Here is a 60,948-nt window from a genome sequence, read left to right on the forward strand (position 1 = left end):
TTCATAATACATATAGGCCCTATATACCTTCATCGTCATCACACCGGATTCCCCGTGAAGCCCTGTAAAAATTAACAAAGGACAGACCATTACGCATGTTTTTAGACATATTATTGCTGCAGATGTGAAAACATGTTGATGCCTATCGAGAAACCAGCAATTCAAATTTACTTCAGACATGGCTTAAAACAGCTAATGTAACAAAAACATATCATAGAACTATTAACGGCTGTCAAAAGCGTGTGCTTGCTCCAAGGAAGACAACCGTATAGAGTCTGAACTCAGTGAGAAGTCCATGTACTTCAAAAAATAATTTTATAAACTCTGAGAGTTGAGATTAAATCAGTACCCAATCCTAATTCCATTTCGTCGTCTTCGAGCTGAAACATGGGTCCAGATCCGGGCACACTTCCGGGTATCAGACAGAGGCCGATGGTTCCTACAGCAGGCAGAACATGCGCAGAACATCAGCATCGAAATCACAATGTCGTAAAAGCCTTATTTATTTATTTATTTATTTATTTATTTATTTATTGTTGTGTTTTACGCTGTACTCAAGAATATTTCACTTATACGACACAGGCCAGCATTATGGTGGGAGGAAACCGAGTAAAGCCCGCGGAAAACCCACGACCATCCGCAGGTAGCTGGAAGGCCTGAAGCCTTATTTAGAATCAATGTTTTGAAGTTATTGTTGTGACAGCATGGACATGAAACGATGCTTATACCCGGTCGAGTTATTGAGAATGGGGAATCTTATAGGCCGCCAAAAATGGTTTCGCTAAAAATACACAAAACAGTCTTCTTACAACTGCAGTTACGCAGTATTGTATATAAATTATACCCAGTCCCAAGCATAACTACAAGAAAGTACGAAGCATTACACAAAAGAAACAAAAATTTGTTAAAGCCTGTTAAAGCCGGTTTATTACAAACTCACCCATGTTTTTGAAGACGAAATTTAGCACTTCCTTTATTTCCGGTAGTGACTTTCCCTCTTCCGCCATTGCTCCAGCGATCTGACAAGGCGATGAAACGCACACTATTGTAAGGTTATAACCAAAATCAGTAAAGTTCCACCATTCATGTGATTGCCATCTCACCCAAAATGAGAAACTGATAGCCAGTCAGATGAGTGCTCATTTCTTTAGCCAAGGAAAACTCAAACACGTGCAACCGTCTGTGGAAAGATTTTTGAAAACTACGTCCAGAACTACGGTTTCTATGTTTTGATTGAATAATAATGTTTGAATTTTATTTCGGGATTTTAAGACGCTGCGATTTTCATACCGAAGACACTGGGCATGACACCATTATGACCCAGTGACGTCATGTTTATAATGAAGACACCAGACACGACACTCATTAGACCCAATGTGGTCAAGTTCATACTGAGGATACCGGTGAGTTCCAGCGTGAACTTGATCACAACAAAGACACCAAGCATGGCATGCCCTCAATCCCAATGCCGACACGTCAGCACGGTAAACATCAAACATGAGATTCCCCTGAATCCCAGTGACATGTTATTCATGACATTGAGACGTTTGACATGACACTTCACCCCAAAGTGGGGTGAAGATCAAAAACGTCTTTTGATACCAAATCTTCCACTCCTTCTGTTTTTCTTCAAAGAAGAGAGTATCCAAAGCGAAGTACATTTACGAATAAGTACATCGTTTTAAAGAATGTTTAAGCATGAGAAGCCTGGTTATGGTACCTTTAGGGCTAAAATTCCACCGACCAAACCTCGCCTTCCTGCTGTTTTATCCGAGGTCTGAACAGCGCAGTCATCCGAGTTAATGTAGACGTCTAGCTTGATCCCTTCTTTCTGGGCTCTCTCCATGGCCTGCCCAAACGTAAGTCTGTCACCTGTGTAGTTGTTGAACGTCACTAATACACCAGCTACAAATAAAGGAAAATGATTTTTTGTAGATCACGGACAACGAAAGTACCAAAACATCAAAATAAACTTATTCCTTTAAAAATTGATAAAATACACAAACACAATGCATACCCTTGTTGCCTCTACCTATGGCGCGGAGAGCGGCCAGGATATCACCGGGTGGTGGAGAGGTGAAGATCGCCCCGCTGACCGCGGCACTGGCCATCCCAGGGCCTACATAACCTAAGAAACAAGGGAGATACTGAAGAATGTACCGGTATCCTATGAAAAGTGCCATGTTTTTCAAAGTGCATCGGATTTACATACAAGTACCGGTGAATGAGTCACAGTTAGTCATGTAATACAAAAAGACTACAATGTATACAGCCAGTAACACCAGAGTAGCGACGACAGTATAATAGTTAATTTGCAACCTCCGACCATATATGCTAGGCACGGTTGTAGAAGTGAAATAGTCTAGAGTATGGCGTAGAACATCAATGAAATAAACAGTTTGCAATTGTTCATAAGTAACCGGTAAAATCCAGCCTATACCGCGTTTCTATATTATACGAACAACCATAATGCTGACTAAGCTGTGGAAAACCTACACGCGCAATATGAACACGGATATGACATAACACGTATGTGTTTTATACTAGTAAATGAATTGGAATTGCTGATATATCAGATTAGCATTAGATGCGTGGAAAGTATCTGTATTTCTTCCTTTCTTTTTTTTAAAATAAACGTTGTTTTCAAGAATATTTTATGTCGTTTCAAGTTGCAATCTTTTTAGTATACTGCATGGCTGGTCCCCATATACGGACACGTTTGCTGTTCTGCCTCATTAGAAAATCATGCGAAAGGCGATAATCGTAACGCTCCACCTGGTGGCCAGTCTTTCACTTACCCATAATGCTTTAGTGTGAAAAGAAAGTACCACGATCGCCAGTTTCAGTCCTATGCACGACTCGACCAAGATGATATTTGTAAAGATTGCCTGTTCATGGACTTCAGCATAATATGTCATACAGAATTTTAACTAATATTTCAAGTGAAATACGAATAGCTGAAAGGGTGCCATGTTATATATGCACTGACTTTCTGGTGATTGAATCATTGTAGGGCTTTGGTCACTGCATGACAATCCTGAAACTCACCACAATAAGATTTGATTCTTCTATGAATTAACCTACTATGAAATCAATGTTTGTCGGCGTTTCTTTTCAACAATTTTATTTTTGAACTCAAGATAACAGGAACTATACACACAAGTTCGATAGATTGGCACATGCCTTTATGGGATAAAAATGTCTGAAGTAACATTTTTCCATATACTTAACATATATAATAATGGAGTTTGGAGTTCGTACTCTTTTATTGACAAAGGTAAAAAAAGTCCTACTGTATCATGTGACCTGTCAAAAATGTTAGGCAACTATTTTTGATTGCACTTACTTTAACATGAGCGTCTGAACACAGTTTCACAAAGGGTGACTGAGGCCTGTGATCGGTAAATTAATGTCAGGAAAAATTGTCTAACATAGTCATATGATACACTAGCTATTCACACACCAGATCTGCTTGGTTCATGGCCAGATCCTCCACCTGTCAGGATGGTGACCTTGCCTGCCCGGATGACTTCTAGGATGTCCGATCTCACAATCACGCGACTGTGGCCCCGAAGGAGCCGGAGACCCGGATTGACGGAGACAAGACCGGACAGACTGTCGTCTACACAGCTCTCTACCGTGTTCAGCAAACGTTTCCTCATATCCGACATTCTGCACGTGACAAAAATGACATGATTACCGATGAAGGTGATAATCTTTTAGAAAAACATGAGGATGACGATGACTGGAAGGTGTATAATGCTGGTCAAGTTATACCACAAGTCAGACCGAGTCTCTAACATCAGACCGTATGCTGAGTTAAACGCCTGGTGAATTAATATAGAACATATAACAAGGACATCAGAGGACTCCCAATGCTGTTCACTGCATACACAGTTTCATTAATGAACGTATAGTACGTAGGCGTTATACATGTACTACACTTACCAGATTACAATTAATCTGGTAAGTTGAACGGAAAGTCTATTTTCTGAGTGATGCTAGAAAGCATTCTCTTATTATAGCACAATATTCTGTCATATTAAACTTAATATCCTGCTATTGCAATAGAATATTTATGTTGACTTAATAGAACATGTGTGTTTAACAGAATAATCTGCTGAAATAGCAGAATGCATTAAGCATTGGTAGTGGTCGACGTGATAGTTTTGTAGACGATATAATGATCGTGATAGTTGAAGCTGATAGGGGCAATGGTGGTGATGGACGTGATGGATATGTAGACGATAAAATGATGGTGATGACTGAAGGTGATAGGGGCAATGGTGGTGATGGACGTCATGGTTATGTAGACGATATAGTGATGGTGATGACTGGAGGTGATAGAAGCAATGGTGGTGATGGACGTCATGGTTATGTAGACGATATAATGATGGTGATGACTGGAGGTGATAGGGGCAATGGTGGTGATGGACGTCATGGTTATGTAGACGATATAATGATGGTGATGACTGAAGGTGATAGGGGCAATGGTGGTGATGGACGTCATGGTTATGTAGACGATATAAAGCAGAAGATGGATGCAGTTCGATGGCGACAATGGTAGTGATGAATGTGATGGTTATGTAGACGATATAGTGATGGTGATGACTGGAGGTGATAGGGGCAATGGTGGTGATGGACGTCATGGTTATGTAGACAATACAATGATGGTGATGACTGAAGGTGATAGGGGCAATGGTGGTGATGGACGTCATGGTTATGTAGACGATATAATGATGATGATGACTGAACGTGATGGGAGCAATGGTGGTGATGGACATCATGGTTATGTAGACGATATAATGATGGTGATGACTGGAGGTGATGGATGTGATAATGGTGTAGACGATATAATGATACTGATGGTTGAAGGTGATAGGGGCAATGGTGGTGATGGATGTGATGCAGAAGATGGATGCAGTTGATAGTGACAATGGTAGTGATGAATGTGATTGTTTTGTAGACAATATAATGGTGTGATGATGTGTGATATAACAGGTTATGATTGAATGTGAGGCGGGCAATGGTGATGATGGATGTGATGGTTATGTAGACGATATACTGATGGTGATGGTAGAATGCGATACTGCCAGTGGTGGTGCTGAATTAATGGGATAATTATGTAGACGACATAATCATGAGGAAGTTTGTAAGTGACAACATCAAATAAATAAATGAAATAAATATTGTGGCAGGGCGCGTCGATGCCGCCAAAGTGCTACCGCCACTAGAGTATGATGTCGAAGACACCAGACATGATACGCCCGGGCCAACCAGCTCTGTTTCCGGACGGTCCACACAAATATAACACTGCTTCATCCAATCGCTAATGTATCATTACCCTAACCTATCAGCCCTATCCTATGCGCAAGCCCTATCCCATGCGCAAGGCCTATGCATACATCACGTGATCTGTTACAACACTATTCAGTAGGTATAACGGGATACTGTACCTGGCAATGCTCTGCAATGACACAAGCCCTGTAGCGTTCTGTGCTCGTATATGGTGTTCACAAACGTATTTCTGCAAGCCAATTCTTTCAAAGCTTTTGCTGAACACATTCGTAACGCATATAGCGACCTCCTTGCAGTTGGCTATATCGCCTCAAGCAGAGCACTGGCTCTCGACTTGACTGTAACCTACATATACGATGACCTGTTGATAGCGTACAGTGTGCGGAATATAGCATGAAGATGTACGTGATTACCGTACAGTACCCTAATATTGGCTGACTATATATTATGACTAGTACTTTAATAATTTTTGGCAATATATTTATTTATTTATTTGATTGGTGTTTTACGCCGTACTCAAGAATATTTCACTTATACGACGGCGGCCAGCATTATGGTGGGAGGAAACCGGGTACAGCCCGGGGGAAACCCACGACCACCGCAGGTTGCTGCCAGACGTTCCCACTTACGACCGGAGAGGAACCCAGCATGAGATGGACTTGAACTCAGAGCGACCGCATTGGTGAGAGGCTCCTGGGTCATTACGCTGCGCTAGCGAGTTAACCGACTGAACTACGGAGGCCCCTGGTAATATATAAATGTGCGCAATAGAATGTTGTTCTGAGTATATATGTATATGCCTGGACCGGAGTTTTTCAGTGATAGGAAGATGACAAACAAGGAGTAGAATCAACATATATATGTATGGGATACAATGCGTTACATATAAATAATATAGGGGATATGGGAATATAGTAGCAACATATAGTGGTGTGGGTCTGTCAGCAACCTGCAGATGGTCGTGGGTTTCACCCGGGTTGTACCCGGTTTCCACCCACCATAATGCTGGCCGCCGTCGTATAAGTGAAATATTCTTGAGTACTGCGTAAAACACCAATCAAATAAATAAATAAATATAGTGGTGTGCGTGGTATAATACTGTTTGAGGTACAGTCTGTCAGAAATGTCATATTTTTCATATGGATAGGGATAGGGATAGGGATAGGGAGTAATTGCATTACTTCCATACAGCTGTACGGTATACGCGATGCAATGACGTTGTAAGTAAATAGGGAATACTATAGCAAGATATAATACGTGGCCGAGGGGGTTAGCACGCCAGCACGGCGCAATGACCCAGGAGCCTCCCACCAATGCGGTCGCTGTGAGTTCAAGTCTAACTCATGCTGGCTTCCTCTCCGACCATGGGAGGGAAGGTATACCAGCAACCTGCGGATGGTCGTGAGTCGTGTGTGACATAAATATCCTTAAGCTGTATAAGCTGCCATAATAGATATGGAGTGGTGGCAACACATACAAATAGGCAATGCAAGAACACAAATAGCACACTTTTCAAGGTACTGAGTGGCATGCAACATGCACATGTAATATGCTATACATTGCATGTAGATACATGAAGCAGTGTTTTATTTGTGTGGTCCATCTGGAAACAGGATTGGTTACCGGGCCCCCTCGTCCCCTCATCACGCGGTGCGAATGGTACCGCCCTCGTGCCGCGGATCGAGAGGCGAGGGATCGAGGGCTGTACGGTTCTCGTTCCGAGGCCCGCGATCACCTGATGTAGGCCTATGAGCTAGATCAGTAGTAGTAATCTTGAGCGTAACCCGCTGAAAGAAATTCTTATGTGCTTTTATGGCTCATTCTTAAGCCTTGAACTTGACTCGTGAAATGGACAAACTTGTAGAGGATGCCAAAAACAATTATACATCTGCAGAGTTCTAAAATATCGTCTGAGTAGAAAATGCTTAAAAACTATGTAAAAATGTTTTAAAACATCATTGATGTAACATGCAGATATAGCTTTGGACAACATCACTGAAAGCCAGACAAATACCATAGAGAATGTCCAAAAGGACACTCTGTGTCTTATCAGTTGTTTAGCTAAGAGCGTTGAGCCAGCGAGCAGCCAGCTCGCTTTTCTTTTCCACAAACTGTGCGGGAAAAGAACACCTTACCATATTCAACTAAAGCGATCAAGAATTTAAAATAACTCTAAAAAAATGTTTTATCCGCCAGTGCCACCAGTATGGCACAATGTTGGTAACCGATGTTCAAACATAATCTTCTGAAGACCAATAAAATTGATGTAGCTTGCTTATTTGTTATGCTTATATTAGTTATGCCAAAGACTCTTGATGACGTCCCTCTTTTCGATGGGACAGGCCGAGTGGTAAACGTGCCAGCGCGGCACAATGGCTCAGGCGTCTGTCACCCGTGCGATTGCTGTGAGTTCAATTCCAGCTTAGGTTGGCTTCCTCTCCCCAGAGCTTGCGGATGGTCGTGGGTTTTCCCTGGGCTCTGTCCTCGTCCCCTTTTCCCTTCCCGCGGATCGCGGCCCGCGGCATGAGGATGGTACCATTCCCGCGCGACGTGTGATAGCTGGTGAATGATCACACGTGACCTGTGAAACACGGCCTCTTTCAATTCACCTCAGTTACGGGTTTTTTCTAACTGTTCATGTGAATGCATAAACAGGAGCAAATTACACGTCCCCTATAGCACCAGGGCTCAAGCAGAACTAAGTTTAAATAAATGCAGTGATATGAAGTGCAATTTATTAGACGTCACTATAGTCTAGAATTACTCCAGAATAAGAGTTAGAATAAACCTCTAACAAGGCAAACTGACAAGAGACCGAATTTAACTATAGTTACGTGTGACCATTTGCCAGCTATCGCATTGACTTCGCTTCTCTGGTTTCACTTTCCACGCCGTAGTCTTTTATATTTAGTATAAGTATTAGTTTAGTGTTTTTTTTTTTTGACCGTGTGATAAACAGCGGGAAAATACTTAGTAAATACATCAGATACTTAATTTCATTTTGATTGTACTCCGGTTTTGATACTTTAATATTCTCTGAATATGCATTGACGTGGTGTTGCTAAACATAAACTAAAACAGGTTGATGGGACATCGAGATATTGGAAGCAAAAATCAGTCCGGTTATCACGGAAACATATTTCCTCGGGCAAGCTTAAATGTAAATCTATATTTAAATCATTTGTTCGAGCAGCGGGTGTTTCGGATCACTATCACGATATAAACGCATACTTTATATAAAACATTTGATAGAATACTATTCAAATAGATAGAACTCACACGTGCACATGGTTTAGGGATGAGTGGCTATATATTAACTCTTCCATGTCGCTATGAATATCTACGAGAATCCAGTCATATACTTATGAACCAAGTCATTTTGAAGTTTGTTATAGTATATATGTATTTATTTATTTGATTGGTGTTTTACGCTGTACTTAAGAATATTTCTCTTATACGACGGCCACCAGAATTGTGTTTGGAAGTAACCAGGCAGAGCCCATTTGAAACCCACGACCATCCACAAGTTGCTGCACACCTTTCAATGTACGGGCGTAGAGGAAGCCAACAAGAGTTGGATTTGAACTAACAGCGATCCCAATGGTGAGAGGTTCCTGGGTCATTGCGCCGCATATTACAGTAAAAGATTTTCGTTTGTAAATGCATGGATGTATTACATGGCGATAGGACACTTATGCTCCTATAGTATGTAGTAGCGATCATATAGCGTCGTATAATATTAGTTTTCTGTGAGCCTCAGACGTGTCATAGATTGGTATCCAGTGAATACGTATTAATTTGACCAACTGCTTCATGAGTGAGTGAGTGAGTGCTTGGGGTTTAACGTTGAACTTAACAATTTTTCAGTCATATGACGACGAAGAAATCCTATGCAATGTGCCTCCTTGTTGCAGGTCGGATTTCCACCACTCTTTTATCTAGTGCTGCTTCACTGAGACGCCTTACCGAAGACAAGTAAGTCGCCATTCAGAGTCATTACACTGTTACGGATCAACCAGTCGTTGCACTATCCCCTTCACGCTGAACGCCAAGCGAGGAAGTAGATATATACATATTTATACATACGCTAAAACAGCTTAATTTGCGTATGTATTGACGTTTACAGATTTCGCCTTACCCGTTCATTCATGACTAAGCCAAGCATCCTGTATCTGATGATAGACAGGCGTGGGTCAGATTTAATTGGTCGCTTTCCTGCCTGAGGGGGCGTTATCGATGTGACGCGCAAGGTCGATTGTTTACTTACTGTGAAGACCATCCCCATAAAGTCTGCGTTAAAAACGAAAATAGAGAGTACAGAAGCCTGCGCTGTGCGTGAGGAAATAATGACAGACTATAGCTAACGGTAACTGACGTCTAACTGAACAGAAATGGGAGACAAACTTGATAAGACCTTGGACAATGGGAAGGAGAAAGGCGGGTTGGTAAGTACATAGTTTTACGATATATACATATACATCATATATAAAAGTTAGTCTCTTGGAGGTGTACGTCCATTTCTTGAATGGAGTGTATAATCACATATTTCACGTTTGAGCTTGTGATGTCTGGCCTCTCTTCATTTTTAAGAATGGGCGTTAAACAAGGATCAAACATAACAAATGAAAAATCTGTCTGACACTGTTAGGAAAAGGCACAAAAGTTCAGTTTATGTGAAGTACACTCAACACATAGATAATATGCATATGTGTACTACGTGTATCACCCCCATCAGCAGAGAATAAGCTTGATATACATGTACATGTATGCTGAAATTAAACGTGTAACCTTCCTGGAGTTTCGAGTTGGAAATCTTTTGTCGTCAGAGGTAAAAACAGTCCTATTCTGCCATGTGACTAGTGAAATCTGTGTTGAAATTCACTTACTGTTCGCCAATCACACCTATTTCCAGACGCACAAATGACACCTCTTTCCTTTGGAAACTTCTCAAGATCACAAACGTTCAGCTTCTCAATTTTCTCTATCATTAATCGTCTCTAAATTATTTTATGACACTTTTTTCAGACGCCCGTGTTATAGTGAAGGTGATCGAGAATAGTTGCCTGACATTTTTGACAGGTCACATCATACAGATGATTTTTTTCTACCTTCAAGGATAAAAGAGTTCGTACTCGAAACTCCCCTATTAGTGTGTCTTGCGGCCGTTTGCTCAGTCTAACGTTCGTGGAGGGCCATTTGTCTTCCACCGATGTGATGTGCATATCTGACGCCATCCACATTCTGGTTTCCTCTGTCTATATTTAGAATTAACCACCACCGTATAAGCTTAATGAAACATTTTTTGAGTAGGCCCCATGGCGATAAACAACAGTGAAATAAATCATCGCAGTGACTTTGTATTGTATGTGGAAGATCTTGTCATGCCCTAGTATATATCAATATATATATATAGGCCCTATATATAGACCCATGTACTCTTACCTTCAATGTACATCGCCATGCGTCTGGGTTTTGTCGTAATTAACTTGTAAACAGTTAATGGTATGGACATGATCGACCCTTCGACTGTGTATAGAAAATGGGTTTTCCAAGAAATACTGATGAACAGATATTTATAGAAATAGGCCAGTCTCTGTGGGAACCTGTGCAAGCTACGGCATCTCGCTCGCGGCAAGTGACTGTTACGGCGTCAGACTCAAAGCCAAAATAGTCTTGCATGATGCGACAAGCACCAGCTTCATGTGTAGCCTATACAGCGAATCAAACAACAATTACATTAAACATACGTAACAAAATATATCTTACCTCAGCATCTCTCTTTCAATTAAGTTCATCTGTTTTTTTTTTGTTTTTTTTTTTTTGTAGGTCGTGCGGAAATGCCTGAAGAGTATGAAGAAGAGTTTCGTGTCGACTTTCGTCCACAAATCTCCCGATCGGATCGTTGTGTTAGGGAATTGCCCAGCAGTGATACGCCTGCCAGCCAACTGACGCAAACGCCGTACGGAGATAAGATGGGGATGTAATACTGTAACAACAGTGGTATATACGGTTTCCACAGTTCGCAGGGGCTGTATACATGTCCCGGATATATTGCAGGTCTATACAGGATAGCAGAGAACATACAAACTTTGGGACATCGATGAAGACGACTGTATGATAACATATGCAGTATTTTTGTTTTAGTCCAACAGTCAAATGCAATATGTGTGTATATATGTGCAGCTTTGAGAGTTTGGCGATGTTAAAAGATTTCAGTATTGGAGATAATACTTACATCTATTTTTTATACCAACAGACAGGTACTATATGCATTTAGGAAAATTGACAGTCTGGTTGCAGCTGTCATTGTTCGATATATAGGTAAACATGATTTCACCGTGAACACGGATGCAAGTTTGTTGTTCCCATATAACAGGTATCAATGTGATCCTTGTTTATGGGCGTGAGGATATGGGTGCGTACGTAATTATAGGAGAAACCGTCCAGTTTGTCGGATCTAAGAGAAAAAAATATAGACTAAGTGATATATATAGGACGTATGACCTATATACTTATATACATCTATGTAATCTGATGGTTGGTGAGAAACGCCGTTCTCAGTTGATGATAACGACATAGAATCAAGAATTAATGACAAAGTAGCAGACCGTGGATTGCACAACTAAAACTCAAGTCCTGAATTTATATATGAAAGCAACCGGAGTTAAAACCAAAAACAACTGAAGTTTGTTAAAATTCAGACTTGTAAAGAGCGGTTTATTCCGTAAGTCATGCGGTAAATTGAATGGAACTTGTATAACACGAAAACGTGCTCTAAGGCATTGGTGGCATTATGCTGGCATAAGAAGATAGTTAACACACATACATGTATGTGTTATAATGTATTATTCATAGCCGTCCATGTACAGATTAATCCTTGACTTACTGTACATCTATTTAGCAATTCTATTTCGGAGACCTATGTTCATGAATTTTATCTGTTTATCCATTAATATACTCTGATGAAATGTATAGTGATAAAATTTGGGACTCGGAGTAGTTTCAGTAAGAACCTATATATATTTTCCGTGTCTGCGCATGCACTCAGTGAACTCGGGAGACCCGGGATCAAACTCGGATTGGGTCATACTAAAGACTTTAAAAATGGTACTTGTTGCGGCCTTGCTTGGGGCTCATCACTTAGAGGTTAGAGCAAGGAAACAAGACTGGTTGGCCCGGTGACAGTATAATGTGACTGGTTGGGGTGTCATGTCTGGTGTCTTTGACATGATTCTTCATTGGCGACAGCACTTGACTCGCATGGACTTGCCTTGCCAAAAGGAGATACAGCATATGTATACACACACACACCCATTGACTCCTTGTCTTCATATGACTGAAAATTGTTAAGTACCACGTTAAACCCCAAGCATTAATTAATTCATGCGTATACTCAATCGGTTTTAGCCAGTATCACGTGACGGCGATAGCCAATCGTGGGACAGCAATGTTATACTTTTGACCCCCCCAAAATAAATTAGACACACAAATGCACACACATTTATCGATGTATGCCCTATATACGTTAATGTATGCGTGAAAAGTATCTGTTCCTGCTCAGTATATATATATATGACAAGAGGGCCAAAATATACGTGTACATGTACATCTTTATATATGAGTGTGAGGACGTTTCATTAAAAACGAACGTGTTCTTTCACTTTTGCCTGTGTGCCAATGTTAATTTATGAACATGAAAATCGGTATCCCCATGTACAATAGGCATACATACATATATAATGGCATATCGTCCTTTGAAAACGGCTGAGAACTGTGGCATACGAAACCGTTCCTTAATGGAGGCAGCATGCATGTGATTAAATACAAACGGTTATATGATATGGTGAGACAATAAAGATTTAATTACTAGTATTTCACAAGGACGAGAATATTAGTTTAAATTAACTACAGTATTATTACGAGAATAAAAGATTCATTCGATGGTATTGTGTATTTATCGTGGCGATTTTACGAGAACAATATATTTAACTTGCTACTTTCAGAATATCGTTAATATGTGGAATATATATAAAAAAAATAACAACGTGTCATTTGAAAACTGTACATGTTATTTTTATGCTATATTTTACTTATTTATGGCGAAAATTCACGCAGTACCCATATATGATCCGTTAAGTTATATATTCCATGTATGTTGTGATCGTAATCAGTATTTTTCATATATAACATTTGTTACATTCCTATAATTGTCTGTGGTACCGGTGCATGTACACAGATGGGTTGTAAAGCTGTCGAGTATGAAAACCAATTGTACCCATCATGCAACGCTCTCTGTTGTACATCATTATGTTGCGACGAGATAATTTGTTTGAGAATAATGTTCAATGAATGAGTTATACTATATTTTACAGGGAAACACTGCTTGCTATCTAAGCACAGATATATATGTTCCCAATATTTTGTGACTTTCATGCATATTTATGATCGATGACCTAATAAATTATTTCTCAGTGTTATCCTTTGTCATTTGGTTATTTCGTTTGCCTCGTGTATGCTGAAAAAAGGATGTTGTAAAAAGGTTGCAAAGCTGTAAAAGGTAGCTACATGCATACGTTGTAGTAGAAGAATGACAAACGCTAGAACTGCAAGTTCATTCTATAGCAATGAACATATCCGCTATATACATGTAATTCGCCATAGTTTCAGTAGATCATTCCCTATTCTTCATATAACGAATTTTGTGAACATTTCTTGCCAACCTACAATTCTCGCATCCAAAATTGACTTTAGTCCGTATCACGTAACAACACAAGCTCTACACATGAATATGTTTGAAGTTCATATTCCTGCTGGGAAAAGGAAGTTAGAAAACTTTTTTCTAATTCAAAATCTTAAAGTCCATAAGCTCAGTTTCGACGGCAAGAACCAATTGCCTAGGGTGACGTCATAATTATTCAAAAAAGTGGCATGCTGGGTATTGAGCGTGTTTTGAAGGAGGGTGGCACCAGCCACCTACACTGCTGTCAACTTTAGTGAGATCGATATTAGGCAATTACAGCGATGTAGTTATTCGCACAGACAGTAGTGTAGGCTGTGTTATTGCATGGAGTTTGTTCTAACCGCTTGTTGGTACAGCCATTGCGGAACAAATTACTCTTCATGCCCATTGTCCACTTTGTTTTTGAATAATCATGACGTCACTCGAGGTAATGAGTTCTTGGCCTCGAAACTAAGCTTATGGAGTTTAACATTATGAATTAGAAAAATATTCTAACTGCGATTTCTTTGTAATAACATGGACGCCCAACGCATAGCTTATTGTGTAGAGAGTTTGGCTTGTTACGTGACACTGACTTAAGGCAATTTTGGTAGCGAGCATGACCGATTTTATAGACAGCTGAATGCAGGCGAATCTTTAACAGAAACAGACTATAGCTGACAGATTCACAATTCAGGTCAACAGCTAGCTACCTGGAAAGATAAGTCAAGTATTAAATTCCCAAATACATCAAATTTCATTATTACGTGAGCATCAAAATCACATTAAAAATTAATAACTTGAGAGAAATTTACTTACCCCCCTGTGTATTTATTTCATTGACATACTAATATGTTACCTAAATCACAGCACTGTAGGGGGGCCTCCCTGGCTCAGTTGGTTAGCGCGCTAGCGCAGCGTAATGACCCAGGAGCCTCTCACCAATGCGGTCGCTGTGAGTTCAAGTCCAGCTCATGCTGGCTTTCTCTCCGGCCGTAAGTGGGAAGGTCTGGCAGCAACCTGCGGATGGTTGTGGGTTTCCCCCGGGCTGTGCCCGGTTTCCACCCACCATAATGCTGGCCGCCGTCGTATAAGTGAAATATTCTTGAGTACGGCGTAAAACACCAATCAAAAAAAAAAAAAAAATCACAGCACTGTAGGATTGTTAACGAAAACAATTTTAGAACAGCTATTAATTCTATAGGAATAGGTTTGTTTATATAGAAACATGCAAATACAATTCAGTGTATACTTCGACAATTTTGATGAGACAAGTTTACAACTATGCTATTTACTGTTTGCATGACGTCAACTTTCACTTTCAAATTACACATGCAGCACAGGTCCTATCCCTGAGGCCTGACCCCTGAGGCCTGACCCCGGGGTCATGAAGCGATCTTCGACCTAAGTCAACATTTTAAATCACTTTAAAATTGTTATTTCCTACGTAACAATGTCAAAATATTGATTAACAACGTAAATCCGGGGTAAGGTAGAGTAAAACAATGTCCAGCTAAAGTAACGTAAATGAACATACTAAGTTTAATAACTGAAATTTTGATTTAAGTCTTAGATGGCTTCTTGATCCCAGGTTCTGGTTCCTTTATTGTTTTCATCTGCTTATTTATTAAATGTAATGACAAGACAGCAGTTAGATTAATTCTAAACCAGAGGCGTTTAATAAATTGCCATTAACATCAATACATTATATAGTTTAAATAGAATGCTGCTTATGCTGTTCCTCTCTTACAAGCAAAATTGCTGAGGGAGCTATTTAGCTTTACTTCTGCACAAAATTCATGATGGTTTGCCTTTTCCCGGGCGTATGCAGTTGTTGTTGAGAGGTATATATATATATATAGGTGATTTGTTGTATAGGTTTTGTCTTTTTGTATAATCGATATCTGCCTTAAATGGAAATATTTCATTTCAGGTAGGTTTACAAATGCAACATCTGCCTTGAATGACACATTTCTCATTTCAGGTTGACCTTAATTGCATGTGTAAGCATGCCCTAAATAAATGGTAACATTGTTCATTTAAGGTTATTACAAAGGCGTTTCTTAGCAACAATGGGCACATATATAGCCCACAATGAATGCTTCACATCATAACTCTGAGTTATATACGCACGAATACTACACTATGCAAGACAGTGATATTAAAATATTCGTTTAAAGAAGATCTTGCATACAGGTATAAAAGAGTAGTGAACAGATTTGGATTGAAACTATTAATCCGTCGATAATTTACTTATTTATGTTTACCGTTAACCACATACAAGTACAAGTAAGAGAAACTTCCGCTCATTCTGGACATTACATGGGACCATCTCTTACACCAAGCTTTACACCACTGCAGCACACCGTGCTGGCCTATGGTAGGCGAATAGCAATGGAGCGTTTGATTTAGTGAACTATTACCTGTCATATGCCATGTGAGTGAAATGCCCTTGTCAAATTTTAACTATGCGAAGAAAGTAAGCATGTCATACTCTAAACAAATTCATCTGTTAGTTTTAACAGAAAGTCTGTTTTCTGAGCGATACCAGAAGGTATTCAGTTATAACATAATACTATGTTATATTCATCATAACAACCTGTTAGTTTAATCGAATCTTCATGTTGAATAATTAGACCATATGAGTTATATTTAACAGAATAATCTGCTACAATACCAGAATAGATTCTAGCATCACTCAGACAACAGACTTTCTGATAAAATTAACAGATTAATTTTTTTTAGTGTAGGCGGAGTACACTACAAGCAGGAGTAGTGAACTTTGTTTATTTTTAGTCGAAAAGATTTGGTTCATGTTCCACCACTGATTTAGAATTCTTCCTGTACGGTTCTACACATTAATCGTAGGCGAAGCTGAATGTGACGGCCATCACGACTGCACCTGCTAATGGCGTTGCAATTGTAGTCACAAACAACTTTAAAAGTCTACGATCACTTTTTGGAATGCGGCCATGTTCAGTCAAACGACTTTGTTAAAACTCCATAAAATAAATTACTATGCACGATTTATTATCAATATACACAAGAAAAGGGATCTATGTTTGCCGGTTGCCGAACACTCAAATCAAGTATAAATGATAGAAAAAGCACAGGATTTCACTTAAAAGCGGTTTATTATGAACTATAGCAATTGTACACTAGTAGTTGACATCCTCAGAACATTAAGGAAAATGTTGCACTACGTACTTAATAAATACTATTACAGATAGGTCTGGTATACATTTACATAGAATCGAGCTCGGCAAGGAAAGACTTCTTAATCTAACATCAGATTGATTGAACTCGACCCCAGGTAATTAAGGACTCAAACACACGTACAAACAAACGGTCGGCGGACACATTGTCCCTTTTTTGTTCATAGATTTGGAAAAACCATTCGCCTGCATGACTGCGACAGGGAATACTAAGGAATATCACGATGGACTTGTAAACGTACGTGGTGCTTAGAAAGGCAGGGGTATACGAACACTTTCGGGAGGGGGGCGAGGGGGGCGAAATATATTAATATACACAAAGATGTTTGCTAAAAACTTCTTCCTAAACCTTTCACACTTTGAACAAAAACGATTGCAAATTCTTTGACACAAGTCATGATGATGTCATAATGTAAAACAAGTCAGGGATTGCTCCCTTTTTATATTACCACAATTTCACAGTTATAATCAACAATACACCATGCAGACATGTCCTCTGTTCACACAAACTGGGGCTCTTAGGAATCCTGTGATGACAGTCCGGTCTTCCAGAGTGTGCTGAGAACTTAACAGTTTCTCGCACAAGCATAATCAAATCTGCATCAAATCACTCTGGATTATTTCCTTCTATTACAGGCCAGTTATTACTTGAAGCTGATGTCAGAATGGGATCACATAAGGCTTGTTCAATGGGTCTGATCTACACTATACAAATAGGTTTGACTGAAGCCATTGTGACTTATAAAGGACACGCATTTTATCTCTTTTGTAAGCAAATTCCAGAAGAAGAATAATATCATGTGATTTAATTATTATTTAGGTTGGGACATGATTGTTATAAAAACATAAGATTGTGTCAAAATGTTGTGAGAAGACACAAAATACAAGCAACAGAGTTTTCAGGATGTGGAAATGCATGACCCTAAGCTGATCGCATTTACTGGATATCCAATCTACATATAAATTGCACATTTTGATGATTTGGTAGTTAACATAAAAAACACAATTTCATCCTGTAAGAATATCACTTTTCAAAAGTAATCTTTGTGTTGAATTAAACCGTTTCACAAGAATCAGCATTTCACAATCCAGACAATTATCGTTGAGAAACAAAACTTGTATTCCTTGAAACACTTTCAATTACAGAGAGATTTGCAAGATGGATGATCTTGTACCCAAACAGATCATTTTTGCAGAACGGCATCATGGCATAAATATTCATATTTATACACGCAATGAACAGGAAAAGTCTGATAAAAGACTGGCCTGGGAGAGACACTGGTCTGAATATACATATGCATACTTATCATAAAGAGTTTTTGAATTCTACTGGAAAAAGACATATATATATATATATATGTATATATAAAACAAACAAAATCCCCGTCATAATAACATCTTACACAGGTAAATGAGTGTGTATATCCACAGCCAAAATGGTGCTTAAGTCACCAGACGCCACCCATATAAGCCTATAGTGGCAGGACACTGCTGCCTGAGGTACTGGTGCTGTCCACAGGGAATATGGGCAAGCATCTGAACACCAAATACTTGAGAATGATGCAACATTTGGGACACCAAATACTTGAGATTGATGTGTAGTTTCAGTTACCAAATCCTTGAGATTCATGCAACATTTAGGACATCACATCCTTGATGTTTATGCAACACCTTGGCACCAAATCCTAGAATTTGATGCAACAATTTGGGACACCAGATCCTTGAGATTAATACAGCGTGCAGATACCAGATCTTTAAGACTGATGCTACATGCTGACACTAAATCATTCAGAAATCTAATGAAACGTATGGACAGCAAATCATTTTGACTTTTGCAGCATTTAGGGCACCACATCAATGAAATAGTTGCAGCATGCAGACTCCAAGTCCTTCAAACAATGCAAGCAATATAGTCATCAGTCATTAACTTTGATTCATGCTGTTGGCATCGGCGCACCTGAGGAGTACAAGATGTCAGATAAAACATGGTCACATGACTTTGGGGACTGAATACAGACAAGTTCTCAACTGTGCTCTATCAGCATATGGTTCCCACCACCTGTGTAACAGCTTGTCAAGAGGTCTGATGCCACTGTTTACACTAACCTTTGAAAATGAGATGCCACATGTAAACCCTAACCTATCAAGGTTGAAAACCCGCTTCTATAGGTCTGATGCAACATGTGCTCACCAACCTCTAAAGACCAGTTCCAACAAGTGCTTCTCACCAATGCGGTCGCTGTGAGTTCAAGTCCAGCTCATGCTGGCTTCCTCTCCGGCCGTACGTGAGAAGGTCTGGCAACAACCTGCGGATGGTCATGGGTTTCCCCCGGGCTGTTCCCGGTTTCCACCCACCATAAGGCTGGCCGCCGTCGTATAAGTGAAATATTGTTGAGTACGGCGTAAAACACCAATCAAAAAAAAAAAAAAAAAAAAAATCCAACATGTGCTCACCAACCTCTAAAGACCAGATCCAACATGTGCTCACTAACCTCTAAGGACCAAATCCAACATGTGCTCACCAACCTCTAAAGACTAGATGCAACATGTGCTCACCAACCTCTAAAGACCAGATCCAACATGTGCACACCAACCTCTAAAGACCAAATCAAACATGTGCTCACTATCCTCTATAGGCCTGATGGAACATGTGCACACTATCCTCTATAGGCCTGATGGAACATGTGCACACTAACCTCTATAGGCCTGATGGAACATGGTGCACACCAAGCTTTAATGACCAGATGAAACATGTGCACACCCATATAGGTCTGATGTAATATGTGCACACTAACATGTTGTGTGATACATGTGAAACCTAACCTCTCGATGTTAGTGAACACCAATCTCTGTACTTGACATGCAACATGTGGACACCAATCTCTAAAGGTCTGTCATGACATCAAGCATACATACATACATATATATATATATATATATATATATATATATATATATATATATATATGGCCACTGCAAGAAATGATGATTTCTGGTGTCTTAAAAAAACCTATAAAAACCTTTGAGATGTGCCAAGTTAAAACTTCACGTTTGGTTTTAAGCTTCCAGTCCGTGGCTTGCATGTGCAATGCAAAAGGTCAGCAGCAATCGGCAGAGAAAACAATGTGTGTCTGAGATGGTCTGGGCCAACAGGAAAGTTTAATACTCTGAAAAGCAGCCAACGCCTAGACTAAACCAAACAGGGTAATTGTCTGTACCTTCTTCCCAGTGATTGCTTCATACCATACCCAGCACAGAAACCGTGTATCCCAACCACATAGAACTCTTTTTAACATGTACACCTGCATTATTAGACATGTTCCCAAGGTAACAAGTCATCAAAGATCTAACGAGGTCTCATGACAGTAACAAGTTATCAAAAATCTAATGGGTCTCATGACATGCATGAGGGAATCCGTGTCCTAGCATCAACCTGATCTTGTGCATGCCTACAGCTGTATATAACATGCCTTTTGTAACAGGTAAGGTCCAGTCAAATCTTCAAATCTTAACAACTTTAACACTGATCAACAACTGGCCAGTACACTCCTTGGCAATCAACATTTAATACCTCAGCCTCAAAAAAGTAAAAAAAAAAAAAAAGAACTAAAAACAAAACAAAACAAGAAAAGAGCAACAGATGTCTGTATAAAGTAACGGGATAGACTCTACAGCAGATACCAACAAAATTCAGCCAAACTTTCAGTCATCCAACAGTAACTCACCACTCGGTTTTAACACCAATGCAACGGCTTGTCAGGGAAATCAAACTTCGCGCATCGAGGTCAACATTAGAAAACAACATTTTCACTCACATGTACCTCATGATTTCTTCTTTTCAAAATGACAAGGTAACAATTTGGACAAGGGCAGGTGTGAAGTTCTGGCAGCTACTTGTTATACAACAGGTGAAAATGAAAGTTCCTTGCCATGTTTTCAGATGTTAGGGAAGCTACATGTTCCCCTCAGATCAAGCACGGCTTGACCTCTACTTACAATGACTCAATTTTATATATGTACACCTATGTACTTATATTTACACTAAGGTGATGATAAATGCTGTAACAGTGACTATGGGTGTGGAGACACGGCCATAAACCTGTAACACTCGCTCCCCATGGAAGAGCCTCCAGCATGCCAAGCTCCTTGACATCTCCTGAATGTCATGGTAACGAACACAAACTTCATCCCAGACCAGCCATATTCACAGGATTCTCAATCAATACAAAATTCAAAACCATATCCTACTAAATACACTACTTACATATGTATAGAACTGATGAAAAATTGCACGTCCTCATACATTTATTATTACATAATGTCATGAAGCATCATATAACAGAAAACCACTTTCTGATATTGACACATGGTGAGGTGAGGAGTATAAGAGGATGAATGACTGGGGATGTGGGTGGGTGGGTGGTTGGTTGGGGGATGTCTGTAGGGGGGGTGTGGGGGTGTTTGGCAGGCATATAAGAAAATGTATAAAATTATCCACACATTTCAGCTCACAGAACCCCCACTTACTCCTCATCTCTGTGTGACATATTTATTAAACACGACACAAAGAACAGATAAATTTCTAAGAATTGATGGAGTTACATGTAACATAAACAACCATGCCAGATAGATGACACAAAAAAAGAATGAAAAAAACAAAACAATAAAAAATAAATAAATCATTTTTAGACACCATTAATTATCAAGACTGAGCAATTGAGTGCAAGTTTGTTTGCAGATTTGTCAAACTACCACATGGTCTTCATCATTCAAGACCCCTGCTGATCACCATATTTTTCATATATAAGAGTCTATTTACACAGAAAGCTAAAGCAAAATTTAAATATTCCTACATCATACTTGAGTACTCAAAATCACATAAACTCTGTGACACCCTTTAACCCAAGATCCATTCTCAATTTCGTTCATATTCATTAAACAATATCCACATTACGCCAGTCTTTGTGTTCATCCCACTTATGCATAACAAGAAGGTTAAACTTAAAAAGAGAGTTAACAGGCAAAATTTGCACCAGAAATAAATAAACTGGACGCTAAGTTGAATAGTCATAGCCCTAATATAGTCTTGGACTGTTCTGTGAGTGTCTACAATGTACATGTACACAACATGTCTCCAATACATTAAGAGTCCAAATATGGTAAGTGTCAACCAAACTGTCAGGTGCTGCTTAGAACACTAATCTTGACAATTATGCTTGCAGTTCTGTAATTATTGCACAAAAAGCTTTGTTTTATGTATGCCTTTTTAAGTATGTGGCAGTTTCAGTACAGGCTCCAAGGCCCAGACATATCACACTTAACCCGCCCTGGAAGGAAATGACAGAGAACTGCCATGGCATCACTGTACCGCCAGGTTTCAAAAACACGCACATGCACATAGATGTAGTGTTCTACCTACATGGGTCTCACCCGTGGAAGAAAATGTTTATTGAAGGAACATTCAGTTTAAGTACAAATTTTCCTGTGAACATTAATGCATACTATTTTGGGTAAATTATTCCTTTTAGAAGTGCAATATGATATTTAACACTGATAAACCAGGTACTTGAGGATAAACCCGCAAGGATGCTAAAAGTCTTCAAAAATGTTTCACATTTCTAGGACCAGTGGGGATGTCTACAGATATCAGATTAGAATTTCAATGAAAGTTATTTTAGAAATATATCAAAAATGTATTAGACATCATACTCTTTCATTTGCCAATACTTGACTGACATTGTCTTTCTACAATAATGACACTGTCTTTCTACAATAATTCCACTGAACACTGACAGCAATTAATTCAGATCTAAGTTAGTGAGGACAAGGAAGAAGAATCTTAAATGAAGTCTTTTTTTAACATAACCTATTCTCTACCGCTTTATAGCGCTTATGTATACTTCCACTACTTTCTTCTCCTCATTCCTCAAAGAAATGCTGCTGATGCTTGTTTCCCTTTTATGCCAAATTTACCGTTTCATCACAAGACCATTATGCTTCAAAGAATTTGTGTAAAAATAAGCAAATCAACTATAAAAGCAGACTTGATACAAATTAATTTGTGCATGTTTTACTGCCTGTTAAACACAGAGTTAACCCGGCATCTATTTATTACTATGTCCATATTGTATTTCTGCTGAAGAAGAAATTTTTCATTGCTGAAACTTTTCTTGCAACTGAAAGTAATTTCCAATCAACACACATGATAGGGATCAGACCAATCATTTAGGTGAAAGATGCAGGTTCATCTTGTCCTTAGGAGACCAGTCTCTGTAGGAGAAATACTATAATGTTCTGTCACACTGCGGAGAACGTTTAGCTGAAAATTCACGGTTTACCCCCTGCCTGATTCACCAAGGCAAACCAATCACACAATGCTTATTGCACTTCACAACATGAATAGTTTCATAAACATACAAACACACTAACAAACAGGTATTAAAATACATAAAAACACTAATCATCACTATGATGATGATCATCATCATCATCAATACATACGGTAGACAGTCGTGCGTTCTTTGTGCCGTGACAACAGCCTGTATTTATACGTGGTATTACGACTGCCTGTAAATCCTATTGTTTTGTTATCAAGGTTTACAAATCGCAAGTGGCTGCATAGCTATTATGTGGAAAGTCTAATGCTGACGGCCTAATACATGGGTTACTTCATGGGCAATACACAATCCAAGGAGGAGGAGTTGTCTCCCCCTGTGTGCACAGCCACGTTCATACATAAAACACATGTACAAGTTATGGAGTAGTTTTTTGCTGAATCTTTTGATGCAAACTCATTGAAAGAGAGAAGCCATAGGTTGTATAAAAACAATAGCAATATATGTAAACTAGTACAGTGTGTAAATTAAATCCCTCAAGGACTGAAATGGCTAAAATGAACATCATACATGTACATGTACACAGAGGCAGATTGGGAAATCTGGAACAGTATTTACAGATAAACATGCGATACATCCGAGAAAAAAAAAAAAAATTTAATAAAAATGTCTAGTGAAAGAGGACGACATGTTAAAATGTGAAATGAATGTTTCTTGACAGATGCAATTTGTAAGTAGGTACTATTTTTTTAATCCAGATAAGCTTGAGCAAAGAAACAAAAACTTAACACTGTGTTTCTATTGGTCTTCCATACCTCCACAAGTTTGATGTCCATGGGGACTGTTTAAGTATCGGACACAATATAAGTTTAGTACAAAATTAAAATGTCTGTAATTATGTAGATAACCTTCCCTTATTGTTTACCTTAAAGATTTCATTTTCTCCAAAAATCAGATGACACCGGGTTTTCATGGAGATCAAAATGAACTGAAAAAAAAAAAGCTCAAAACACTGCAACCGAACTTGGTTTTCCTGCCTGGAAATTTCAGAAAATCACTAATTCTTTAATGTTGACATGAAAATGAATGTGAAAATGGGAAGGAGGTGGAATATCTACATCCAACTTAATTGCTAAAGTTTCAGAACTATCTGGAAACATTGATAGTCATGGTGAGGATGGAATTGGAAGGGGCAGGGGAGGGGGGGGGGCTGAGGTGCAGATGCAGCTGTGCAATGGCTGACTCATGACGTTTGCTGTAAGCGAAGAAGGATGCTACTGCTGAAGGAGTGTGATCAGGGCGTTCCAGAACCACTGAGGAGCCAACAGGATGACAAGTACACATACATGTACACAAGTACACATACATGTACACATGTACGAGCAGGGGCCAAGATGAGCACATCACAAAGGAAGATGTTCTAAATTTGTGAAAACCAACAGAGGACATTTCAAGACTCCTCATTACTCACAGAATACAGAAATGTGAACTGACTGCTCTGCTAACTTTATACACATCTCACACGGAGTACCGTCTCATAATTACTTTTTTTTTTTTACATCATAATTGACTGATAAATCTCCTTGAAAGCACAAGATAAAAATCTGAGTGACACACACCACGTGCTAGGCGATGATCGACAGGGCAGACACTTCTCCAAACAAATTTGTTTTTTTGTCTGTCTGTAAAATGACTAGAGATGTAACTTGATAAAAACCCGAATTTTTTTTGTTCTGTTGTTGTTGTTGTTGTTTGCAGAGATGTCAGAACGTGGACAGGTGCTTCCACGAGAACGATTATCAATGTCCCGGGACCGGTACCATCTGCAGCTTGCCGTAGTCAGGATTGGTGAAGGAAAACCCACGGAATTCTTCTTGGTTGATAGCCTTAACCACGGCCTGGTCCACAGGCGTCAGCTCCGGTTCTTCAGAAGTGAAGTCTTTGTCAAAGTTATTGGCATCTGTCTTTGATTTCTGTAAGAAAGTATAACCAGACAGCATCTGTGAAATTGTACAGAACAGACTACTGAAGAAGGAGTACATGTATATGATAGTTTTTGAAAGTATGACTGTATATACGGAATAAATAAGGAATGCTGTCCAGGACAAAATTAATCATCAAACACATGAATACTGTGTAGGCAATTTGTAGAACCTCCACACGATTCCGGTGGGGTTCATTTAAATGAAAGCTAATTAAGCCATGTATCCAACTGAATATACTGAATATAAGCAGCTGTGACTCATTTTTTGTTTTTGGAGAATTATACATTATTGCAGCTGATAATTAACATCTCTTGTAGGTAGGTTTCTATATGCTTGCCAAGGGAAGCAACTCTTATAACCAAACAGAACTTGTGAATCTCAGACCTACTAGAACATCTGATCTGTACGAGTATCAATATTTACCCTGCAATAGGGTAGTCTATTTTTCACCCATTATATTTCTGAGAAAGCTCCACGATAATGTAGCAGTATTCATGTACAAAAATATCAACTACCAGAAATATCAAACGAATACTCTTGGTGGCAGACAAGTGGTCTTCAACAAATGTAAGTATGAACAAACATATGAGCAGTTATAGAGTAAAAATCCACAAATTCTGCCAAAGGCTGGGGATTGAACCCATTCTCCACGAGTCCTAGTGACTGAAAGGCAAGTTTGCTAGCCTTGAACCCTGGTCTCATCATGACAGGTATGAGGTAGGTATTCTTCCAACAACAACATCAGTTTCACTCATGTATTCACAATCTCTGCAGTTGGGGTTTCAAATTGAATACTGCTGAAAAAAATATTAAATCCTTAAAAAAAAAAAAAAAGACACATAACAATAAACTTACAATTTTTGGTTTAAATGGTGGCTTAACACGCCTTTGTTCTAGGCCCTCCCAGTCAATCTTGTCGTGGAAGAACGGGTGAATGAGAATGCTCTTCTCTAGCCCGTGGGAGCGTACACAGCCAAGACGTTTAGCCGGGTTCTTTGTCATGAACTGGAAAACAGGTGTCATGTATTAGTACCTCAAACCGTAAATGGTATTTCTAAGACTGTAAAAAAAAAAAACACATACCGGTACACAATTATTAAATGCATTACATGTAAGAACTTTCTTCAACTAATTTTGACCTCCGTCCAAAAAAGGTTACATCTTCAAAGCATCAAATTTCCACCTTGGGCTAATTTGCCTTCAGACAACCTATTTCTGACTGGTGACGGCATGCAGTGAAAATCCTCCGTGACATTACCAGACTGGCTGTTAACATGTGGCATCTGATGCGTTATTTCAACGTACAGAAACAACAGCTTGAGACAGGCTTCCATGACAGTTGCTGTGTGAATTTTAGTGAAACAGCATTCAAGAATTGAATTTCTCCTTAAACTCACCCCTTTGAGAATTGACACAGCCTCTTTACTCAACCAGACTGGATAGAGGACATCATCATGTAGAATTGACTCAAACAGGTCATCTTCATTGTCTGCCTCAAACGGCGGCTGTCCTGCCATCATTTCGTACATCAACACACCAAGTGCCCACCAATCTACCGATGCGTCGTAATCCAACTCTTGTAAAATCTACAAACAGATATGAAAAATGTATGTTTATTTATTTGTTTGGTTTTTCACTTATACAACGCAGTCCAGTATTAGGATGGGAGGAAACCGGGCAGAGCGTTTGAGGAACCCACAACCATCACATGTACAACCAAACAAGGAATGAAGTGATCAGCAAACTGGGGATAATCTCCCCAGTCAGTCATCCCACTTAAATAATATTAAGACTTTAAAAGTCTTGTCACGATTGTCTTTACTCTGGACAACTGAACAATGGAAGTGTGATAAAAACTGATACATCCCTTTAACTCAATCTATAGCCATACATGTCCGGAGCAAAAACCACATGGCACTAAACAGTTTCGAGCCATGCAGAATGGTGAACACACAATTGTACTGTTCAGCAGTCAATCTGTACCACATTATACATGTGCAAACATCGAAAATGCTACAAATTACTATAGTTTGCTTGCTGTACCCTATAATACCATAAACAGCAATATCATATCACAGAAATAACAACACCTCTAAACTTCTTTTCTTTAAGAGATACATGAAATGCTTGAGTTTTTTCTTTTCTTAACACAGATTATCTGATGTGGTCTAACATATAACAGTACAACAACGCTGCTCAGCCTTCAGTTTTCCGTAGGCCTCAGCTGTCAGTGCCGAAGTTAAGTGCCTGCTGTGGTGATGTCAACGGTGATAGCTTTCAAAACAACTTTGGCGGGGGAGAGCCCGACTTTGTGGGTACTAAGCTGGTTCTTTTCTCATGTTTTTAGAATAATTTTCCTTAAAACCATACTCTTTCTTTGATAATATCTTCTCATGTATCCTTTAATGAATCAAAAGACAAAAGTGAGCATAGGTTGTAGATAGTGTTATAGCATATTGGAATGACAGGTATTACCTCTGGTGCTATATAATCTGGAGTACCACAGAAGGTGGATGTCAGCTTGTTCTCAAACATCCCTTCCTTACACATCCCAAAGTCAGCTATTTTACAATGACCTTCTGCGTCCAGTAAAATGTTGTCCAATTTCAGATCCCTGAAAAGACAAAGTGACAAGACACCAACTTTTAACTGGCCCATCTTAAACACAGGCTTACATCTACCTATATACCTCATCATACATATATCTCATCATACTGTGTACAATATAAAAAAACACTAATGTCAGCTTCCTTACATATACATGAATAATGTCCAGAACTTGTTTAAAAATTGTCTTTACGGTGTTTCTTTTGTAACCTATCTTCGTTCAAATTGCAGACAATTAGGGATACCACTACATCTTACCAGTACCCTTGTCTTTAAAACCTAAAGCCAAACCTGCCAGTCCTGGAATGGAACTCACAACCTCAAGGGCTTGCAAACATTTTAATGCCCTCCCAGTATAACTTAATGTAGTACATATGCAATTTGTTTTTGTTTATGTTTTGTTTTGTTTTTGGTACAACAAAGAGCATTAAAAACTGGCAAGTACCTATAAATTATGCCATGCCGGTGTAGAAACATTAGAGCGAGCGTGACTTCAGCAGCATAAAACCGTGCTCTGGGCTCGTCAAACTTCCGTGCCCGCTGGATTTGGAACATGAGATCACCACCATTGACGTACTCCATAACAAAGAACAGTCGGTCCTGAAAAACAGACAGTCAGACACATCAGTGTGAACCTATTTACCATTATTTATCTCCAACTTCGACCTTTTATTTTTTTTTTTCAACCCGAACAGTATTTAACCCTACATGTACTCACAAAAAAATAACATAAAATGAAACAGAGAAAACATGATCCTCAGATGTTTGTTCATGTTTGTACAACAGGCAAGACTAATTCCACCTGCATACTGGGAGAAAATACCATCAATGAGGAATTCAATTAAAATTGTATTGATATGGGTCAAATCAAATATTCAATTGTAGGAGTCAAATCTGACAAATTTACAGTATTTCCCTCCTTTCATGTTTATTTTCTGACTGTACAAAATCTCATAGTGATTTAGCAAAGGAGACTGGAGCGAAAGTGGATCTTAACAAAGCATGGACACACTTTCCTCGCTAACATAATTAACATAAATCAAATTAGCTGAACTTGGAATAATCCCATCCATGGATATTTTGCGTCTGATGCTGATTGATCCTGAAAATTAGAATAAATTGGTTAATATATCCTCTTTTGTACACTGTGAAAAAAATATCTCAGTGCTCAGAAGGATACAGAAAAGATGTTGATTGACTAACAGTCTGAAACCCTAAGTTAATGTATCTTGCAGCCTTGGTCAGACTTGAATGAATGTACCATACCTAAAATTCAGTGGCTTACGTACAGCATGGCCTGGACCTGCCTATCTTGACGCCCGTCAATTAAGATCGATTCTGTGTCCGTTTACATTCCTAACAGGAAAGTTTCATGTTCATTCCATTATTGTTATATATTTCCTTCACTATATTTCCTGATATACCTTCGTCTGGAAACAGGAATGAAGGGCCGTTAAGAAGGGGTGCTTGGCAGAGAGTGCTAATATCCGTTTCTCAGTCATTGTGCACTCCACATCATCATCTTGGATAATCACATCTTTCTTCAGCACCTTAACTGCAAACACCTCGTCTGTTCCCTTTTTCTCTGCCAACATCACCTGCAAAATCACATATTCCATCCCCAATTTTCAAACAGGTACATGTAATCTAGGAAGTGGATAAAGTAACAGTATTATTGTTATTTGGGATTACACTTTCTGCATATAGCACGCATACTGATGCTGAAAAATGGCTGAGACCACTGTGGGCTTTTTGTTCGCCGTAAAGTCTACCGGTCAACTACCTTCTCTCTCTTGTGGGAGTCCAGTGGTCTAGATGGTTGACATGTATTGCTGGCAATTTGGTGCCTAACTCTGAGGTCACAGGTTCGAAACCTGAAATGGTCTCAGCCAATTTTCAGCACTGGTATCTGTGCTATATTCAGAAAGTGTAATCCCTACTGATGATAATAATGTTCAATCCAATTTTGTTTGCATGCAAGCGGTAGACGTAAGACATTATAATCAGAACTGTTCCTAATTTTTCACCTGAAAATAAGAATGAGTTTTTGCTTTCAACATCTTATTTAATTTTGACCAGAATATATTACAATTACTAATGAAGTACCCTGAACGCTGGCATAAATATTCATGCAAGTCAAATGTCTAGGACAGAGTAGTAATAGCACTAAGCACGATGTACATCAAGGTCAATGAAATACAATATATCTCTTGACATAATTATGTGCATTTGCTAGATTAGTTAATTATGTCTATTCTAATTCTAGTTCAGAAGATGGCGTAGGTATCAAGCAAAGATTAAACCAAAACAGATGACCTTGAGAAAATACGTCAAGGTCGCATAAAAAGAGTAGAATTTTTTGGTGGAACAAAGTGGATGTGTGGTATAGTTTGGTAAACCAGTCTTCAAGAGACATCATTTTTACAAAGAATGGGACAGATTTACAGACTAACACTGCACAACATGACAATACCCTGTGGTCAATCTTCAAATGCATAAAAATACAGACATATAGCAATAATTTTTTATTTTAATGTTAAATAGAAAGTCAAAAGAATAAAGAAGGTATTTTCAGATGCATGTTTTCCTTGCCATTGACCTGATTATTACCTTAATTCTCAGAGGTGATTCCAGTATCTTGCTTTCTTAAAAACATTAAAACATTTAGATTCACAATCTCCTTGATCGTCATTTGCCCCAAAAGTTTTTTTTTTTTTTTTTTGGATTAGTTGTTTGACGCTGTACTTAACAATATCTCGGCCACATGACGGCAGCCAGTATATTATGGTGGGTGGAAACCGTGCAATGCCCGGGGGAAACCCACCTGCCTCGGCAAACTATACTGACAGGCTTTGGTAAGGCCAGAGTTGAGCCAACCTTCAAAAGACAGAAACTAGGATATACCTTTCCAAAGCTGCCTTTGCCCAGTACTTTGATGAAGTTGAAATCAGCTAGTGTATATCTATCCTTCTGTCGACCACCTCTCTCCTGGGAGGGGCTTCGTGTCCTTGGTAACTGGTGATCATTGGCAGCTGACACGGCTAGCTTGTCACCTTCTGTTCTACATCCTTCTGGTAAAGTCTCTAATTCATCTGCAATTGAGAAAAGATCCATGTACTTTAGAGCTGTTAAAGAGAGAGATTTGGTTTCACAAAGTGCCTGTAGCAATCCTTGCATATAGGGCTTACTGTGCTGGTCACTGTGAGATGAGCGTACAATGCTAAGGACAAATTGCGAAAGCAAAACTTAAGATACATGAGTACATATAAAGGAGCAATGCAACATTCTCAGGCTGGGCATGTACATGTATATGCAGGATTGTGACAACACTAAAAACTTGTGCTTTAGGCAGCCCAGTTGTTCAAAAATATATCAGGAGTTACGTCCAGACTGAAGTACCATTTACCCTGCAATGGGTTAAGCTCGGGATTATCATTTAAGCCTGGATTATTGTAAATCCCCTCAAGTTTAACATTTTTCAGGCGACACATTATTGTTCATCCACCTTAAAGCAAAACTGAACAGTTTTTTGTGAAGTTTGATTCACTTCTTATCAGGAAGATTAAGTGTAAGCATCAAAAGTGTCACTTTAAGGCCTTTATGTCTTTATGAAAGTGCATTTTTACATACAAAACTTTAGCTGAAATACTGTACCTCTTCAAAAACTTTTTGAACAACTGGGCCAAGATTTACGAAATTAACCAAGAAACTCTACTAGCGATATACATAATCACACTTAAATCCACACCCAAACATGAAACATAATTAATAAAGAAGAGGGAGCTATATCTTAATTAACAAAAACCTGAATAAATAAAACAAATGACTGGATTTCAATCAGGAGATAATTCTTAACATACGGCAGAACAGAAAACCACTGAAATCAATGAGGGATCAAGTGTATCTCACATGCACCGTTCAGGAATGCTACAAGCATCAACTTTGGCCAAGACATATTAGTGTTTTAGAAAGTCTTTTGACGCGTAATACTGAAGAAAAGACAACATAAAAGCATAAAGATCTGGTCACCATTGAGCACACCAATGACAGTATATAAATACCGTTATCAAAACTTCAAACTTTTCTTGAATAGGATTAAATACATTCAAATGTTTGATTTCTAAAGCTGGGTTTCATGGGTCTCAATGACAGTGCTGGATATATGTGCACTACTGCACATTACATAGTACAATTCACATAAATTTTAACTTAGAATGATAACTAGTGAACACAAAGGTTCATCAGTCCCTGTCATGCATATGAAAATACAATGTAAATGTGATCCATACAGTCTATTTCAGAATTCATACATTCCAACGCATTTAATTCTAGTCAAGAAAGTCTTATAACAAATAAATTACAGTATTTTCAGATTTCAGTGGTGTGTCCGATCACAATGACTTTATTCTTTTTAGTTTTCCTTTAAATGTTTTTGTATTTATGCAAATTTGCCTTCTTGCCAGGCTCTCACGTGACGTGTTGCGATCTACAGGTCTGTAAGAATCTGATTAACAGATTAGTGTCTTAACTCACATGTTGTACAGTAAACTCATACTCTTTATCACACAATAAATTTCTTTAATAGATCTGAATGTGCAACAATAAAAGGGTAAGACATGGTAAGGAAAACAGGGTAGATACTTTAGTGGTCTTAGTAGGCTTGCATGTGTGTCAAATGGGAACTAGAAACGTCAAACGCATGTACAGTGAGATTGTCTGAGCATCAATGACATCTGGCAAGTCTTTTGGTAGTGTGCATCCAAGTTCAAATACATGTAGCATCTAGAAAGTGTCAAATAAGCCCACAGCATTCAGCAAGTGTACTTAGTCAAATGTGTCCACAGCCTCTAGAAAGTGTCAAATGTTCCCACACCATTCAGCGACTGTACTTTGTCAAATGTTCCCACAGCATCTAGGTGTACTTTGTCAAATGTGCCCACTGCATTTAGCAAGTGTACTTTGTCAAATGTGTCCACAGCATCTAGATGTACTTTGTCAAAAGTGCCCACAGCATCTAGGTGTACTTTGTCAAATGTGCCCACAGCATCTAGGTGTACTTTGTCAAATATGCCCACAGCATTTAGCAAGTGTACTTTGTCAAATGTGTCCACAGCATCTAGGTGTACTTTGTCAAATGTGCCCACAGCATTTAGCAAGTGTACTTTGTCAAATGTACCCACAGCATCTAGAAGCTGTACTTTGTCATATGTGTCCACATCATCTAGAAGCTGTAATTTGCTATTGTGTATCGAGTGCTAACAGCATGTGGAAAGTACACACTGTCAATGCGAACTTGAATGTTAATACAAGTGTGTTGTGCCCTTGTGTATCCAAGTGCAAAAGGGTACTTAGTCACTGTTTACAAAAGTATCATTAGCATATAAAAGGTATACATTACTATGAGTACCAAAGTGCTAATGGCATCTGGGGAGTACGCTCTGCCACTGTGTGAAGCGAACAGAAAGAGTACCTTTTTCCTTGTGCTTCTATTAGTGTTAATTGCATGGGTACTTCAATAGGAAATAATTAACATAACAAAAACAAAATACACAGCAGTGATGGTAAATCTGAAGAGCGCATGGGAAGCTCTAGTGGAGGATCGACAAGCAAGACAAGATGAGGTTAGTTATCCATGCCGGAGGCATTGTTGTTGTAGTGGTTAGCAGGGTCAGTTGTGCAGTCCAAGCAGAGGTCTACCTGCCTACAAACTACACCTGGACCTACCTGGTAATAATGGTATGGGTGAGGACATAGACCTACCATGTACTCCACCAGTCGTCTTGTTCGGGGATTCACTAATCGAGGCCTGTGCAAGTTAAAAGAACAAACATATTATTTATTTATTTCAATGCATCTTTATAATAATGATATACTCATTCAACGTCATTCATGATGCTTGGTATAAACCGCTGACCTTTGGAATGTTACTAACAAACTTTCCCACGTGACATACAGGTGTGCACCTCGTACTGGCGGAAGACAAGTGTTCCTCAATGAATGTTATTCTGTGCAAATGGCAAAATGAGGAACATCAATGGCTAAATGTCACAATTCTTCCAGAAGTATTTAGATCTTGGAGAAGAGCACGCATTAAGTCTGATCAAGTTCATAAGACTGCCATCTGATTGACTGATTGTTCTTTAATTCCATACTCAAGAATTTTCACTTATACAATGACAGTCAGTATTATGGGTGAAGGAATCTACAGTGCCCAGAATAACCTGGTCCGAGATAGTTTTGACATTAGGTTTCGCAAAACTTGTGTTCAGCCAAGTATGACCCCAAAACCATCATCAGAGCACCCTCCATTTAAAAATGCAGTTGCCATGGCATTTGTGGCAAAAATTACCCATAAAATATGCCTTCACGACCTGAAGTTTGCAGAAACTTATGTTCGTTATCTATTCGTCTGTTCATTTATCGCCAACACAACGTCAATCAGTTGTTTCCAAGGCTGCTTGGGCGCAAGATTCCTTGATGATGCTGTACTAATAGCCTCGACATACCTGACAAGGGCAGGCAACTACATCAGGTTTTTAATTCAGGTTTGGGGCCAAACAAAATTTTGCCAAACCAAATGTCAGAGAAATCCCAGAGAAAGTATTACCTAACAAACTTTGGCAACCACTGTCACCGAAATGTCCAAAAAATTTGTACTCTTAAAATATGATGTTTCTCCTTTGATTTTTAATAGCTTTACTCCTTCAGTTTTTATGAATTTGTCCCCTTACATAGGAAGTGAGTTATCAAAATCTGCTTACAAAGGGTTTTACCCTTCATGATCAAATTATAAGTCATAGAGTACAACAGGTATGTCCACCTGATTAAAATTGTCAGTCTAGCATTATGGACAAGGTAACTAGCTTTAGTTCCTTATCACGTCTTTTTATCAGAACATCGTACTGGAGAATTATATCAAAACATCTGTGGGTTAATAAACAAGGAAAACACACAGCAAAGAGTACATTATATTCATCAAAAGCATGATAACAAAGTCAAAAGGGAAAGCTATACAAATTATACCTGAATGAGTTCTTCAGGGAGACATCAGTATCAAAATAATCAAAACTTAACACCAAAAGAGGGCACAAGTTAAAAAATCTTGGTTGCCCTTTCATTTCTCTTCAATTGTATACACTTAGCATGCATGAAAATAATCCCAATTTATTTATTTGACTGGTAATTATTTCACTTATATGATGGTGGCCAGCATAATGGTGGTAGGATTATGGTACAAACCCATGACCATCCGCAGGCTACTGGAAGACTTTCCAACCTTCCCAGGCTCCTGGGCTGTTGCACTGCACTGCCAATACAACAGGACTAGGAACAGTACAATGCTGTTCAATGTGCAGCCTCATAATGAACTGAACTATCCCTGATGCTTGACATGACCACCTGGGCAGAGGGAGTCATACCTGCTAAAGCAGCCCTACAGGTGTGTTAGTTGAGAGTGAAGACATACCCCAGGCGGTTTGCCCCGCTTGTGCAGCTTGTCAGCAGGTATTCCCATCTCCTGGAGGACCTGGGCCATGTCACGAGTATTTATACCACAGTTGTTAGCCACATTCTTCTGACACCGCTTGTGTACATTCATCTTACATGCTGAAACACAATCCACACACTGAAATTAGGGGGAGCACCTGACTGACCATTGTTTCTTTTTCATTGTCTTGTACAAGGGAGTTATTTATCTGATTGGGATTTTTATTTTTCTCAAGAATATTTCAATTATACAACCGCAGCAAGCATTATGGTGGGAGGAAACCTGGTTGAGTCCCGGGGGGAAATCCACAACCATGTCCGTGTACATGAACAACTGAAGAGGAAGGCAATCTTGCACGAGCTAAAACTACAAGTAAAATGGCTGAATAATATGGCCTTGGATGTAAGCCAATACTTTCTACCCATCTACATCATTTTGAAGATCAAATCGGGTAAAAAAAAATGGAATGCAGATGTTTGAAATACACCCTTTTGGCTACATGTACATAAGTGAAAAAGCACCATTATGCATAGTACCTGAAAGGTTAACATAAAACTTATTGTCGTGAAAATCTATGAAAGCACAAGTTTAGGTTATACGCAAGATGCATACAGAAATTTCATGGAAGTCTGCCAAATATTTTTGGAGACATTTTGCAGACAAAATCACATCTGTAAACCTCTAAAGATTTAAACCTGTCTTCACTCTTAACAAAGACCTACACATAGCGAGCAGATGCATTGAGACAGCTGGCAAATGGTCACACATAACCAGTAAAATACGGTTTTGTTCCGAGTATTTCTATAAATGCTAAAACACTAACAAAATTACATTTTGTAATGTAAACCCTGTTTACAACCCTGTCCCCAGACAAAAAGGAACTGCCTGCTTTCCTTACCTTCACATTGTAACCCTTGTTTAATGATACCATAGAGTAGGGAGCCACAGTGGTCGCAGAATGCCGGGCGCCTGTAGCTGTGCACTTGGAAGCGGTGTGGAACGTTGATGTTGAATCTAGCTCCTGTGGTCTGATAGCAAGAAGAGAGAGCCTGAGTGACCATGGGACCGTGCCCCAGCCTGCCGATTCTTACATGAGTACGCCAGTTAGAGAACAGCGCCCCCATTGGGGTCAACTACACACAACTACCACTACGAAACAACAACAACACATATCAAGGAAGTCCAAAAATTTTGTGACACAATCTCTCTGTGTTAGCCAGTAGTATTATATGCTGTCATCCTCAGGTGAATGAATTATGATTGCTTCAAATTCCATGATGGCAAAATTTCCACCACATCAAGGTAAGCTAATTGCCTTCTTTGCTTTCAAATGAAGTGTGCCAGCTACACCATACTGAGGCAGCTCATTCCAAATATTCATTATCATTCCAGCCATACACATGGCGAAGAGTTGTCTAGTCAAAGAATTCACAATAACGCCAAGCTTAAGACTAAGAGTGGCCTTGGTAACAGCTAAAAACCTTCAAGCCAGCACAAATATTGATGTTTATCTTACCTTACATGTAGTAAATGACTTCAAATATCATTCTTGACTGTTCAGTTGAACACTCTACCTAATTCTGAGATTTCAACTGAAATTACCATTCTGAGGTTGGTTTTGTATTTACCATAATATGCTACTAGAGAAGTGTAAAAAGCACCAAAAGTTAGATTTAATGACATTTTCTTTTGTTGTTTTTGGCCTCAAAATGCACTTTTTTAATTAATCGCAATTTCTACGCAGCAACTGAAAGATTCTGAATCTCACCGGATCCTCCCCAGGAGCCTCCTTTGAGCCAGGGCATTTGGTCACCACATGTTGATGGCATCTCTTATGTACAACACAGGTACAAACTGCAAACAGCAAAAAGATACACTATACATATATCGAAATACAGTTAATTTGTGAACAAAATGCTGTGAGAACAATGTACATGTTTAATGCCAGAGAATTTGTGTAAGTACATTTTATCTCTACACAAACAAGTTATAATTGGGTGCAAAAACTGAATGATTTGTTTATTTATTTGATTGGTGTTTTATGCTGAACTCAAGCATATTTCATTTATATGACGGCGCCCAACATTATGGTGGGTGGAAACCAGGCAGAGCCTGGGGGAAACCCACGACAATCCGCGGGTTGCTGACAGACCTTCCCATGTACGGCCAGATAGGAAGCCAGCATGACTTGAACTCACAGCGATCGCATTGGTGAGAGACTCCTGAATCATTCAAAAACTGAATCAAGTCTGAGATTTAATTTGCGCAGAAATATTGCTACCTCCTTCATTAAATGCATAAAGGGCAACAACCATGTTAAACATAGTATAATGAATATTCATGAATGCATAAACAAGTATCCCCATCTTCCTCTTCTAATTTATAAACAAATTAGAACTGCGTGCAAACATGGACATGAACTCTTGAAGAACAGAACAGAGACAGACTGAGAACAAATATTCTTACCTCTGTTGTTTTGTATAGCATTGATAATGACAATGACAACATGGTAAAGAACACAGTTGCATGGTAATTCTTGAACAAATATACTTATCCGTTTTCCTCTGTACGCTTAACTGAGAACTGGGAGCAATAATGGTACCATGGAACTATGTACGGAATAATGGTACCATTGTGAGAGCATACATAGTATAATGCCTGGGGATTCATGAATAATTATTCCTGATTTCCTGTCTACATTAAACCAATGAGAAATGGCTGCAGTAAAGCCAGGAGGAACTTTCGTCCACATACCTTGGCACTGGTAACCCTGTTTCCAAAGCCCCCTGTGAAAATCAAGGAGTAATATGATATAAAGATGATGTCAGAAGTGAAAGTGCTTGATTAACAATGGCACACATTTTTTCTACAGCACAGACAACCATTCCAAATTTCAGCTTGCCTTAAATTTTGCCATGTGTATATCAACAATGTATCACATTTGTTGGGAATTAAATAAGATTAAAAGTTAGCGAAATTCAAATGAAAATCAATACACAGAAAACATTCAACTTCCAATATAAAATTATATATTCACTTCATGTGGTTCAAGGCCTATCAAAACACATAATCTACAAGTTTCAAAATGTTTTCAAAAAAAATATGTAGATACCCCAAATAAGAGCACACTTTTACAAATCTGTCTTTTCAACAACCTTTTATAAGACCAAACCATATCAATGGTGACTTTGTTAACATTAGGCCATAATTCAAAATATGTTTGTGGAGCGTAACCTGACAATCTCACCAAAAAGGCCATACTCTTAAAGATACAGGAGGCATATGTTTTTATTTCTTAATATGTAGGAGGGTGCCCCAATACTGAAAAGTACAAAAAAGCTCATCATTCTTCTTAGGGCATAAACATGGCTTTATAATACACTTAAGACCTCACTGATCAATACAGAAATTAAGAAGCCTGCAGTTGTGACGTCAAGGGTGATAGCTGTTATAACAACACTGCAGAAAAGCTGGAGGGGGTGCTAAGCTGGTTCCTAGTAAGTTTATGGATGAAGTCATTTCACTGAAGGGAAATCTGCATAATACAGACGGGTTATTAACAGTTGACAATCTTTTTCCTTTGTTTCGTCATAGTTTCACTAGGATAAGTTTTTTTGTAAAATTTTCTTTGAATGTTAATTTTCTTTAAAATCCTTGACATTCTCAGTAGCCAAAACAAAAAAGAAAAAAAACAAGAATTCCTCACCAACCTTCCCCCCAACAAATAATTTTTAAGGGACAGCCTTATACTTCATATTCAAAACTCTTCAAATATTTGAAGGAACTTACCATATAAAATCTCTACAAAGTGAGCAAAAAGTGGGTTGCCTAAACAATGTTGCCATGAACTTGTGTCCATTGACCTGATGAACCCGGCGGCGCATCGCTCCACGCCTGCGGTTCAGTAGGCCTTCCTTCTCCTTGAAGACCCGCTCCTTCGGTGGCTCTGTGAAACCTACAAAGAGGAGATAATTCATATAAACAAAGGTGTGTCATCAAGAGCAAGAGATGCAGGCCTAAGTCTATAAGACAGTATCACACCAGTTCATGTTTTGTGAAAACCTGCAAAGGCGAGATAATTCAAGAAAATAAGAAACTGATTGTTTATCTCAAGACATTGTTGGTAAAAGCTAGCTTCTCATTTTGTTGCTATGGTACCCAGCCTCTCCTCTCCAAAAGTCTGATTTTACAGTTATACGTAACACCTAGTGACAAATATCATGTTTTACACCATACTCAAGAATATTTCACTCATATGACAGCGGTATTACACACACCAGTTAACACAAGGCCAAATTTAAACAGCTCCCAACAAATGTATGTTACACAAACCAGATCTCTAACAAAAATTGCATCTCCACAGACTCCACATCTGGGTTTTTCCAGAATTCACTGGGGTAAATTAGCAGTGGCATAATTACAGACCATCACAACTAAGCATCTTAACCACTTGGCCACGACTGTTCATTGTAATTACACAAGAGAAGGTATGCCCCCAAAATTACAAATAACTGTGTTCAAACTCATTTCTAAACACTGAAAACACTGAACATTTATAATCCACATTTACCAGTTGAATTTCATGGATCCTTCAAACCATAAATTGAGTAAATTTGACTGATTATGTCATTTTGGTAGTACGCTAGCCATATGGTCGCAAGAACATTATGATTTAAAGCAGGAAACGGTAAATGGTTTTTAAAGTGATTCACCATACTAACCCACATCTACTGTGTTACATGACCTTTCTCCTGAAGACTGCAATCACTCTGTCATGTTACATGCACTTCAGCTTCCTACTTCCACAGTCCTACCAGACTTACTGTACACCTTTCCCCTAATGACATTCTGTTTCAAGCATGTCAAAAAGTGGTGAGAGAAATTAACAACTTCATCCCAGTAAGTGTGCTTTGTAACGCCATCAGTGGAAGACCTCTGTCCATCTGTTTGTCTATTCAATAGTAACCTGTGCAACAACTATACCTGTCCTGCCAAAAAGCATCACCAATTTCAGCCTCGTGGCTTTTCCACTGCCCCAAACAACAATGTGTGTTTGTAGAAACACTTGTGAATTTCAAAGAGACTCTATACCTGGCTCTAAAATTGATACAACTGGTGCTAATCCGCCATATGGGATTTTTGTTGTGTCCTGAATGCTCATGTTAAAAAGATAGGATGTTAACAATTTTACCGAATGACTGATCAACAGATAGACGCAATGACCGACAGACATAACGGCCCACTTATACAGCTGCCTTAACAGTCGCAGCTATATGTTTTGCAAAGTTATTTTCACATAAGATACGCACTTACTTTCAGTTCATCATATAACAACCAGCAGAATAATATTTTACCATACTAGTACTTAATTCCATACTGTTACTGACAGTATATGTGTTCTAGTTTCTTAAAATTAAGTTCTATTCTATATAGACTATATAAAAACTATAATATATGTGTTTCATTTATTGATGAAGCACTACACAGCTGGTTTCAAGATACGACAACAGACTGGCCTCCCTTTGTTTACATGATGTGATGTCCTCACTTTACAGCATGGTAGGGCCAGTCTACTAATTTTAACATGGGGAGGTGTATAGAATACAGAAAACCAATTAAATAAGATTAAACTGACCTACTGAATTGTGAGTTTGAGTTCCCAGTATTGAAAGAATCATTTTGTTTTGCCAGAAATTTCAATCTAACACGAGCACTACCATGTTAAAGTATTAAAGCTGTAAAGCAGTAAAGTCATTTAACATTGTGTCGTCAGTCTGCTGTTGTGATGACTTACATCGAAAACTGTTTATTGCAGGTGTGAAGCCAAGGGACTACTTATATCATTAAGGAGGAAGACACCTGCTCTATCTCTTAGCACTTATATGTAAGCAGCCACTAGAATGGGATGTCACAGCTTACACAGGAAAAGTACATACAGGTGTGCAAGTGCAGCAGGTGTGACAGAACATACCTATCACTTTACGTTGTATAGCTAGACATGTTTGTGTCCACCATCTTACTTTTTGGGAAGCTGGTACAGTGTATCAAACTTATCAAACCACAAAATTCCCCACTGGCTCAGTTAACCCTAGTTGCACTCCTTCAGCCCCTGATCATGCACTAAGGGAGTCCATCTACATGTACAAGTAATGTGTCCTTTTCCTTCCTTCTCATGGCGATCTATAAACTGACCTCCTCTACTCATTTCTATGTAGTTTTCCGGTGGAATCTCAAATACTATCCTCTTAATTTAATATCCCCATCGTGGTCACACTGACTGCTAGATCTCTGGTGGTACTTCTGGGTTTGAAATGTAACAGAGCTCTGGCACTGAAATCATCCAGAATACTATTGTGTTTCCAGTGCCGTCTGTGAGCGCAGCTTCAATCTTCCTAATTTAAGCCAGAAAAGCAAAAGAGCTTGTACTTTTAGCACAGGTAAGTTTGTGTGCCGTCAGCACGGACCTCACTTAGATATATTCGATCAATTTAGGAAGCGGTCATGGACTCAGTGTTACAATGAATGTCAAAATTTTGAAATAGCACATTGATTCAGCCGGTCTGTGAGCCACCTGGCGCAAGGCAGTGAATTACTCGTTTCACCCGTACATAAACCCAAGTGCTTTCACATAGGCAAAACCTTCTTGAGGATGGAATTAACAAGCAAAGTTCTACATTTATAATTAAACTAGAAAATGTGTTAGTGAATGACAAATGTTGTTTTTTACTTTTGCATCACAATGACCTTCTGATCAACTTTCCTTAGAAATTTTTCAAACTGCAGCCTTAGTGTTGAGACAATATATACCAAGTTCAATGAAATTTGAAATTATGGTTTACTCGGAAACTTGGTAACAGATTTTAAGCACAATTGACCTTTCAGTGACCATGACCTTTGAGCTCAAGAAGCTCCTCAAAGGCTGCTTAATCAGACATGCACCAGAAGACTTTGCTTCAGTCACATTGTGATAAAAAACTATGAATGAAAAACAAATAATAATAACACAATTCTTGATTTTATAAACAGTGTTCTTTACACACTTTCATTTTGTTGCCAGTGTGCTGCAGTAATATGTTTCAATGTAAACTTTTGGTATTATGAAATCATAATTTACATCAAGTAGAAAATACATGCCAAATGCCTCAAAATTTTAAAAACTGAAACAGCTATGAATTCTGGTGCATACATGTATACCACCTTTCCAGATGTGTGTTAAACGAAGAAGTCAAAATGATACAAAATTCTGACTGCAACATGTTGCAAAAAAATTATTGAAATCCCCCCCCCCCCCCCCCACTCCACCCAAACATCAAAAATTCATTACATTTTCTAAGGATCAGGTCCATGAGATTAATTCATATGCATATTTTCACATAATATACTAACCAAGATCATAAAAACATAGTGCAATAAAATGAAACAAACATATTTCTCAAGTCTGCCTCCAAAAAAACGATGAAGTTCCATAAATCAATTGTCTTTACAGATATCTGTTATATATCAGTTCTACATGCCTTTTTCTCACCTACATGTGTAGTTTGTAGATGTGTAGATGCATCTCCGCACCTTACTACTGTGAGTTGACAAGTTGTTTGTGTGAAAATAATTAGCAAGTTGATATGTCATATATAGGTCCTGTCTGACTAGACTGCTTTGTGGGAATAATTTGTCAGTGAGAGTGTACTGTAGAATTTGGATTTTTATTTATTTGATTGGTGTGTTACGCGGTACTCCACAATATTTCACTTATATGATGGTGCCCAGTATTATGGTGGGAGGAAACCGAGCAGAGGCCAGGGGAAACCCATGACCATCCGCAGGTTGCTGCCAGACCTTATCAATACCAGGCAGCCGTATTGATATGTATATGCACATGAACACATACCATGGTTACATAAAATGATGAATACCAATAAATGATTCCTGGGTTATTTTACCTCTTAAAACATTTATCTGGTTATATTTATGTTGTACTTAGCAATTTTTCAGTCATATGACCATGATGTGTGTATACAATGTGACTGGGCCAGTCTGGGCGAGTCCGTGCCACTGCTGAAGTACCATGCCGAAGACACCAGACATGCCACCCAGTCACAGTTATAGCAGACAGTAAGTAAGTGCAGGCCCTATGCCCACTGGCATCATGGCCTGATAAGTCTATTGTAACCCTGTTACGGCCCATTGGCCACCTGCACAAAGTGACCGTAGACTACATTGATTTTAACTACCATGGCGACACATGTTAAAAACATGTTGAAATGGTAGTAACAGTCAACTCAGGTTGGTATCGCTTTGTGAAAGAGATGCCATAAGTGTTTGAGAACCTACATGTACATGGATTGAAATCCTTGCAATACTCAAAATGGGGGACCACCATTAGCAAATCAAAACTTTAAAAATGACATTATCTACTGATCAAGTGATGTGATTTAACAAATTTTAATGACATCCATGGACTGTGAAATTATTGTTTATAACTGCAACATTCTGAGAAAATTACAAGCACTACTCCTGCAAACTCTTCAGCAGTATTCCCTATGATGCTGATGCCGACATGTTACCATAGCGACACCATTCAGCATACATGAACTTATGGAATCCCTGCATGTAATGAAGTGTATCATGGCAGACGAGAAAACGGAGGATCCAGTGCGAATGCTGACTGATGTGTGCAAAGAAAAAAGAAAAAACCTACACCAGAAGAAATTCCAAAGCTGGAGTTTTAACATTTTAATCGTACTTTTAAATAGATGTTTTCATCAAGTGTAATCTCTCATGGATACTAAAATACAAGGATGCATATACCCGTAACGACGTAAAATTTCGTCCATGACTAAGTTGCTCATTTTTCCAGATTTGGGGGCTTATATTGTTTTTAGAAAGGTATTATGAGGTTTGTTTGGAAGATAGGCTGATACCTTACTGGGAAAATGTAAATTTCAGCACCAGAAGTAATGTCTCATGACATTTATTTGCCTCCAAAAATGCTCTTTTGTGGTCGAATTTTTAGGTCATATAGGGTTGGTAATATCTTACAAACTAGCCATGAACTGTACTAGTCAAAACAGGCTACCAACAATCAACATTTCCAACTAGTTAGAGCTATAGTCAGAGAGAGAAAAAGCCATCCATCTGAGTCCTGCAGTCAAGGAAAAACTATTCTTACAAACAATTTATACTGAATCAGTAACAATTTATACTAACTTTGGAGCATTGTATACATCCAAAACATCCCACACAGACAATGTATCTATACAAAAATGTATAACACAGATCAAACAATGTACACTACATATGAAAGAGTGTAGGTCATATCTGCTACAATATATATGCAATGTATGAAATAGACAAGTTTAGAATTAATACATCTTTCTAACAAATCACATGGCAATCAAACTTGTATATTTTAACATTTTAAAGTAGAAATACCCGAAGCATACAGACTAAAAGGGATAAGGCTAGAGTGTACCTAAGTGTAGACAAACAAGCAAAGAGCATGTGTACACTATTACCCACCTCTTGCCTTATATACAGACATTCACTGCGAAAGACTGGAGCTAAATATATATGCAGTCACATCAGAATATCACTCTTCTTGTTACAACGAAGAACTTATTAACAAGTGTTTTTCAATGAAGAATTACAAATAACTGGAGAAGGTGGCGGTAGGCTGGAAGGAAGGACAAGGCAACATGGTGGTAATAGGAGTGCTAACCAGTATTATTCTGAAGTCTCAGTGTTGATCTGTAAAGCTTTATACCTTTGCCTACGTGACCAAAACATACAGACATGTGCTCAACAAGCATGTACAAAGCATTCCAAAATGTCTTTTACATCACATCATAGAGTCATTATTCCAAATGAGGTGTGGATGCCATGGAAGAAAAAGGGCAAATGCCGAATTGAAGGTTTCTGCAATGATTGGCCAGTTGGGCCAAATTTAATAATAGGCCTATAACCCTACCTACTCACTAAAAAGAAATGCTTTCCAAAAAATCTTCTATTTTTTTTTTTTTTTCTTCAATTTTCAGTTCAATTCTGTCTTACACCTAAAAGTGAAATTTTAAGTGGCCTAACCTGATTTGTCAGACAGGGTGGGATAACGAGAAACAATCATTTTTTTAAGGATGGCCCTGGCCACGGCTCACCTTCACCCAATAAAGGCTACATTATTGTGTGTGTCTATTGTACGCATTGATAAGGATATCATTTACATGTATATTAAGTTTTACAAATTTGATTTTGTTGGGCTATACATGGTTTGGACTCGGATTCGAGTATATGACTGTAGGAGTTTACTACATACAGATGCGTTCCCTCCCACCATAATGCTTGCCGCCGTCGTGTAAGTGAGATATTCTTGAGTACCACGCAAAACAATAATTAAATAAATAAATGAATAAATATATATATACTAATAAGGATATGACTAGCGGTATATAATGTTTTATAAATCTGATTTTCTCAGGTTATATATGGTTTGGATTTGTAGCCAGGTCATAGTAACCACACTGATCTGCGTTCTGCCTCTTGTAATAGCATCTCGGTGTGTAACATGACTGATGGGGAGGAAGGGTGCAGCAGCGGAGGGTTTTATCAGCAACTTAGGAGACACAGAGTAAGTGCTACTATTCCGCCACCCCCATCACCCCCCCCCCCCCTATAAAGTTGGGTCATCTAACTTAAGGCTTTACATGTAGGTCAAGCTCCAAGTAGGATATACATGTATGTTGGCACAAAATATGGCTCTTAATTACTGACCTCCAGACACCGACATAAATTTCGCTTTTGCATGGCGGAACATACTGTCTAGAACAGTAGGAACCTGGCTTCCATGAATGTTCCAGTCTTCTGTTTTGGTATACTCAGTATTTTAGCATCAGATTTGTGACATTACCAAGAGTTACAAATTCAGGCAAATCAATGATGGTCTGATATACATATACAATTGACAATCACCTAAACAAGAACAATTTTTTACTTGCTTGGATCCTCCAGCTGAATCACGCTATCAAACCATGTGAAAGTGAAATCCTGACATGTACCAAAAATAAAGACTGTCTTTCCTCAGAGCCACAGCAATACTATTCTGTCTAAAACGAGTTAGTAGATTCCCGGTATATCAAAACACTACTTGTATTTCTTTTTGGAATAACATAAAATAGGACCAACACTTTACGTACAAAGAATACATGCTATGGTGCAATCTAAACGTTATGAATCAAAAAATCAGAAACTAAATCTTTGATACATTTATTCACCTGTCAAATTCTCGTTCCAATATTATTAACTCATTCACAATTACCATAGCAAAATGAACAACACAAGCTAGATACTAAATCCTTATTTCTCTTCTACTATACATTACACCTCTACCTGTTTATTTCACACAAACATTGAGTGAACAGTGAACACAGCACAACTTAAACAACCTTCTTGATTCTAAGCCGCTAAATGCCAGCAACCTGCGGATAGTCATGGGTATTCCTCAGGTTTTGCTCGGTTTCCCCCCACCATAAAGGTGGCTGCTGACGTATAAGTGAAATATTCTTGCGTACGGCATAAACACCAACCAAATCAAATAAATAAATAAATCTAAGCCACTACAGTGTCTTCTACATGTGATAACCATGTACTTAGAAATAGTGTCACACCTCGAATATGACGGGGTCCCACATGCGCAAGGATTTTCAAGGATCTATTATTTATATATCTTTTCCAGCACTTTCAAGAATTATTCAATTACAATACAAGCCTTAATGTGGATATCTTTGGACGTTTGTTGGCCATTTTGAATGTGATGCAAAATGAACATCAACACTGATAAATCAAGTCCTTTCAAGAGTTTATCCCAAAATTCACTCGTTTTCAACATCTTTCATGCAGGATTTTGTAAACCCCTCAATAAAATTCACACTTTCAACAATTTCAAGGGTCAGTGGGAACACTGGTTGTGTGATTTACTTGCATTACTTAATTAAGAAGAAGTGTTTTATGCTTGTTTATTTTTACTATGACAACTAGCTTTATCAGTATAGGAACTCCACAAGGTACTTACACAACCTCCTGACATAAAGCTACAGCCTGCTGTAATATGCCCCTAACAGATCAACTACTTGTACTTTCTTCTACACCTTAATTAACATACTCTGAAACATAAATTTAGCCAGATCAGGCCATCTCATTTCTAATTTCCTCCTATTTTCTCTTTCTCCCGATGTTAATTTGGTCAGAATAGGGCAGCTCAAAAACACTGAACGCACCCCCCCACCCCGGCTAAACCTATGCTCTGAAACCATTCATTTAAAAAACAGTTATCATCAAAGTCAGTGATTACAGGTAAGTTAAAGAGCGCCATTCTTACATAGGCTAACAAGGAGCGGCACACACAAATCATCCGTCAGGTAACACAGCTGTGTGCCCTTAGCTACTTATACCTGCACAGAGTATGAAAGGTTATGTCACCCTGTCATTGATTATAATGGCATCTATTCATATTAACTGAACAATTACCAACAAAAAAAAATCATAAAAAAATTACGACAATCAGGGAAGAGTATTTTGGCAGGTGATACATCACTAGAAACCCACTCTTGACTTCTCTCTATACCGTACATGAATATATCCCTTCAATCAAAATCCCTTACCAAAAATAGAGCTGGCTGCAACCTGTTGGGTGTTCTATTTTGGTTTACACTACACACTTTCTGTAAGCCTGTAGCCCATGCAACATCAACAACTACCTGCATATGCATCCAAGGAGCGAATTGAGCCAGAGACTGTATGTATGCTCTGGGGGAAATGTACAGGACCTATGGGTTACGTAACATCAACTATCTAACAAACACATACATCTACAGCAACACAAACACACAGACTTCAGGTGCATTGTGTAGATTTCTAAAATCATTTTCTTCAACGTCCTTTTGAAGCGTCTAACCGTATGTCATTTCGAAACCTGGTCTCTAATTCATGTAAACATGAAAGCTTGATGACAGGAAGGCATTTATTTATTTCTGATTAGATGTCTGCCATACACACTGGCATTCAACAAAATATCGATTATTTTTCTGAACATCACAAGTTTTGAGGAGTTTCGAATCAGTAGAGTGTGAATGGAAAAGTTTTAATTTAAAATTTACACAAAACCAATGCTCCTGGTGATTTACAAACGAAGTGACAAACGTACAGTCTGTTATATAATCAATGATAGCTGAACTTTAGTGATGGACTCTGATGACATTCTGGTAACACTATTTACACATGCTACAAATCCAGCAAACTAATCCACCAGATCCAGGCAAAGAGCCAGCTAAACCTTTCCTGTCACACCCACTATTAGCCTGAAAAGACAGCTATAGAAGATACTAGCTCACAGATTGATTTAATCAACAGAGAGCATCAGCGCAGATTTCTCATATTATGTGGTATATGATCCATGTTCATCAATTTGTTACTTATATACTTGCCTAACCATATACTAGTCGCAATTCACTTATTCACACACATAACTACCAGAAATCTTGATATTGCATGAACCTATAATACACTTCTTGACGCATCTGGACACAATCACACCGATGAAGGTTGAATTCACTACTAAAGTAATAACTTTCTCGTCATTTTTCTACCAATTTGTACGGATATGTATATATCAGTTATACATACATATAAGCACTCTCACAAATATAATATAAAGAACTTTTTTGTTTTAAAAACGTTTCATCTTGCATAACTTAAATACTGTGGCTGAATCTTCAAAACAAAAACAAAACCTTAAAAATTAAATGGCATACTTTATGCATGGCTATATTTGCCAGATAACTAAATGAAGACCTACCGTAAATGACCTAAAAATATGACCATGAAATAGTATTTCTGGAGGCAAATGAATGTTATGAGATATTACTTTTGATGCTAAAATGTACATTTTCCTAGTAAATTATCACCCTACCGTCCAAACACCTCCCAAATCAAAGTCAATAGGACTCCCAAAATCTTTGAAAAACGAGCAACTTAGTCATGGATGAAATTTTTGGTCATTTAGGGTACATAAAATAAAATTTCAAAGAATAGAATTTACACGTTATACTTTTTTCATCATACACAATCCCTGCTGCTGCATTGTATGCTTCATTACATACATTTTTACAGAGAAAACCTTTATACCATCTGCATATACCCTAATTCCTCAACCTTTTCGCATGTGAAAGAGTAACTTCCAGCACAAGTTATTCACATTTGTAATTTATTTATTTGATTGGTGTTTTACGCCGTACTCAAAAATATTTCACTTATACGACGGCGGCCAGCATTATGGTGGGAGGAAACCGGGGGAAACACACGACCATCCCCAGGTTGCTGACGGACCATTTGTAATTTGATTTAGGAGACAAAACTACATTAGCTGGATTGACTTGAAAAAAGTATCACTTTAACAGTCTAAAAAGAGTAATGCCTTTGAAAATGCTTGAACAATCACTTTGCAAACTATACGCAAAGGCTGATGAATTATAATTCTACTGTATACAGTAGATATATAGAGAGGATTTACATCATCTATGCATCGCTGTATGTCTTCAACCTTTTCAATCCCTTTAACAGTCTTTTTTCCTGTGGGATTTATGCACCAGCATACAATTATTATGAAAATGATTCCAAAATGGTCTGTTTGTGTCACTTAAGATGCAAGCTTCCTTAAAAAAAATTAGAATATTTCAATATAATGGTTGCAGAGGCAGTTTAAAAGGTTGAAGAATTAGGGTACGTGCATAAAGACATGCATATATATATATATATATATATATATATATATATATATATATATATATATGACTGTATACTACAGTACTAAATGATTGTGACAATCACAAACCACAGTAACATACATATAGTATGATATCATACATATCAGAAACCTTTAATGATTAAGTCACTGGCTAACCACACCCTATATATACAGTCAGCGGTATACATGGCCGTATCCACCTTCACACAGGGCAGGGCCACCAATTGGATAATGGCTGCATATGGCTCACCAAGTCACAACCTATATGAAGTAAGGCAATTACAAAGCACACTTTATTCTACTGTACTGTTTTCCTTTTACCACATTTTATACTTTGATAGATATAAAAAAAAAAATGCACAAATTCACAACATGTGGACTTGATGTTAAATATGCCATTTATTGTTAGTTTCTGCATAAAATCATGGCAATACCAGCTTTACTGCGAATTTGTATTCTGTTTCCTTTTTTTTGCAATATTTAATACTTTGACAGAAATAAAAAACATTACATACATTTACAACATATCAATTTCATGTTAAATATTCCATTTATTGTTAGTTTTTGTATAAAATCATCGCAATACGAACACACTGCGAATTTGTATCTTTTTCCTTGTTTTACAATATTTAGGTACTTTGATAGAACTAAAAAAATATGCAAACATTCAGAACATATGAGCTTTGTATTAAATATCTAACCTGTGACTTACAGTAAACAGGTTCACCAAAGCCTGTGTAAATGTCAATGTTGTTCCACACACATACAATGTAAATAAGAACTTTTTGATCACTGTTAATCCAACCTCGTATGAGACAATTACATACAGCAACTTGATATACAGGAAAATAATAAAATATGAACAGAAACCGAAAGTTTTTTACATGGTTTTTGAGTGGACAAACCCTGGAAATACCAACATGTCTACAAATTCTTACATAAAACAATGGTATCAGCCCCATCCGTAGGCATGGAAATACCCTTACCAGTGCAAATTCATAATGAAAATCCCACTACTTGTAATGCGCATGCATCAATATAAAGCCATGGTAACTCCCCATTTATTTTTAGTTTCTGTGTAAAATCATGGTACATCCCATTACTACCCATACCCATATCAAATCATTAAAACACCACCATTATTGCCCATTCCTATATCAAATCCTTATAACACCCCCGTTACTGCCCGTTTTTATATAAAATAGTGATGGCACTTCCATTATTGCAAGTCATCAGGTCAAATCCTTACCACAGTAAGACATCCATTACTGCCTGCTCTCAAATCAAGTCATAATAACACCTCCATTACTACCTGTTTTCATATTAAATCATAATACCTCCATTACTGATTGTTTCATATTAAATCATAACATCTTCATTGCTATCTGTTTTCATATAAAAATATAACACCATCATTACTGCTTGCTTTCATAACAAGTTATGATAGCACCTCCATTATTGCCTGTTTTCAAATCAAGTCATGGTAACACCTCAATTACCATGATTACTGCCTGTTTTCATATCAAATCATGATAACACCTCCCTAGCTGCCTGAGTTCATATCAAATCATGATAACACCCCTAACACTATGTAGCTCTATTCTCATCACACTTCTAACACTTTCCTATGGGCAAGTAAACTCATCCATTTGAAAGTCAATTGCAGGCTCCACATTTTTCTACCCATGACAACTACCAGAGGTGAACTGTGTGCACATTAGGGAGAAAAACAAATCAGAATAGGCTGGATTTGAAAGAGTATCTCACCTACAACAGATTATTATTGTTGACGAATGCCACTTACCAGACACACTATATTTGTGTTACGAGCTTTTAAACTCATATCAAGCTATGAGCTGTGTGGTCAGAAGAGAAAACTTGAACAGCTAAAATCCTCAACCTTTCAAAATCAGTAATGAAATAGAAACATGATATTTACCACAAGCACATAAATGCAACTGCAAGTACTATAAAGTTTTGATGTAGACCATGCAATACAGTGCAGTTTCATTTTAAGTTAAAGGATTAGTGTTCAAATTTAGATAACTACGTTGTATGTACTGTCACAATGAGATAATAAAATTGTAAACAAAATATGATACCCAAGGTCAATAGTTAATGAGGCTGACTTATGCATACTGTTTTTATCAAAACTCAATAATCTAACCAAAAAAAGTCAAAGTTCAGTAGCAGAAAATCAAGCAAAGACAAGAGTGATCCAGAATTTCTCTAGGAAAGGGTTTACTCAATTGTGATAACAGATTATTGAAGAGTCCATGTGTTCGTTTCTCCAAGTTTTGAGATGATTTCGCTCCAATGAAGGCATGAATTCACATTACTACATAGAAGGATTTTGTAGCAAGCAAGCCCTAACAGCCCTTCTCAGCATGCATTTCTCAGATAGTGCCCTTTCTCAAAAGTTTTCTTCTCATAAGCAGGATGAAATGCAAAAATCTCTCATGTGACATCCTCACATACAGGAATTCCCAGGTCACCATCCACACCAGACCTTGGGGAGGACATACATGACGCGACAACTCTCATTTGGCAGGTATCGGACAGGGCAATAAATCCATTATTTCACGGGATTTATTTTATTATGTTGAGTTTCTCAGGAGCCATTCTAATAAGAACACGTTTAAAAAGGTTCCAATATTTCAAATGAGATCAAGTACCTAAATCTGGACAGTAATCCTTTAACATGCAAGATTTAATTATTTTAAATAAAAAAACATTCTACATTTGTCCATAATACAAACCTGTATGAATGAAAATATTTTTAAACGTGTAATGTATTAAAGAAAAATGAAAGTATATATACTTACTGTGAGTGGTCCCACCACATACTCCTGTAAATACATGAACAAAAAAACAATAGTTTAGATTTAGGTTTGATGTAACACAAAATCACATGTCAATGGTGAGAAAGTATAAACAACACCTGAACTTTTATAAACAATAACTCCTAAACATGTTATATGCATCAATGTCAAACTATTGTACATGTACTGATATGCTTAGCTCATTCCTTAATTCCTAAGAAACGTGATGTCCAGTAGTTATAGGGAAAATTGATGTGAGAGAAGCAAAGAGCCCATGGGAAACCCACGACCATACACGGGTTTCTGGTATGATGAAACGCACCATTAGATGCATTTATTTATTTGAATGTAGTTTTAAGCCATATACTCAAGAATATTTCACTTATACGACAGGTGCCAGGATTCTAGTGGGAGGAAACCGGTCACAGCCCAGTGCAAACCCAGAGCCATACGCAGATTGCTGGCAGATCTTTCCACATGACCGGAGAGAAAGTCAGCATGAGCTGGACTTGAACTCACAGCGATCACATTGGTAAGAGGCTCCTGGGTCATTGTGCTGCACATCAAACACTAGGTCCATGGAGGCCCTCGTGATGAAATGAAACTGATCTCCGACAACCATCATGAAGACTACGAGTCATATCGATTGATTATGCAATGTCTTCAAGCTTTTTGCATGTTCACCTGGTGTTGTTTTAAGTATATTTTGAGGCCATTTCTCTGAATAGACTAAAAACAATCTATATTTTCTATCAAGCAAAGGTGTTACGAAACCCAATGGATTGATGTAACATGAACATTAATGGGGATAAACGGTGTTCAAATTTGGCATGAAACTTGTAAAAAGGTTGAATAAATAAAGTATATTACCACAAATGCTGCAAGAATCTGAGAGACAAGCATCTTCAATACTTGGCAATATTGTATTATAAATTACTAAAAAGTCAGGGACTGAATACACTGTGATTTCACACACCACACTGTGTTTATATATATATATATATATTATGTTACATCAATGTCAATATGTATATATACATACACATGTACCTTTGGAATGTACATGTTTTATTTATATGGACTAAACGATAAACATTAAACATAAGTATATAGACATGAGCCCTTGTACTATTGTGTCTATAAATACATATTATTCACATCATTACTGACAGCCAAAACAAGCCAATCATATGCACCATGATATGTTTATATAGATCTCAATATATGTTAACCTGGGCCAGATTTTCCTACAACTCATGCAAAGGACACAGAAAACAGAATCGTTAGCATATTACATGAGCAGGATTGTGATGCAAGAGAAAAAATATTGATTTCATCTAGGTCGATAAAATGATTCAGCTGATGCAGAGTTAATAGAAGTCACACAGTCAGAGTGCACTGCCACTCAATACCAAAGGCACAAGAGCTAATAACAGGTACAGCTGTACCGACAGGTCACGTTAACGAACCACTTTGTCTGCTGGGGCCGTTAGTGGACATTCCATATCTGTTTCCATGAATCATAATCATAACCCTCATTTTCCATAGGCTAGGATTTGTTGTTGTCTGGATTAACAGTAGTTTCACAACAGTTCTGGTACCAAGATAGCGTTTTCAATTTGTTTTCATTATCATACTTAATCAAATTCAGCCTCAGATCAACATGTATAAATGTTCTCATAACAACTGTGCAGTTTGATTATTTATTATTCGTTTGTTTGATTAGTGTTTAATGTCACGCTTAAAGAGTTCACACATACCACATGGTCAGGTTTAAGGGAGAAACAAGAGTCAGAAATTCCAACACGACTGACAGGAAGCAGGTCTCTAGAGACGCTGATGTGAATGAAAGCGTCAGCACGGCCTTAAAATAAAACTCATTTTAAAAAAATCAAAAAAAAATCTCATTTTAATCTTTTTAAAAGTATGCTGTTCCAAATCACACATCGAACACTTAAAATGACATGTGACAATGAATGCCGTTGTTATTCCACCTTATAGTTATGTGTCAAACCCAATACTATCGCGTACAAATTTAAAAGCGCTGGATAACAGTTGGACACTATTATATCCGGCATACAAACGTGAATTAATCTGCACAACACAATTTTTATTTATGACAGCTTCATATTTAAAAACTGCCATGTAGTTAATATGTAGCATGTCGTGCATGATAGCTGAACTACTACCGCTTTTATTGTAAAGACAACGTAAGAGATAACAAAAACATCCTGAATATCACATTTCCTTCCTGCTTACTCACTTGTAATAACATAGTACATGTATAACAGACTTTAGTTGATAAGTGAATAACTACGATGTTTCCATAATGTTGGTTATTTGCCACATTGCCATGTGTAATTTACAGCCTTATATGTTACTGTACCTGTATATACCAACTATACAATGTAGGTAGTAAAAACCAACAACACAATGCACAAAGTAACAAACTCCTGTACACAATGTTTGTAGTAACAACCCCATGTATATACCAACTATACAACGTATGTAGCAACAACCCCATGTATATACCAACTATACAATGTATGTAGTAACAACCCCATGTATATACCAACTATACAATGTATGTAGTAACGACCCCATGTATATACCAACTACACAATGTATGTAGTAACAACCCCATGTATATACCAACGGTACAATGTATGTAGTAACAACCCCATGTATATACCAACTATACAATGTATGTAGTAACAACCCCATGTATATACCAACGTATATAAGCCTTGTTAGTATAACTATACAATGTTCAGGTTAAATTTTAACAAAATGGTACTTTAGAGTACAGGATTAGCACTGTTATGTTTTATGAAAATTGTGACAATGATGTTTAATACAGGCTTAATAATGTTTCATATTACGATTTTTTTTTACTTTGTTTAGACTGAGATCTTTAGCTGCAACATTGTAATGTTAAAAAAATTGTCATAAAATTTTGAAGCTTGACAAAATGGTACAGTCAACAAGTATCGTTGAATGTTTTATCGCACTGTTGCATGTTGTCCTGCAACATCGAAAATGTTGATTGGAAGCAATGTAATAGTTATATCAAAATAGAAACAGTAAACTAAGAGGTGAAGGAGAAATGTTTCAAACTGGAAAATACAAAATGTCAAGATGTTTTCCGTATTACCTGATTTCAACCATCATGAACAAGATGAAATGACATTTTCTGTACTGTTGTAAAAACATTTATGGTAGTGTGAGCATTTGTCTTCCAACATTCTGAGTAATTCTTGACTAGTGACGTCTAATAAATTCCAACATCACTGATTTTTTTTTTTTTTACCTAATTCTGCTTAAGCCATGGTGCTTGGGGGCATGTAATACATGGACAGTTGGAATAAACTTCTGACTGAGGTAAATTAACACAAGACTGTATTGCATCAGTTACGTGTGACCACTGCTAAGCTATCACAATGTCACCGCTGCTCTGGTTTTACTCTCTATGCTGTACATCTTTAATTACATTATACATACTCGTCCATAGCAAAGGAAACTTATAATGTTTGTCTTTTTGTATGCTTCTTTTTAATAAGAGAGCTCAAAATGTTATACTGCCGTATGTGGGAAGGTTTGCCGGCAACCTGCAGATGGTCAAGGATTTCCCACGGGCTCTACCTGGTTTTCTCCCACCATAATGCTAGCCGCCATTGTATAAACAAAACATTCTCGAGTACGGCATAAAACACCAATCAAATAAATAAATGAATAAATTAAAATGTTTTAATCATCCCACCTCTCCTGTTTTACAATTAAAAAGTAGAACGCAAGACTTGACAGGTTAGATACATTTGAGTACAAAAACTCATTAAAGTAAATAAAAATAACCACTACAATGAATAGTATATAATGACACTATTATTTAGATGTGTTCATCTTAATACATGTATACAATGTCAAAGGTCTGAAGTAAGTCTTTGCAGTTGATCTCTCATGGACCGATGCATGGATACTGAGGTTCATGTCTACTTTTTTATCTCACATTGTGAAGCAATTCAGCGCAATTGGAACAAATAAAATGACAAACATATGGCATAATGGGGTTTACCAATAAAGTGGATTTTTTTGTTGTTTTTTTGGCACTCTAGAAATGATTCATGATAGGTGCTTTAAGTTACACCCACCCACTGTGAACACTACTTCAAATACTTTAATACTATTAAAAGGTTCCTGCAGCATTACACATGATACTAAAGATAACAAAACCACTAGTGCATTTGCTCACTGACAAGGCACTTCAACAACATTAGCAAGTCAAAAATGCAGAAAACATGATAATATGCGAGTGTCCACTTCAACAACACTGGTGCCAGTATACAAGGCCACTTCTTTATCCTGTAACAAGGTATTTTATCAATTTAGATCACGAATATATCACGATTTTTTCCTTTTTGGCACACTTAAGCACTTACATATACATGAGCAAAAGACAACCAGTCAGTAGAGATATGCGCAGTGGCACCATACTGGTAGAAGACTGCATGCACAGCCACATAAGCACCGCCAACCATCAAGGTCTCAAAAGCCGTGAGAATGTGTGAATTTTGTCCATGGCTAGGTTTGAACCTGTGGCTCATGAGTCATAGTATTGTCATAGTGATTTACACTAATTTCAGGGTACATCAGCATTTGCTGCTTGAATGTCATCATAACCTGACATAATTGTCAAGCATCAGTTTATTTATATTGTATTTCAAGTCAAACTGACAATTATTTCATTTTCACTCCATTATTATCTTACACATATTAGATTACTATGGGTGGAGAAAACCGGCACACCTCACCATGGGCCTCGCCAACCTCCTGATGTAAATCATACGCCAAGCCAGAGAGGCAAACCTTCATGATCATTTAACCACACACTGAGCAATGCTTTGGCAATCATCTTATAACATAGTGGTAAATCACACTAATTACAAAATAACACCAGTGGCAAGTTTTAATGAAACACTTCCTCTCTTCATATGATGCAGACAAGCTTGACTTTTTTTTTTTTCCCTACGAATTCTAAAAATACACAAGGATATCACTCATCTGCAAATATTACACAGGAGAATTATGAGCAATTAGTCATTGTGTTAAATATTATACAGATAACATCCTATACCAGTAAATGCTTTTTCTATTTCTTAGATCACAGAACCAGACATGATGCTGTGAAGATATGCTTTCATCACCAATAAATCTACGGGGGTAATTGTCGCTCTTATGTTGTGTGACAAAAATAAATCTTAATTTTAATTTTTTTTGAAACTGATTTACATTCTGAGGCCCCGATGAGAAACACTTTCTTTATGCATGTCAATGACTGGTCTTACACATTTAGTAATGAAGGAGAATTTAATTTTCACAAAGAAAGAGTTGTAAGTACATGTACATTCATGCTATATGCAAGTTCCTGTCGCTAACAAAATGGTATGCTACTTGGTCTATGGGTTGCATCAAGTGACAAGATATTTCTGTGTGACCGCATATAGAGTATGGGATGTTAAGTGTGTGCAAGGTAAGAGGTATCAGTCAGTTCCTGGCAGCTGTATATTACAAGGAGCATGGATTCTCCACCACAGCATCTATACTCCACCATTTCTGCCAGCCTGCCATTGCTGAAGGTGCCTCATTATGCTTAGCTACCTCCAATCACATTGCAACAATTATGGAGGTAGGAAAGGATGGTTAAGGTCACATTAAAACACAACAATTCTTTATCAAATGTGAAATTTCAGAGTCAGCTGTTTTACAAACGTTTTGAAAAAATGTAGAAAACGTATGGGCATTTACCGTTGATTGATAAAATACACAAGCCCAGTACGACACTTCCACACCTTACTCCCCTAAAAATGCCAATAGGCTAGTCCGCTAGCATCACAGCGCCACACAAATATTATGCTGATACAGATGCAGCCATGCTAAATCGGCCTCGGAAAAATGGAGGGCGATACTTCAATCCAATACTCCAGAGATATATCCCAAATTTCATCATTTATTCATTCCAAAACAGCCAAACTAAACAAAATATTCATATTAAACAGAAATATGGCATCATGAATATGTTAATTGTAGAAAAGACATACCCTCTGTTACGGACCCGCTCACTTCAATAATGAGATGCAATTTCCCACTTGGCTCCAAATCAACCTGGTTGCAATAGAAAATAATAAATAATAATTGATATAATCGCCTGGATTTGCAAGAGAAAATCCACAACAAGGAATTTATTTCATGAAAAAGGACGCAAAAGACATGGTAGAGCCCGTAGATAAACCTGTGACCTGAGTCCAAGGGAAGAATCCATCGCCTCTTCCATCCAATCGGGACCGCATCATTCACCTAGCTGCAGATGCTGGCAACATGGGGCATCAGCCCAGGGTCAAAATAAAGCATTTTAACCGTATCAAATCTCGGTTTTTCTCAATTTAAACAACATTTAAGCATATGTAAGAACAGGTTTCTTTATAAACATACCCAAATATCCGAATTCGTCTCCTTAATTTCTTCAAAGGAAAGCGTACAATTTGCGACGAAATCGTCCGGCGGTATGGCAGCGTCATGAAACACAGTAAATCCCAGACTTTGACCATTGTGTACTTCAGTCACAAATTCCTCGTTCCATGAAGGTTTGGTAGTTTTAGGTTTCGTCGTCGATCTTGCTACTTGCTGATCGTCGACATCCACTGCTATGTAAGGGTCTATAATTTGCCCTTGTTTGTTTGGTCCGACAGCATGCCTAGTAGCGAAGTCGGTTGGCTTTAAGTCAATCGCCTCACAAATTTTTAGTTTGAGGGATCCATTAAAAAACACCATGTTTGCTACAACCGACGCATCAACCCGGTAGATAAGATCCTAACACATAGACACGGGATCCCAGATGCGGTACTCGACCCAGTGGATCAACCAAAATTGCTAAAAACACAGAAACGTCCTTTCTGACATGATCGGCCCTGGAACCTCACGGAAGCTAATCTTCTAAGTTTATCCCACAATGCACTAGGACAGATGACACAAAATCCATTACAAATCGAAAGCTTCAAACTGGAATAAATTTACTCCACAGATCTTAAATTGTGTTCTTTGTCGAGGATTTTTACTTTTAGCAATTTACGATAGCGGTAGCGTGTGCATAATTTTTATTTATATGGTTATTTTGTTGAATTCGGCCGAGAAAAATTATGATTTCGAAAGCGAGCGTTGTCAAGGGGAGACAACCATCACCAGGAGTTGAACCATCCCACTTATTTCGTCTGCTTTGGGTTGGTCTTCCGTTTGTCATTATTGTGTAGGCCTATATCCGTGTTAGTTTAGAAGTAAGAAAAAAGGCTTTGTCTGTCGACTAATTTCTGATGTTCATGATTAGATACCCTTCAATTACACATATGTGCAGGGGCGACTGGATGACTTTTAAATGGACAGAGGGGTTGGGAGGGGCAAGCCCACTGTCTCATCCCGATATATAGACTCTACGTGGACTTTCAGTTAGCTGGATATACGTTTTAGGCGTTTTCTACAAGAACACAAGTATTAAAAGAAGACGGTTTATATATTATATTTTACCTTCTCATTTTCTTATTTTCCTGTATTATTTATTTATTTATATTTTTGTCTCTTAATCATTAAGATTCATAACTTTTGCTTCCTTTAAAGGCGAAAAAAACACTAATTATGTATATGTTAG

At 38.0% G+C, this 60,948-nt stretch overlaps 2 protein-coding genes across 4 annotated transcripts in view; both read right to left on the reverse strand.

Moving 5' to 3' along the window:
• LOC135467097 (triokinase/FMN cyclase-like) overlaps positions 1 to 10,819 on the reverse strand; it is a 28,204-nt gene extending 17,385 nt beyond the window's left edge. The window contains exons 1-8 of the mRNA XM_064744858.1: positions 10,741 to 10,819; positions 9,437 to 9,588; positions 3,464 to 3,672; positions 2,018 to 2,128; positions 1,721 to 1,905; positions 941 to 1,019; positions 350 to 439; positions 28 to 62 (exon numbers count right to left, since the gene is read on the reverse strand). Of these exons, the coding sequence (XP_064600928.1) occupies positions 28 to 62; positions 350 to 439; positions 941 to 1,019; positions 1,721 to 1,905; positions 2,018 to 2,128; positions 3,464 to 3,672; positions 9,437 to 9,444 (717 nt within the window). The 5' untranslated portion in view covers positions 9,445 to 9,588; positions 10,741 to 10,819. The remainder of the gene's footprint in view (positions 1 to 27; positions 63 to 349; positions 440 to 940; positions 1,020 to 1,720; positions 1,906 to 2,017; positions 2,129 to 3,463; positions 3,673 to 9,436; positions 9,589 to 10,740) is intronic.
• Positions 10,820 to 20,207: 9,388 nt separating this feature from the next.
• On the reverse strand, positions 20,208 to 60,157 carry LOC135469193 (calcium-independent protein kinase C-like). Of its 3 annotated transcripts, none has more exons than XM_064747739.1 (16): positions 59,742 to 60,157; positions 59,351 to 59,414; positions 53,259 to 53,282; positions 39,435 to 39,600; positions 38,400 to 38,431; positions 37,414 to 37,499; positions 36,544 to 36,673; positions 35,625 to 35,764; positions 33,884 to 33,965; positions 31,064 to 31,251; positions 29,584 to 29,757; positions 28,605 to 28,759; positions 28,028 to 28,166; positions 26,950 to 27,138; positions 26,408 to 26,557; positions 20,208 to 25,540 (listed from the first exon to the last, which is right to left on the reverse strand). In XM_064747739.1, the coding sequence occupies exons 1-16, from the start codon at positions 60,078 to 60,080 to the stop codon at positions 25,367 to 25,369; spliced, it is 2,232 nt and encodes a 743-aa protein (XP_064603809.1). In that variant the 5' UTR covers positions 60,081 to 60,157; the 3' UTR covers positions 20,208 to 25,366. The 3 variants fall into 3 exon arrangements, with proteins under 3 accessions (XP_064603809.1, XP_064603810.1, XP_064603808.1); XM_064747740.1 differs by having other exon boundaries at positions 33,920 to 33,965; positions 36,544 to 36,694; XM_064747738.1 differs by having other exon boundaries at positions 36,544 to 36,694.
• Positions 60,158 to 60,948: the final 791 nt, after the last annotated feature.

This window comes from Liolophura sinensis, chromosome 6, assembly GCF_032854445.1.
Source record: "Liolophura sinensis isolate JHLJ2023 chromosome 6, CUHK_Ljap_v2, whole genome shotgun sequence".
Classification (NCBI taxonomy): Eukaryota; Metazoa; Mollusca; class Polyplacophora; order Chitonida; family Chitonidae; genus Liolophura; species Liolophura sinensis.

Coding starts and splice junctions, on each gene's coding strand:
- LOC135469193 (XM_064747738.1), bottom strand. CDS start 60,080: ATGGTGTTTTTTAATGGATCCCTCAAACTAAAAATTTGTGAGGCGATT. Junction 59,415..59,741: donor AGACGAATTCGGATATTTGG/GTATGTTTATAA, acceptor TATTGCAACCAG/GTTGATTTGGAGCCAAGTGG. Junction 27,139..28,027: donor CAGATTATATAGCACCAGAG/GTAATACCTGTC, acceptor ATCTGTTTGTAG/ATTTTACAAGAGTTGGATTA.